At 38.5% G+C, this 72089-nt stretch overlaps 1 long non-coding RNA gene across 1 annotated transcript; it reads right to left on the bottom strand.

The window, feature by feature from the left end:
- Positions 1 to 12942: 12942 nt before the first annotated feature.
- On the bottom strand, positions 12943 to 71527 carry LOC133259267 (uncharacterized). Its single transcript, XR_009740335.1, has 2 exons — positions 70464 to 71527; positions 12943 to 14145 (listed from the first exon to the last, which is right to left on the bottom strand). It is a non-coding gene; the product is annotated as an uncharacterized LOC133259267 (long non-coding RNA).
- Positions 71528 to 72089: the final 562 nt, after the last annotated feature.

The raw sequence follows: 72089 nt of genomic DNA, 5'->3' as shown, positions 1-72089 counted from the left end.
CAAAACCACAATAAGGTACCATCTCATGCCAGTCAGAATGGCTGTTATCAAAAAGTCTACAAACAATAAATGCTGGGGAGGGTGCAGAGAAAAAGAAACTCTCTTACATTGTTGGTGGGAATACAAACTAGTACAGCCACTATGGAGAACACTGTGGATATTCCCTTAAAAACTGGAAATTAGAACTGCTATACTACCCAGCAACCCCAGTGCTGGGCATACACGCCAAGGAAGCCAGAATTGAAAGAGACATGTGTACCCAAACATTCATTGCAGCACTGTTTACAATAGCCAGGACATGGAAGCAACCTAGATGTCCATTGGCAGACAAATGGAGAAGAAAGCTGTGGTATATATACACAATGGAATATTACTTAGCTATTAAAAAGAATGTGTTTGAATCAGTTCTAATGAGGTGGATGAAACTGGAATCTATTATACAGAGCAAAGTAAGTCAGAAAAACACAAATATAGTATATTAGCCCATATATATGGAATTTAGGAAGATGGTAATGATGATCCTATATGAGAGACAGCAAAAGACATATGGATGTAAAGAATAGACTTTTGGACTCTGTGGGAGAAAGCAAAGGTGGAATGATTTGAGAGAATAGCATTGAAACATGTATATTATCATATGTGAAATAGATTGCCAGTCCAGGCTCAATGCATGAGACAGGGTGCTCAGGACTGGTGCACTGGGATGACCCTGAGGGATGAGATGGGGAGGGAGGTAGGACGGAGGGTCAGGCTGAGGAACACATGTATACCCATGGTTGATTCACGTGAATGGATGGCAAAAACCACCACAAGATTATAAAGTAATTAGCCTCCAATTAAAATAAATTTTAAAAAATAAAGAAGCATAAGGATAAGTTGTTGTTCAGTCACTAAATCATGTCCAACTCTCTGCGACCCCTGCCTCACTCCTCTGTTCATGAGATTCTCCAGGTAAGAATACTGGAGTGGGTTACCATGCCCTCTTCCAGGCGATCTGCCCAACCCAGGGATCGAACCTGCATCTCCTGCATTGCAGGCAGATTCTTACCACTGATCCACCAGGAACACCCAATAATAAGTTACCACATTATGTTTGGAAAAAGATAAGGTCAGTGTCAGATGCAGGCCCTCTGTCCTCCAGACTCGAGGCCTGACTGTCCACTGGACTTTGTGAAGTGTCTGGTGTGTTCTGGGTGACTAGCTTCATCTCTCTGGGCACTCAGATGTGCTCACTTCCAAAGTCATAGGACTGGACCACCTCAAACAACCCTGTACTACCTTTGTTCCCCAAAGAGCAAAAACAAGTGAAAAAGAAGATGAGTGAGTCAAGTTCTCCCTTCAACTAGTTTTAAAATGATCACCTAAGGCTTACAGATCTGGAATTGTTTTCTATGAATCAGTGAATTAAAAAAAAAAATTCATTGGAGAAAGGGGAAAAATGATTTAAGGAAAGCAACAAAATCATTATCTCATGTTGAAGCTCCAGGCTTTGTGGGTTTTGAGTAGAATTTAAAATTGGATGAGTATTTTGCTTTTTACCCATGCATTAACCCATTCTTTAAAAGTGATTTCCTATCTTTCAAAGAACCAAAAAATCTCACATATCTTTCTGATATTGTACTGTGTTATTAACTGCAAGCAAATTTCATTTTTAAAAGTAGGAAATGAAATGATTCCTAAGTTCTTACCTGAAGAGTTGAGAACATCCTACATAAACTAGTGAATCCAGTTAGAATGAATTTCACAATGAGTAAATGCATCCATAGTGATTATTGATAGAAATAAAATAAACCCACCCACTTTATGAGTGCCAAATGGTAATATGAGTGACTCGAGTTGTACCTGGGTGAAATTAGCTAGAAATATCATTACCAATTGTTTATAAATGCAGACTTTAGAAAGCAATTTGTATCTCAAATCATTCTCTCTGAATAAGCCATATCTCCTAAATTATCCCCAGTATCAGTATTTCTGCCCTTTTAATAATATGTGCAACTCAAAGATGATAATGATATTTGGTGTTTGATTTCCTTAAAAGGTAATAAAATCTACTTAGTGAGATAAAAGCAAAAAAAAATAGGAAAGGAGGTGATGATAAAGCAGTATTTGCTTTATCTACCTAGCTATCTACCTAGGAGATATTCTCGACATCACATTAGAATGTTCTTTATCTACTTAGTCAATTAGTCATTCATTATAATCAGATAAATTGCTTAAGCCTTTACTAGTAATAAGACTTTAAATGAATCCATAAGTCTACTCTTTCAGGATTTAGCAAAATGAGGATTCTTCCTCACCCATTAAAAGAGAGTGTCTTTGAGAAGGACATTTCAAGACACCAAAAAAATGGATATGCACTTCAAGGGTATGATCAATGGTGCTTTTCCAAGGCAGTTTTAGGGACTTTTAGGTGTTATTCCCACTTTGTTCTCTCCCCAGCTCACGAGTGAGCCCCTTGGCCCCACCACAAAACTAGCCTGTGCATCTGTCAAACGGGCGGGCCAAGGCATTATCCACAACCCACAATTTAGTTGTATGAAGAAGACCAGAGAATTGCTCATAAAAGGTGGGTGCTGGGAAAGGGCCAGGGGACCCTGCTAATCACACTGATTATTAACAATTCTTCGTTCACAACCCTTTTAGTTAATTTGAGGAAAGAGCAAAGGAGACACCCAACTAAAACTCTTAACTAAACGAGGCACCAAGAGATTGCATTTTTCAATGTTTTCTGATAAAAACTTACAACAGAAACTTATACAATCTCCTAACAAACAGATGTTACAGATTTTTAATTTCTCTCTTTCTTTTTACAGAAAACCTGTGTGAGAGAGGTAGATAGATCTTGGAATAATTTACTCAAGACAAGGCTCAACACCAATTTATCCTGATTTGATTTTTTTTAAAAAGTGACATTATAACATGCTGACATTCCAATGACAACAAAAGGTGTGTGACTAGTCAGTCTTCATAGCAGTATGACGCATATTACAATGAGATCTTCTACTTTATATATGTGATACAAGAAAAAGATTTGCCTAAGTAAATGTTAGAAATTTCTTATCAATTCTGTTACTGGAGGAACAGAATCTATGGCTGCTGATTAAAACTTTTTTTTTCCTGTGCCATAGCTAACACACAGAGAAGGCAATGGCACCCCACTCCAGTACTTTTGCCTAGAAAATCCCATGGACGGAGGAGCCTGGTAGGCTGCAGTCCATGGGGTCGCTAGAGTCAGACACGACTGAGCGACTTCATTTTCACTTTTCATTTTCATACATTGGAGAAGGAAATGGCAACCCACTCCAGTGTTCTTGCCTAGAGAATCCCAGGGACGGGGAAGCCTGATGGGCTGCTGTTTTTGGGGTCACACAGAGTCGGGCAGGACTGAAGTGACTTAGCAGCAGCACCAGCAGATAATACATGACCAATGGTGCCTTTACAAGGCAGTTTTTGACCTGAGACTTACAGTTCATGTGTCATACTGGTTTGGAGGATTATTTGTGAGAATAAGTAACTCATGGATTGGAACCAGTGACTTACTAGAAAATTGTATCTTCCATCCTCGACTTGTTCATTTTTTTTACAATGAAATTTGAGAAATAGCCTCACTTGGCCAAAAGAACAGATTTGCAGTTCAAGGCAAATTGCTGGCCATTGTTTTTCCAGTGGGGAAAGAAAAAAAAAATGAACATCATATATTAACTTTATTGTACAGAGCAGCTGGGATATTAAGATCCAACCTCCCAATTTAATCTATTGATAAGGACATTCTTTTGAGTATAAAGAAATTAAAGATGTAGAAAGGATTTAAAAATCAAGGTTTCAGAGGATTCTTGCAATTTGATAAAATCAAACACACTTCTTTTGCTGAATTGGCAAAATCATAAATCAGTTGGTTGAGGGTATCCATATTATGACTTTTTTTTCAGTAGGAGGATTCTGGTGGTTGGGATAACAGTTTTTAAATCTGATCTGGAGATGAGACCTAGAAGTCTCAAAGTCAGGTTGAATTCTCAGCAGATTCCACAATGATGGAAAATGCTACCATCTTCCTGACCACCTCCCCTGCAGGGTTTAAAGCCTCCCAGTGGGTGTAGTTGGGGCAGGAATTGTTGTGCCTACCTGATTGTTTCTGGAGTTTCTGGTTCTTCCCACTTAGCTTCCTGCTGTCACTTTCTGAAAGAGCTTTCTTCACAGGTGTGTTAGCCCATGGACAGAGGTTTACTGCTGAGCCATTCTCTGCTGAAATGGGCCAGTAGCCTCTGTCTAACTGAGAACCAAACACGTGACAGTGGAGTATTTTCACTCTAACCAAAGTCAGAGGCCATGGATTTATTTAGCCATCGATCTGAACGTTCCCATGGGTATTCCCTTGAAAAATACACACAGAGCCTTAGAGCCCTTAGGGCAGATATTCCCTAAACTCCTGGTTACTTATGTTAGTTTAGCATATTGAGTTCTTTAAAGGACACTGTCCCTTGAGCCTTCCTAGACCACATGCTTAAAATCCAAATTGCTTCTACATTATTTAGAACTAATACATCACAATAATATTAAAAACAACTTCTTAAAATTACATACCTATCTTCTAAAGGCAAATGCTTCCAACCCACTGGTTCCCTTATTTACCAAAGTGGAAGTTTGATTACCAATTACCAAATGGTAATTGTTGGTTATTGTGTGATGGGAAAAAACCACAAAATCACAATTTGTGTGATCACTACAAGGCATTCATGATACCGGTGTGAGCCTTAAAATTCGTATCAACAGCATATTCATTCTCAAAAGTCATGAAGGCATAGAGGAAAGATTGTTCAGTTGCTAAGTCATATGCAACTCTTTGCTGCCACATGGACTGCAGTTTGCCAGGCCTCCCTGTCCTTCACTATCTCCTAGAGTTTGCTCAAATTTATGTCCATTGAGTCAGTGATGCTATCCAACCATCTCATCCTCTATCCCCTCCCTCCTCCAGCCCTCAATCTTTCTCAACATCAGGGACTTTTCCAATGAGTCAGTTCTTCGCATCAGGTGGCCAAAGTACTGGAGCTTCAGCTTCAGCATTAGTCTTTCCAATGAATATTCAGGGTTGATTTCCTTTAGGATTGATTGGTTGGATCTCCTTACAGTCCAAGGGACTCTCAAGAGTCTTCTCTAGCATCACAGTTCGAAAGCTCATTTTTTTTGGTCTCAGCCTTGTTTATGGTCCAACTCTCACATCCATACATGACTACTGGAGGAAAAATTAAGGCTATATTATTGATGAATGATTATATAGCAAGCGTTAGTGAAATTGCATGGCATCTATTTTTGACCTGAGACTTACAGTTCATGGGTGGAATCACATTCTCAAAATATTTTATTTATTGTGCTCTGAAAAACTGTCCCTCAATGAAGATATGAATGTGGGGTTGTGGCCCTTCCACCTGTCTTTGCCCCTCTGAGAATCAATTGTAAATGAAGAGAAAAGCACGTTTTTAATAATTTTCTCTATCTAATAAGCTTATTGTATGCCCTGGAAATTAAAGAAATTTCTTATATTTCTACATGTGAAATGACTCTCAAATTCAGATAACATTTATTTAATTTTAATTCATATAACATTTTATGTAATTTTACATTTTATGTAATTTTATGGCAGAAAACGAAGAAGAACTAAAGAGCCTCCTGATGAAAGTGAAAGAGGAGAGTGAAAAAGTTGGCTTAAAACTCAACGTTCAGAAAACTAAGATCATGGTATCCGGTCCCATCACTGCCTGACAAACAGATGGGGAAACAATGGAAACAGTAAGAGACTTTATATTTCTTGGGCTCCAAAACCACTGCAGATGGTGACTGCAGCCATGAAAATTAAAAGATGCTTGCTCCTTAGAAGAAAAGCTATGACCAATCTAGACAGCATATTAAAAAGCAGAGACATTACTTTGCCAACAAAGTTCCATCTAGTCAAAGCTATGGCTTTTCCAGTAATCATGTATGGATGTGAGAGTTGGACTATAAAGTAAGCTGAGCACTGAAGAATTGATGCTTTTTTTTTTTTTTAATTTTCTTCTTTTTTTTTTTTTAATTTTATTTTATTTTTAAACTTTACATAATTGTATTAGTTTTGCCAAATATCAAAATGAATCCGCCACAGGCATACATGTGTTCCCCATCCTGAACCCTCCTCCCTCCTCCCTCCCCACACCATCCCTCTGGGTCGTCCCAGTGCACCAGCCCCAAGCATCCAGTATCACGCATCGAACCTGGACTGGCAACTCGTTTCTTACATGATATTCTACATGTTTCAATGTCACTCTCCCAAATCTTCCCACCCTCTCCCTCTCCCACAGAGTCCATAAGACTGTTCTATACATCAGTGTCTCTTTTGCTGTCTCGTACACCAGGTTATTGTTACCATCTTTCTAAATTCCATATATATGTGTTAGTATACTGTATTTCTGTTTTTCCTTCTGGCTTACTTCACTCTGTATAATAGGCTCCAGTTTCATCCACCTCATTAGAACTGATTCAAATGTATTCTTTTTAATGGCTGAGTAATACTCCATTGTGTATATGTACCACAGCTTTCTTATCCATTCATCTGCTGATGGACATCTAGGTTGCTTCCATGTCCTGGCTATTATAAACAGTGCTGCGATGAACATTGGGGTACACGTGTCTCTTTCCCTTCTGGTTTCCTCAGTGTGTATGCCCAGCAGTGGGATTGCTGGATCTGTGGTGTTGGAGAAAACTCTTGAGAGTCCCTTGGTCTGCAAGGCTATCAAGCCAGTCCATCCTAAAGGAAATCAGTCCTGAATATTCATTGGAAGGACTGATGCTGAAGCTGAAACCCCAATACTTTGGCCACCTGATGCGAAGAACTGACTCATTGGAAAAGACCCTGATGCTGGGAAAGATTGAAGGCAAGAGGAGAAGGGAACTCAGAGGATGAGATGGTTGGATGGCATCACTGACTTGATGGACATGAGTTTGAGCAAGCCCCGGAAGTTGGTGATGGACAGGGAAGCCTGGCATGCTGCAGTCCGCAGGGTCGCAAAGAGTCAGACACGACTGAGCAACTGAATTGAATTGAATTTTACCCAAAAGAATGCACTATGATTTGTTGTCAAACAGCCTAGCTATAGGGATGTATTAAGGCATAAAAATGGACAGAATAAAATGCATGGAATATGCTATAATTTTTCATGTGAATATCTCAATTTCACTGGCTGGAAAAGATAGAGTTGTTATCCATCCAGAAAATAGAAAAAACAAAGCATAATATACTCGAACTTGGATGCCTGCCAGCATCTTTTGTCAAATTATTAATACATAGTGACTGAGCAACTAACACTTTCACTTTTCTCAGGCAACTTATACAAACTGATTTTTCTATACTTGATATTTTAGTAAAGCTACTTACTTTCTCACAATGTTAAAATTTTTCTTTGCAGTTCCCTGCACTAGATATTACCAAAGCTGTGACTAAAGTAAAATAGAATTTAGAATTATATAAAAACTCAAAAGCTTGGATTGGGTTTCCCAGCCTCCTTGAAATCAAGTACCCTAACATTTTAATTAGACAGAAAAATGTCAAAGTACTGAACTGAATCCTATCTGCCTGGTCAGAGAAGGTTTTAGAATGCTAGACTTGCTCAATTATACTGGTTTGGTTGTACATTTGACATATACATTGGATAATCTTCCAGGGGAAAATTCTAACAATGGGAAGAATATTTTAGTCTCATAAGCATGGAATTTGATATTCAACTATGTTGGTAACAATTCAAGTCTCTTGTCTGATCCTTCGAAAAGAACAAAGATGAGGATGCTTCCGGTGGTGAAGGTAGTGTTATGTCCTCTGTTAGAGCCTTCTGTTACCTCTGATGGATATCCAACAGCCTTGGCACACCCTCAATTACATTACCCAAGGTCAGAAAAACCATATGGCTTTATAAAGATCAAAGAGTGAAGTCAGAAACCCCACACTTTGGAAAGTAAAAAACTCCCAGTGCATATTTTAGCATCAAGCGCATATGGTACACACTAAGTGAAAAAAATGTATGTGGCAAAGTTAGCCCATTTAGAAGTGGAGTAATGTGTCCTTTAGGGCAGAAAGGACAGCCCATCTTCCAGTGGGAAAGTGGAACAGTTCAGAGACATCAGGAAAGATATGAAAGAAACTCCAAAAGAGAGGGACAAGCAGGAGAAAATGGAGAAATTAAGTGAGAAATTAACCCCAGCCTCTGAGGTCATTCTTTGTATTGAAATTCAGTTGTTTCAAGGAGTCTTTATTACTCAAGACATGATTTTCTCATAGCCAAGGGGGAAAGTTCAATTACTATACCCATGTAATCGTCCATTTTAAATCATTTTTGTGTAAAGATCGGGTGTATTGAATGGATTTGTCATACTCAGAATGAACTGGTGCAAATGAAATTTCTGTTAAGGGGCATTAACTTTACTATTTTCTCATTTGCTGTAAAAGCCTTGTAAGTACCAAGATTTGGGATAGACAGCGGCTTATTATCAACCGAGTTGGGGAAGGAGGAGCTTTTTGATGGTTTTAAAAGCAAGTCATTTTTTAGTTTATAGTCTAGGGGAAAAGTCAGTCTTTCTCCTGTTTTTAGGGTTAATTAGATACTATTCTTCGGCTGTTATAACTTGTTGTCTAGATCCCACTGCCAAACATATTTTAATGTTTGTTAATGTCGACTCCATTTTCCCATCATTACCATCCATGTGCTAACCAAACAATTATCTTGCCATTTATTTTATAAGACATTCTGTAAAAATCCCATAGAATCCTTTCAGAATTAAGGGGATGCCATTATATAGATCATAAACATTATTTTAATGAACACAGATAATTTGAGTAAAGAAACAAAAGTTAACGTAAATGAAAGGAGTATCTAAAAATTATTGAAACATTCCTGATAAAGTGATCTGTGAGCAATTTCAAGGTTTTTTTTGGAGGATAATTCCTTTACAACATTGTGTTGGTTTCTTCTGCACAACAACATGAATTAGCCATATGCATACATATATCCCCTCCCTCTCCAGCCTCCCTCCCATCCCCATCCTACCTCTCTAGGTCATCACAGAGCACTGAGCTGATCTCCCTGTGCTATACGCCCACTAGCTATGTAGTTTACACATGGTAGGGCATATATATCAATGCTACTCTCTCAATTCTTCCCAACCCCTCAAACTTCCCCTCTTGTGTCCACAATGTGGGCAATTTTAAGCTATGTATTTCAACAGTTGCTCAATATTCGTTCCTTAGATTGTGATCAGTAAATTATCATTTGTTATTAAATGTGATAATTCAACATTATTATTGCTTGATGGAAAAAATTTTCACATATTGAGGTATGGGAAAGTTATCCTGGCTTATACACTATTGGACTTGAACTTTATGTTAACCAGACTTCCATGGTGGCTCAGACAGTAAGAGTCTGCCTACAATGCAGGAGACCTGGGCTCAATCCCTGGGTTGGGAAGATCCCCTACAGAAGAGAATGGCTACCCACTCCAGTATTCTTGCATTGAGAATTCTATGGACAGAGGAGCCTGACGGGCTACAGTCTATAGTGTTGCAGAGTTGGACATGATTGAGTGACAATGCTTACTTTATGCTAACCGGAACAGGCTGTCTTATGGCTTATCAAACATGCATTGTGCATCTGCTTTCACCATTAAAGAAAAGAATGCGTTTTAAAATCAAAGTGGAGTAACTGTGGTTTGGACACACAGGATGGAGCTGGGTGGCCATTGTGGACATGGCATTGGACATGTCCCCACATGCCTGAGCACTTAAATTTTCTGAACTGTGTCAAACTAAAGGACACCACCAGCTGTCTTGTGAGCAGCTGCCAGCTGCACCCTCACAGTCTCTCCCTGTAAGCGTGAACCATTTTAGACCCCAACAAATCCTGGCTTGAGAAGCACACTTACTTCTTGCCAACTCCAATATGACTCTCGAAAAACAATTTAGGCAACTCTGTGGTTTTTGCCTTTATAAGACTCACCTATTCTGTCATCTGGGGAACACAGTTCATGTGCTTGTTGAATCTGTGTCTCCTGGGTTATCTTCCTCAGCTTGCCAAGAGTAAAACCCTTTTCTATTCCTAACATAGATTATTTTAATTGATTATTTCCATCAACACAACTAAACTTATTCTCTTTGACAGAAATTTTGTGGGGTTTTTTTCTGATTTATTTATTTGTTGATGAATACAGGCATCATGCATTTATTTCATCTTATTTGAGATATCAAAGAACTTACCCTTGTTTCAAGGCACTATGATGGCTTTGGCAAAACTTTAAAGAATTAAAGCATGATGATTAAGAGACAAGGACTTCATCTCCAAGCAGCCAGATTTTAATGGTCCTGTTCCTCTCTGAGGAAAGCCCTTTAGCTTTTCTCTCCAGCTATGCTGACTAAGGGCAATGTACCACTTAGGGAGGAAGTCTGCTCCACTGGAAGCTGGCAGTTTTGCCTCCCCAGAATGAATTTCTGCTTGGGTCAAAGACCAGAGAGCTGTCTACACTCCCTTGGCTTTGTTTGGTTTTATACACAACTTCTACCATCACCAGTCCATCGAAACTGAAAGGACCAAAGTGCTCCACCTATAGTGCGTCCCGTAACTGTGGTCTGTGTTGGCTTCCTGCGTGGGCCACCTGCTGTATTTGTCTGAAAGTCACATCATGATCTGTTTCGCAGTTTCTTCCTCCCTTGAACTTCTAATTTTCAGGGCTCTTCTGTGTCCTTCTCTTCTTACCACTCAACTCTGGTGTGTTCTGGCTTCCAAATCAAGTATCCCCAGTCCTCATTCCCTGCCAGTTTCAGTGCTGAGCCATAGATCAGCCATGGATCCAAACACCTGCACGTCTATCCCATGCAACTCAAACTCTTCTTGTTCAAACAAAACCGCGATTTTATTGCATTTTTAATTTTTAACGTATTTTATTGAATCAAAGGCTTCCCTGGTGGTTCAGATGGTAAAGAGTCCCCCACCTGCAATGTGGACTCTTTGAATCGAAGTTGATTTTTAATGTTGTGTTAAATTCCTGAGTGGTTGAAAAGATTTGCCTGAGGGTAGAAAATCTCTAGGCGTCTCATATCCTGCGAGTGAGAATGATACAGGTGTGTGCATGCTCAGTCGTATCCATCTCCTTGAGACCCCCATGGACTGTAGCCCACCAGGCTCCTCTGTCTAAGGGATTTCCCAGACTATCAAACCCACGTCTCTTGCATTGGCAGGTGGGTTTGCCTTGCAAAGAGATTGACATGTTTTTAAACAAATTAAACACACAGTAACCACAGGAAGCAGCCCTTCTACTAATATTTACCCAAAAGAGAAGGAAATATTAATACATGTCCAGAAAAAAGACTTATACATGAGTGCTCTCAGCAGCCTTATTTGTAAGAGCCAAGCACTAAAGACATCCCAAATCAGATGATAGGTAAATAAAGCATAGTATATCTGTTCCATTGAAAACTGCTCAACAATAAAAAGCAACAACCTCCTGATACATGTAATAGCTTGGGTGGACCTCAGAATAATTACTCTGGGCACAAGAAAACAGACAAAATCTCGTGGATGCTTTACAATTCCATTTATATGAGATGCTTGGAAATGAAATCTAATCCAAGAAAAGATCAACTGGGATGGAAGTGGGGGTGGGATGTAGAATAGGCCAGGGGCATGAAAAAAGTTTTGAGATGAAAATGTTTGATGTCTTGATTATGATGATGGTTTCACAGTACATACGTAGGTCAAAATTCTTCAAATTGTGGAATTTAAATATGTGTGGCTTACTGCAAAATAATAATATCTCAATATAGTAGAAAAAAGGGCTTCCTAGGTGGCTCATATGGTAAAGAATCTGCCTGCAAGGCAGGAGATGCGAGTTTGATCCCTGGGTCGCGAAGATCCCCTGGAGGAGGAAATGACAACCCATTCCAGTATTCTTGCCTGGAGAATCCCATGGACAGAGAAGCCTGGCGGGCTACAGTCCATAGGGTCACAAAATGTTTGCCACGACTGAACACACACACACACACACCAGCTCAGTCAGTTCAGTTGTTAGAAGGAGAGCTAGCCGGCTGCACACTGGCCCCTCCCACCTGGAGGCAGACAGGCAGGCTTGCAACAGCCAGAACCAGAAGGCAAGGGGCTGCTGCAATCTCAGCCCCAGAGAAGGCATCTTCCACCAAACTGTGAGCAGGCTCCAGCTGCTAACCATGTCTTCCTGAGATGTTGGATGCTTGACATCTGCCAGGAGGGTTGTAGCCTGAGATCAGCTCTCCAGAGGGGACAGACAGCACACCCACATAGTACAAAAAAAAAAAAAAAAAATTAAATTCATGTACAATTTAATCCACTGAAGCAAATTATAGTTTTAGCCCACGGCTTTCTTTTCAATATTTGAACAAAGCTCAGATCATGAAATTAGCTCAAGTATAAGATTATCACTGAGTGCCACACATTCCTTGGGGTTACTTGTGGAATTCTTTCCCATTATGTAGTACCATTCATGTTATCTAGCAAGGTCAATGGCTGCTCAGAGAGGTCATGTATTTTCTCAAAATTCCTATCACACTTTCTGTAATAAAAGTTTCTGGTTAGAAAAATATCATTTGGAGTGTCACTAGCAGGCTTTAAAAACCAATGCTGAAGGAAACATTTTTAAATAGGCACATTTTCAGCTAAAAAAATTCAGAAAGAAGAGTCTTCCCAGGTGGTGCAATGGTAAAGAAACAGTCTGCCAGTGCAGGAGATACAAGAGATATGGGTTCCATCCCTGGGTTGGGATGATCCCCTGCAGCAGAATATGGCAACCCACTTCAGTATTCTTGCCTGGGAAATCCCATGGACAGAGGAGCCTGGCAGGCTACAGTCCACGGGGTTGCAAAGCAGACATGACTGAGTGACTGAACACACACAGGACTAGAAATTAATTGATCGCAATTTAATATTTGGCATTGTTCTTTACTTGTACATTAAGAGCCTTGTCTAAGGGCCAAAGATGATTTACACCTGGAAGATATTAGCTGAATCCATTGATATGAAAGTGAAAGAAGAAACTTATTTTTTTTTTTTAAAGTATGGTAACATTTGTTGAACAAGATCAGAAAAAGTGGAAATTAACTCTTAGAGTCTTTTTTTTTTTCCCCCGAAAACTTGAGAGGCAACAGGTAGATCAATTTCATATTTCAAAACAAATGTCTTGACCATGATGAAGGCAAGTGTCAAGTGCCATCTCATTAAAACTCTTCTGTAGGGCAAATACCATTTATTTGCACAAGTTCAGTTCAGTTCATTTCAGTCACTCAGTCGTGACCAATCATTACGACCCCATGAATCACAGCACACCAGGCCTCCCTGTCCATCACCAACTCCCGGAGTTCACTCAAACTTATGTCCATCGAGTCAGTGATGCCATCCAGCCATCTCATCCTTTGTCATCCCCTTTTCCTTCTGCCCCCAATCCCTCCCAGCATCAGGGTCTTTTCCAATGAGCCAACTCTTTGCATGAGATGGCCAAAGTATTGGAGTTTCAGCTTCCAGTGAACACCCAGGACTGATTTCCTTTAGAATGCACTGGTTCCATCTCCTTGCAGTCCAAGGGACTCTCAAGAGTCTTCTCCAACACCACAGTTCAAAAGCATAAATTCTTCAGCACTCAGCTTTCTTCACAGTCCAACTCTCACATCCATACATGACCACTGGAAAAACCATAGCCTTGACTAGACGGACCTTTGTTGGCAAAATAATATCTCTGCTTTTCAATATACTATCTAGGTTGGTCATAACTTTCCTTCCAAGGAGTAAGCGTCTTTTAATTTCATGGCTACAGTCACCATCTGCAGTGATTTTGGAGCCCCCCAAAATAAAGTCAGCCACTGTTTCCACTGTTTCCCCATCTATTTCCCATGAAGAGATGGGACCAGATGCCATGATCTTCATTTTCTGAATGTTGAGCTTTAAGCCAACTTTTTAACTCTCCACTTTCACTTTCATCAAGAGGTTTTTGAGTTCCTCTTCACTTTCTGTCATAAGGGTGGTGTCATCTGCATATCTGAGGTTATTGATAGTTCTCTAGCAATCTTGATTCCAGCTTGTGCTTCTTCCAGCCCAGCGTTTCTCATGATGTACTCTGCATATAAGTTAAATAAGAAGTACAAGTTAGAGACAACTTAATTTTTAAAATCTGAAATTTGGTGGGAAAAAAATCATACTAACATCTAGGAAATTTTTCTGGGATCCAACCATTTATATATAATATCCTCTGGAAGTCACATCTGACATTTGGGGTCTTAAAGCAGCATTGACTTTATTACTAGAAAAATTAATTGCTGAGCTACCAAAAGCAAAAAATTAAAACTGATAAGATGAATTACTAAACTTTGCAACCCAGTAAACACACACATACACACAGCCTTTGATAACACTAATAACTTCTCAAAATAAATGAGAATTCCTCTGAGGTAAAATTTTGAGATAGATTAATAGTAAGTGCATCAGTTAACTGCTACAGAATGATGTTGCATTATCACCTCAAAACCAGTGGCTGAATATATAAGCTTTTATTTAGCTCAGGGCTTTGTGGCTTTGTGGTTTATACTGGCTTTGGGGACCTGTTTTCTTAGCTGGGCTCACTATATATGTGTTGGGCAGTTGGCGGGCTCTGGGGTAGGGGGGTGTCTGTGCCCGTGGTCTTCACTTTGGGTATGTTCTCTCAGTCATGGCAGAGGTGCAAGAGTAAGGGAAGGCCTCACCCTGACACCTTCAAGGAACTGAATGTGATAACAAAGACCAAGTATGGAAGCAGATCTTCCCCCAGCAGCCTCAGATGATACCACAGCTACAGCTGATGCTTGATCATATCCTATATGACATAATTCTCCATCAGATGAGCCAGAATCCACACCAAGGAAGGACCAGGGCCATGAGAGCTGATAGCCAGGGAGGTCTTTTGAAATCTGAGACCTAAACATCAACACTGTAGCATCAAGTATCTCAAGACCCCCTTATCTTTCCTGAAAAAGGGAAAGAACACATTTTAATTGATTTTTAAAATTTTCATGCCATTTTCCCTGGGCTTCATTTTTGCTACAGTAATTAAGGTCCTAGGTCATATTTTTTTGCCATCACATAGGTCCCTCTTGCTTTCTGTATCTGTCTTTACTCATGACTTATATGTTTCCTGGTGCTGCTCCTTGCCCTGCACTGGTTTTTGTTTTATTGTTATACATATAGTTCATCATCAGGTTGCCAATAAATAGTCTGGATCTTTCAATTCTTCTGACCTCTCATGCAAAACTGGGCTCAAGCTTATTAGCTTGAGCTAATAAAACCATTCTATATTACACATAAAACCATTCTATATTACTTAATGTAAAAGTGAAGTAAACATGATAGCCCAAAAGAAATTGGATTTTTTTGTTCATTTGTTTCTACTTTTCAATTTTCAGGAAGTGTCCCTCACAACTTATGTCTTCACCATAGAGAGTAGAGCAGGCTTGTCTCTTCCTCCTGAAAATTTCAGTACTGATACTGTCAGTCCTTAGCAGCAGGATCAAGAGTTCCGCTCACCATTTCTCTCAAGAGACTAAAGATGCTGACTACGTAAATATGCAGTGGCCATCTCTGATTGTCCAAAAGTTTTAGGATGGACCAACAGGATTTTACAGCAGACTTTTGCTATACATGAAATAAAAATAATGTTTAGCCTAGAATTTGAGGCACCTTAATAAACATGAAGATATTTATTGAACTGTTTCCCAGTATCTTTTACAGTAAACATTACATCAAAAAAAAAAAAAAAAATCCATGAGGGTTTGGTGACCTTTCAAGCCTGCGTTTCTAACCCTGTTCTCCTGAAATATTGGGAACTGGGGAGCAGAGGGTAGCTACTGTTCATGATTAGGGTTGAGTTGCAGGTTCAATAGCATTCACTAACTGCAGCAACAGCCATCATAGCCATGGCAATAGAAATGATCAATGACCTGCCTTCAGGCTTAATGCCACTGATAATTGATCCCCTGGTCATCGTTGAAAAAGGATGTTGATTTCTGTTTTGTATAATAAGCTCTTTTGAAGGTCACAATATTAAACTTTTACAATCTGTATTTTGTGCATGTATGTGTGTGATTTTAACATTAAGAATTTCATGCTTCCAAAGAATGCCTGCCTTTTTATCAATTTTGTTGAGAATCCTTTCTCTGACATATCAAAAGATGCAGAAAAAACTAGAAAGTTCCTCTTTAGATTCACAAACCCTAATTCTAAGACTATAGCTAAAACATAGATCAGGGTTTGGTGTTTCACTGTTTTCCATTTCTACTGGTATTAGCCTTTTACTAAGATTAATGATACTTACAAAACATTATGCTCACTATTGCAAAATGTCCAAGTCTTACTAAAATAAACCCTTCTCTTACCATTTATTGGGATTAATTTTACCATTCTTTCCTACCTAATTACTTATATAGGTTGCTTCCCTTGTTAATTTAATGCAGGAAGTCCTTTTGTTTAATACAGATGAGTCAATGCAGTGAGAATTAGTCTCTATCTAACCAATGTCTACTAGAAATAAGCTAGAAGTAATATTGCTGTAAATTCTAGTGCAATACATTGCCACAGGCCTGCATTTTTTCTAATTTTCTTTTGCTTCTATTTTATACAGAATATTGTACAAAGTATATATAAATTAACTGAGAAAATATATTGAATAATAACAATGACACAAATGTGGTGTCACCAGTAAGAACTGTAGTGAGTTTACTGTATTGTACCATCAGAACTAATACAGTGATGTAGACCAATTACATCTTTTTTTTTTTTTTTAAAGTAGATACTGGGAGGAAATGCATTCAAATGCTAATACTGATTTTTTAGGGGTAGGGTGAGCATTCTGGGTGATTATTATTAAATTTTACTTTGTGCTTTCATGTATTTTTACCTATCTACAACGAACATGCATTGCTTGTAAAATTAGGAAGAAAATAATAAATGACATTAAAAGCAAAAGAAAACCTCAATTCAGCAGGGTTTAAAAAACCAGTGTCAAATCTGCAATTTTATCATCAATTTTCACATGCTATCTTGCCGTAGTTTATACATTCTTACCATGTGAAAGTCGCTCAATCATGTCGGACTCTTTGCGACCCCAGGAACTATACAGTCCATGGAATTCTCCAGGCCAGAATGCTGGAGTGGGTAGACGTTCCCTTCTCCAGGGGATCTTTTCAACCCAGGGATTGAACCCGAGTATCTTGCATTGCAGGTGGATTCTTTACCAGCTAAGCCACCAGGGAAGCCCATACATTCTTATAAGCTCTTACATAATTTTCATAATCAAATAAACAACACTGCATGATCAATTTGAACAGAGAAGATTATGCTTAAGAAGAAACTCAGCTTTGGATCTTGAACTTGGAATACACAACACAAAAATCTCTATGCTACCTTATCTGTCAGTAAATTAATGTAGAAAATAAATAATTGCATATTTATTTCAGTTTTATGTTGTCATTTTTTGTGCTGCATAGTATTTATTAAAATCTAAAATAAGAATACAAAATGCCATCAGGTACTTCTTAATAAAGATTGCACTTATATAATGTACTAAAATGGAGTTGATCAGGATAAAATATCTTACACTTAGTAATTGAAGCAAGAACAAATGTGCAAGAACTCAGGAAAAATAGTCTCAATTATTTCTTCTTCCTATACAATAATATTTTTGATACTGCATAAAACCACAAATGCACTCTCTTTACCCTAAATCGTAAGTCAAGAATGCTGCAACTAACAGAACATAAAATTCATGAGGGAAGAACTTTGGTCTAAATTTTCACTGAAAGATCCCCAAAATCTAGAGGAGTGATTTGATAGAGTAGATGCTCAATAAACCTTTATTATATCTGGGATGCATAAAAGCCCTAGATGAGGAAATATAAACACAGTAGGTGATTCTTATTTTTTAATCCAGATATTCACAGATATAGGCATATAAATATTTATGCTTAGATGTAACATAAAAATAAGCATATAAATATTTATGCTCATATATAAATAAATATTAAAATCTAAAATATGTAGCATAAAAAGTAAAATATGTAAAACCTAAAGATGTAAATATTTATGCTTAGATGTAAAATAAATATAAGTACCTATATGTGTATCCACACATAGGCACATAGATTGAAAAATAATACTTATCCAAATTGGAAAGAAATATAATAAATTCAAAACTAATTAATTCTATAACATGGAGAAAATGAGATTAATGTATTTCCATCTTTTCACAGGTCTTTATTACTATTCTGCTTTCAAATAATAGAAAAAATTCTATATGACAGTATGAATTGTATTGCATAACTTACAATTTTACCATAACATGTATACTAGTCAAGTAAAATAGTTAAAGAATTATATTCATCCACTGATGTTATTTTTAAAACGATATTTGCATGAAAAGAGGTGGAGAAATAGTAAGATTCCATTTCAGGCTAAAGCCTGTTTTATAGTCAACTGCCACTTCATAGAGAGACCTGGTGTTGAAAGAGCAGAAAACATTTGGAGCTGGTCACAGTTCACCCCTTAATGGACCTGAAATGCCAAGCATGCTTTACTCTGTTCTTGGGAGGCTTCCAGAATGCCAATTTAGGCAAGCTTCACTTCTAATGCAATTCTGCCGTTGTTTAACTCAACTGCTGAGAGAGTTTTGGAGTACTGTTTCCAAAATAGAAAAAGAAGCAAGGAAAAAAAAAGAAGTGAAACAGTCTGTTATTTTTCATTTTGTAATTCTTAATTAACGGTTCCTTTATGGAAAACTTGCACAGTCAACAGTGTACTACCCTTGTGTGTTTGATGGAGTTGCCCAAAACATAAAATGTGAACCCAAGAAAACCTTACTTGGGTGGGTTATCACCCCCAAACACCTCAAGCAACCTCACCACAAATGTCTGTCACCTGAGAATTTCAGGCATGTCCTTAGAGAGTCTAAAACTCCCATGAAAATCTGCAGTACTTAGTAATACCTAGTTGGGATGGAGGACTAACTCCAACTTTTGTCCTAAATAGAGAGCTGGGCACAATGCTTTTCTTTCCAGTCAAACTGAATGAATCAACATGCAGACCTGACCTCTACTTCAGAACTCATCCACAGGCCACATGAGAGAAATGGGTTCCAGACATGGAGGTAAAACTGTGCTTATTCCCAGTAATCATTACTCTTTACATTAATAAACACAATCCTTAGAAACCTACAAAATGGCTATGAGAACTAATAAATCATAATAGTATGATGCCTGATCAAAAGACAAAGCAATGCCTGATCAAAAGACAAAGCAATAGCATCAAAAATGTGGAAAAATGAATGCAGATACAGAGGGATTTTTAAAAAGTGTGACTTAGGGTAGCATAAAAATCGTAAAGTACATGCTGCTGCTGCTGCTGCTAAGTCGCTTCAGTCGTGCCCAACTCTGTGCAATCCCATAGACGGCAGCCCACCAGGCTTCCCCGTCCCTGGGATTCTCCAGGCAAGAACACTGGAGTGGGTTGCCATTTCCTTCTCCAATGCATGAAAGTGAAAAGTAAAAGTGAAGTCACTCAGTCATGTCTGACTCTTAGCAATCCCATGGACTGTAGCCTACCAGGCTCCTCCGTCCATGGGATTTTCCAGGCAGGAGTACTGGAGTGGGGTGCCATTGCCTTCTCCAAAGTACATGAGTTAAATTTAATACAAGATTCATGTAACCTTACAAGGGTCAGCTTTTTTGTTTATAAAATTTAAATAGAAAGACTGCCTGCTTATTGGATGGTTCTGAGAATGTGAAGAACTTGGTAAGTACCTCATACATACACTCAGAGTAAATGTTAGCTATTATTTACATTATCATTATTATTATGAAGCTATTTTATCCTTTAAAATACCCTGGACAAGATGGTTTAAAACAGGCTGTGCCTTCACTTCTCAAGTGTATTTCAAGGATTGGGATTTTTTTCCTAAATAAAAGAATCTAAATTTTTATCTCAGTTACTTGTGCACAGACTCTACCAATCGGCTACTTCCTGATCTTTAGTATGTGTAGCTTGCCCCTGAGTGAATGCTCACAATACAAAGTCTAAAATGCACACAATACCATTGTCCTTATTCTTCCTTTATTTAACTTCCATGTAAGTCAATGAGAAAAGTATCAACACTACAATAGAAAAAGGGGCCAAGTATGAACAGATGATACATACAGGGAAAAGCAAACACATGAAAATATTGTATCATTTTAACAATAAAAGATTCTAATTTTAAAAGCAGCAAAACATGAGTTTTGCTTCCAAACCAACGTGATTGAAAAGGGCAATATTCCTTGTTAGTAAGAATGTTGGAAAATGGGCATCTTTATACTGATGACAAAGCTGCAAAGTTCTGCAAACATTATGGAAGGCAATTGTCAATATAGATCGAAACAGTAAATATTTATATCTTTGGACCCAGCAATACCATTAGGAATATGCCCTAAAGAAATAAGAAATAAATGTAATGATTTACATCAAAATATGTTTATCACATTTTATAATATGAGTGGAAAATAAACAATAAGCTAAATGTCTAACAGCTGAAAACTGCCATATAAATGATGATAAAGTCAGAAAAATGAGAATTTAGAGGACATACAACATGTATTAGCAAGGACAAATGTTCAAGTAATAACAGAATGGAATGTAGAATCCTAGTTTTAAAGTCTGTACATAGGTGTTCATTCTATTAATGTTATCTCTGGGTGGGGAAATTACAGGTTGCTTTCCTTTCTCCTCACATGTTTAGCATTTCATAATAAACATACATTATCTTAATAACTGAGTAGAATATGCACACAAATTTCTTTCAAGAAGTGGGTTAGTATAGTAAGAATTTTGCAGGCTTAGGGAGTCTGTCTCAAGCATAACAATTATTTTAATTTCTATAGTATTCATCTTGCAATAAATCCTTATTAGGGAAGATGTTTAAGAAGACCAATACCTGTAGCTAATGTCTAATTGGGGTGAGTAAGTAGTTTCCCTATAGTGACGAGCATTATATAAAATAAACACGGAAGGTGCTTTGCTAGCCTGCAGGAGTGATTCATTAATTGTGTGTTAGCAGCTTCAGTTCAGTTCAGTTCAGTTGTTCAGTCATGTCCGACTCTTTGCAACCCCATGAATTGCAGCACGCCAGACCTCCCTGTCCATCACCAACTCCTGGAGTTCACTCAGACTCACGTCCATTGAGTCAGTGATGCCATCCAGCCATCTCATCCTCTGTTGTCCCCTTCTCCTTCTGCCCCCAGTCCCTCCCAGCATCAGAGTCTTTTCCAATGAGTCAACTCTTCACATGAGGTGGCCAAAGTACTGGAGTTTTAGCTTTAGCATCATTAGCCGTGTCCAACTCTTTGCAACCTCCTGGACTGTAGCCCACAAGGCTCCTCTATCCATGGGATTCTCCAGGCAAGAATGCCCGGGTGGGTAGCCATTCCCTTCTCCAGGGGATCTTCCCAACCCAGGGATCAAACCCAGGTGTCCCGCATAGCAGGCAGATTCTTTACCATCTGAGTCACCAGAGAAGCCTGGTTCATTAATTTGACCAACAGCTTCTACTGGTCAGGCAGAGACTCAGAGACAAACAGCATCTGTTCAAAAGACAAACCAGTGTGCATTCACTTCATAAGGTAATGGTTCAGTCTAGTTCTTTTAAAAGTTTCAGTGCCCTCCAAATTAACCTCCTGGCATCGAGAATCTGATAAAGAACTGTATTCCTGTGTGTCACAGTTTGTATTATTCTGCTTTGGTACTGAATTTCATGATATATCATTAAGAACATAAAAGAGGAGACCAATAATAACAAACATGCATTTACGGGTGATTTGAGTACTTCATATATATTTATAAGTCACATATACAGATATAATATGTAAGTTGCCTATTCAAAGTATTATTGATGTTTTTAAGAAAATTGTGTACCTTTACAAAATCAGACAGTGTTTTCTTTGGCAAGTAATAGGTATTAGAATTCATTACCTCTTAATTTCCTTATGTAAGGATGATTGTGCATATATTACAAAGCAGTGGTAGGAATTAAATACAATCACATTCATGTAAAGCTGTTATAGCACAATATCCTTCAACCAAATTTACAAGAATAACAACTCTTTTGAAGTCATTTAATTGGAATTTTATAACGTTAAATGATACTTTCCAATCTTTAAAATTGCCCATTAAATATAATGAGAATTATCCTCATGCAAAATTTGAGTCTCAGTTCTACCATGCTAGTAGAAGAATGGATTTCCATAAACTAAATAACATTGACTGTATATATTTATTAAGGGTGGAGGTCTCTCTCTTCCTCTCCGTCTCTCTGTCTCTAGTTCTCTCTGTGTCTCTCACACACACAAGCACACACACTATTTCAGTGGGCAGTAATACCCACCACACCCTTCAAGATTTTCCAAAGCCTTTGTGATATTACTGTTGTTATCCATATGAAGTAGCATATTGGCAGACACCATGATTCACACAGTATGAATCTTTATTTGTATAAAGCTTTGTCTAGAATTCTTCAAACGTATCTACTCTAGACTGAAATATGACCTCCGCTGGTTATTTTGTTTTCAGAATTTGGTCTTAGACTTGAATGCTTAAGAGAAAAGGGACCATATATATAGTGTTATCTCATATAGTTTCTAATTTGTCATGTGTGAATAATCATGCAAAAATTTTTAAAATTTAGTCAACCCAAAAGCATTTATTAACATCTGTTGCAGCGCTTTTCAGACTTTGGCAAGCATTATATATACAAGGGGAAATTATTCAAAATACAAGAACCAATCTACTACTGTAGATGCCCATCTTGCTGCTGCTTCATGATGTTATTAAGAGCACTGTCTATTGTATCTCACAATGTCCCCACTCTAATTTCCCATAAGAAAGATGTGTTTCAAAATCAACTGTCAAAAGTTTTATTTTGCTTCATGAAAGGGTAATTTTCCCTCTCTACAAGTTGTGATTCTTAAGGATTACCTTAGGGTTGCTATAAAAAAGGAAATGAGCAGTATATTTTCATATTGTTTTCAGTCTTGATGCAGAATAGTAAAATAGTCCTGAATCCGTTTCTCCAAGACAATGGTTTAGACGAGCTGATGGGGAAGTCAAGGACTTGCCTCCTTTGGGATAATACTGCTTGCCCGGGCATGATGGAATGTAGGTGGAATGTATACTGAAGGACCAGTACACACACCTGCCTTCAGCCTTCTTTATCACAAATGAGGTGAGTCCCCTTATGAATTCCTGTGCCCTCCCCCCAAATATCATATTGCAATACATTTGCATGAAAGACATTTTACGCAACATAAAATCATCATTCTACCTAAGTTGAAAAATTCAAAGTTCCATTTAATAATAAGGCATGAAATATGATAATTGCTTAGAGAGATTTATGGTGCATTTTTATTATTATTACTTTTGCAGCCTACCAGAGCTCTTTGATTCATGAGGCAATTGCAGAGGTGGAAAAGAAAGTCGTCATTGTTTCCAGGGGCAGTGAATGGTATTATATCTAACATTTAACCAGTAGACTCAAGTGCCATAATAAAAAGAAATAGCTATCTCTAGCTCCCAAATTTCTTTTGTGTGCATTTTCCATCATGAGTGAATAACTGAGTAGGGTGTCATTTTTACCACAAAGCTAATTGCAGGTGGATAAGGGCTACACTTTTAACATGACTGTGTCTCTATGCGTTGGCTTATATAGGCTAAATGATCATTTGGTTGCTTGAATAGAATATTTTTGTTTTAGTTGAGTTGTTTCTATAGTTTGATCAAGATAGGCATTTATTCTAAATATATTAGCTATATAATAATATTTTTTCAATGATATATTTTAGAGCAAGGTAGATTTTACTTAAGAGAAATGTCATACTTCTCAAAACACATAGAGTAATAAAGTGAATTTTAATTCTTTGTGAGCAAGACACTCTATCCAACCCAGTATAATACACTAGTTTTTATTCTACTGTATAAATGACCTCGGAATATCTCTTTGGTAATTCAGGTCAGGTTATTTATACACCATCCTTCAATCCTTATCAGTCTTTGCCATTTCTTCCTAATATCATCACTGATGTGAAATTAGATGGCCTGCAATGCATTTCTTTAAGACATTCAGTACATGACATAAATTCTGGAAACTAAATCTTTTTGTCTATCTACAAATGTCACCTTACAGGAGGGAGAGAGAGAGAGAATGTGTGTAGAGTGGGGAGAGTCAGGGAGAAATCTTTTGCTTTAGAAGTGACCTTTAACTTGAAAAACTGTGGAACTCAATACATATTCAATTCACACTTCCACTAACACAGTCTTCAAAAGCAAACGTAAGTGTTTACTAAGTTCATGACTTGATCCTGAGGCTTCTTCCGGGTTTCTCTAACAGTGGGCACCTACGTTCCTTTCATTCTTGACCTTGTTGAGAATCCACTGGTGAATTGTCTGAAATACAGAAGCAAAATATTCCCTACAGAAAAGAAAAGACACAAAAGAGCCATGCATCCTCGTTCTCTCTTCTCCTTCTTCATCTTTTCTCTTTCATATAAAAACACTTGTCCCCTTAAATAAAACAAGACTTTTGCAATAAGCAAATAAGTTTTAGAGTTTTAAAATAACACAGTGATCCAAAATCTTGTTGAATGTGCCTCAGGTACTCAACATTGGTGGTTGTTTATTTCATAAATTCTCTCCCCCCACACACAGGAAAACAGGTTCAATATTATTTAACCTAAGGGCTTCCCTCATAGCTCAGTTGGTAAAGAATATATAGTCCATGGGGTTGCAGAGAGTCCAACACAACTGACCAACTTTCACTTTCACTTTTTTATTTCTTCATATCACAGGACATGCCAGTGCCCCTTGTAACTTGCTGTATAATGTCTTGTTATTTAGCTACTTTTTTTTTATGTTGAAGGACGCTTCTCTAAGTCAATGTCCAAAGACAGATAGGAAACCAAAACCCAATACAATTAAAATATTTAATAGAAATTTCAAATATTTCTTCCTTGATTTCTATTTCACAAACATTCTTCTCACAATTATTGGATTAGAAAACTATGTATTCATATATTTTTCCAGGCCTCCATAATTTTTAATTTTCCAAGTAAAAAGTAAAACCAAACAACCTATACACAAATTCCTGTAGCTATAAATTCCTCATCTTATTTGCTCTACAGTATTAAACTGCTCTTCTTATACTTCGCCTTGTGTGTTTTTCCACCCTTTACTCACTTTAAAAGGTCGATTACATGGTTAAAGTCTTTGCCAAATTTATCTTTATTGTCTATGTTACTGTATCATACTTGATGAATGCAATGCTAAAATTTAATTGAGTGTTATTTATTGCTGGGTATTGTTGAGTATGGGCCTCCCTGGTGGCTCAGTTGGTAAAGAATCCACCTGCAAAGCGGGAAACCTGGGTTTGATCCCCGGGTTGGGAAGATCCCCTGGAGGAGGGCATGAAATCCCACTCCAATATTCTTGCCTGGAGAATCCCCTGGAGGAGGTGCCTGGCGGGCTACAGTCCATGGGGTAGCAAAGAGTCAGACACGACCAAGCAAGCAAGCACAGCATAGCACATTGTTGAGTATGATTTTAAAAAGCTTATTTGCTAAGTGTAAATATTTTATGTAAATTCTTATGGCGATAATAAGAAAATATTTAAATATTAATACTATTCTAAAGCACAGGGAAGGAAATGGCAACTCACTCCAGTACTCTTGCCTGGAAAACTCCATGGATGGAGGAGCCTGGTGGGCTGCAGTCCATGGGGTCACAAAGAGTCAGACATGACTGAGTGACTTCACATTCTTTCTTTCTATAGTTTCTTTTGGAGGAGGAAATGGCAACCCACTCGAGTGTTCTTGCCTGGAGAATCCCATGGACTGCAGTCTATGGGGTTGCAAATAGACACGACTAAGCAACTAACACACATTCTAAAGCATTTCCAAATGTAATAATCTTAGGGAGATAAAAATGAGAAATTAAATAAACATTTTCTCCATGCTTTGTCCTAAGGGAGAGAGTCAGTTAAAAGATCGATTTTTACTTTAACTCAGAGGATATCCTATGAGAGATGACTTGACATTATAAATGATTGATAAGTTTATCTCAAAAAGCTGAAGTAAGGATAGGTTCAAAAGCCATGGAATTGGAGTGGATAATGGATTGTGCCTACTTCTCTAACATACTCAATTCCCTACTTGGATATTGAAAGAACTGCAGCTCCGATGTGACCTAAAATGAGGTTGCCCAAGTATTTGCTTTTCAAAATAGGACTCCTTGGGGATAAAAAGGATTATATTATACTTATACTAAGATACTGAGCATCAGTGCAGATTGTCTCAGACAATGTGAGATCAGTCAGTCAGTCCGTTCAGTTGCTCAGTCGTGTCCAACTCTTTGTGATCCCATGGACCGTGGTATGCCAGGCCTCCCTGTTCATCAGCAACTCCCAGAGATTACTCAAACTCATGTCCATTGAGTCGGTGATGCCATCCAACCATCTCATCCTCTGTCATCCCCTTTTCCTCCTGCTTTCAATCTTTCTCAGCATCAGGGTCTTTTCAGATGAGTCAGTTATTCACATCAGGTGGTCAAAGGATTGGAGTTTCAGCTTCAGAATCAGTCCTTCCAATGAACACCCAGGCCTGATCTCCTTTAGGATGGACTGGTTGGATCTCCTTGCAGTCCAAGGGACTCTCAAGAGTCTTCTTCAACACCACAGTTCAAAAGCATCAATTCTTTGGAGCTCAGCTTTCTTTATAGTCCAACTCTCACATCCATACATGACTACTGGAAAAACCATAGCTTTTTTTTTTTTCTAATTTTATTTTATTTTTAAACTTTACATAATTGTATTAGTTTTGCCAAACATCAAAATGAATCTGCCACAGGTATACATGTGTTCCCCATCCTGAACCCTCCTCCCTCCTCCTTCCCCATACCATCCCTCTGGGTCGTCCCAGTGCACCAGCCCCAAGCATCCAGCATCATGCATCGAACCTGGACTGGCAACTCGTCTCTTACATGACATTTTACATGTTTCAATGCCATTCTCCCAAATCTTCCCACCCTCTCCCTCTACCACAGAGTCCATAAGACTGTTCTATACGTCAGTGTATATGGTGACTGTAGCCATGAAATTAAAATTAAAATTAAATTAAAATCCTTTGCAGTCAAAGGATTTGGCATAATCAGTAAAGCAGAAGTAGATATTTTTCTGGAACACTTTTGCTTTTTTGATGTTCCAACAGATGTTAGCAATTTGACCTCTGCTTCCTCTACCTTTTCTAAATCCAGCTTGAACATCTGTAAGTTCATGCTTCACGTATTGCTTAAGCCTGGCTTTGAGAATTTTGAGCATTACTTTACTAGCTTGTGAGATGAGTGTAATTGTGCGGTAGTTTGAGCATTCTTTGGCATTGCCTTTCTTTGGGATTAGAATGAAAACTGACCTTTTCGAGTCCTATGGCCACTGCTGAGTCTTCAATTTGCTGGCATATTGAGTGCAGCACTTTCACAGCATCATCTCTTAGAATTTGAAACAGCTCAACTGAAATTCCATCACCTCCACTAGCTTTGTTTGTAGTGATTCTTCCTAAGGTCCACTTGACTTCACATTCCATTCTCAAGCAATGTGAGATACTTACATACATCCCTCCAGCTGGAGAACATGTATTTGTTTGGTGGTAAATTAAGATAATCCAAATAAAACATTTATTAATATGAAGTGAAGAAAACACAAGGAACTCCAAATAACTAAAACCATGGTGGAAAAGGAGAACTAAGTTGAAGAACTCATTTCTTGATTTCAAACAAACTATAGCAATTAAGAAGGTTGGAGCTGGCAAAAGGATATCCATACACATAAATGGAATGGACTCACAAGTCTATGAATAAATCTTTACATTCATGGTTAATTTCAATAAGGGAGCCAAGACAATTCAATTGGGAAACAAGAGCCTCTCCGGCAAACAGTGCTGGAATAAACGGATATCTGCATATAAAATAATGAAATTGGACCCTTGCCTCACACCATATTAAAAAAAAAATCCTTAAATGAATCAAGGACATAAAGGTAAGAGCTGAAACTATAAAATTCTTAAAAGAAAGTACAGATGTTAATTTTTGTGACTTTGAATTAATCAAGGGTTTCTTAGATACAACACCAACAGTGCAAGCAACAAAAGGAAAATAGATTAATTAGATTTCATAATAATTAACAATGCTTGTGCATCAAAAATACTGTCAAGAGAGCAAAAAGACAACTCACAGAATGGGATGAAATACTAATAAATCTTAGAATTTGCAACTATTATAATTTATCAGTAAAAAAGACAAATAACCCAATTTTTTAAATGGACAAAGGATTTGAAAATACATTTTTAAAAGTCAATATATAAATGACCAATAAACATCTGAAAAAAAAACATTTAGTATTATTATTTGTTGGAGAAATGAAAACCAAAACCACAGTGAGCTACTACTTTACACTCACTGTGCTTACTTGCTCAGTCATGTCTGACTCTTTGCAACCCTGTGGTCTGTAACCTGCCAGGCTCCTCTGACCATGGGATTCTCCAGCAAGAATACTGGAGTGGGCTGCCATGACCTTCTCCAGAGGATCTTCCCAACCCAGGTATTGAACCCGCATTTCCTGCATTGTCGGGCATATTCTTTATCACTGAGCCACCAGGGAAGCTTACAATCAGTCGATAATAAGTTAAAAAAGACAGTAACAAATGTTAGCAGGGACGTGAGAAAATTGAAACTTCATACATTGCTGATGGGAACATAAAATGGTCCTGTCATTTTGGAAATACAGTTTTTCAGTTCTTCAGATAGTTAAACATAGAGTCACCATTTGGCCCAGTAGTTCCACCCCTAGGTACATATCCAACAGAACTAAAAACATGTCTACGTGAAAATTTGTACATGAATATTCAAAACAGCATTATTCACTATAGCAAAATAGTACAGTTAAAGTGTCTATCAAGTGATAAATTAATAAAGTAAATGTGAATATTTTATTTAAAAAATAAAGCTAAAAGTGTACACTTTGAACAGTAACAACAGCGACCATGACACTGTCTATTACCTCTTGCGCACTTATCCAAGTCAGGCATTGCACTAAAAACTCAGCATATTTCCAATAGATAATAAACTTTCCTCTGATATACAATGTATCTTCTTATCTGTTGTTTTAACTTTTAAAAACCATTTGAATTTTCTATTTTCACTCTTTTGAAATAAATTATTTTCATTCTTTTCTACCCCAAAACTATCAGGATCCTGTATACATATGTGCTGAGTTGCTTCAGTCGTGTCTGACTCTTTGTGACCCTATGGACTCTAGGCCACTAGGCTCCTCTGTCCATGGGGTTGTCCATGCAAGAATACTGGAGTGGGTTGCCATTCCCTTTGCCAGAAGATCTTCCTGACCCAGGGATCGAACCCATGGCTCTACATGTCCTGCTTTGGCAGGTGGGTTCTTTACCACTAGTGTCACCTGGGAAGCCCTAGGATCCTGTATATTTTTATTCAATAGATTTAATGGATTTTTTACATACAGCTTTTAATCCCAAATTATTGTTAGAGGTTTAAGGCTGACTTCTCACCTCCTTTTTTGACCTCTTCATCCTCCTCCTATTTATCAGCTCCCCATTTAAAAATTAACATTCAATATTAATTAATAATATATAATAGTAATGATAATATTCTCTGAGTGCAAAACTTTAAGTTCCCATAATTATATCATTTTTCCTCCTTCCGCATTGCATGGTCTTGCTTGACAATATGTTTTTGTTTTGTTTAGTGCAAGCAATTGGATTTATTTAGGTGCATATTTATCTTATATTGAATCCCATATTCAATAAATGTGGTTGAGAAACAGTCTCACCTTTTCTTTAAAAAAACACATAATTGGATTTATAGTTCATTTTTTATATGAAAATAGATTTCAGGAGAATTAAGTAGCACAGTTTTAAAAATAAAACCACAAAGGTTTTAGAAGAAAATGTGGTATCATTTTATCTCTAAATAAAAAGATGGAGTGAAGCACTTTCTCAGCTTGACATTAATACACATGCCATAGACAAAATATATAACTTAAATTATAGAAACATTTTAACTTTAAAATATCTCAAAGTCATAAGAGAAACAAAAATTGTAATAAATGCAATATAATTCTTAGGCAAAGAGCTAATGCTCTTATTTAAAATTAATAAAGAAAAGATTAAACCAGTATAAAAATGGGCCATGGAGTTGATCAAGATGTCACAAAAAATCTGCAAAATTTACTTTTACAGAAAATCATGAAATTTACACTGTACATTATGCTTGAAACAATAGGGCAAGACAGTGAAGACTTTCAAGCAATAGAAGAAAGTTTTGTCTACCTTTTTTTTTTTTTTAATCATTCCCTACCACAGCCAGAGACACAGTGGGGTTTGTGGATTCTCCTTGCAGAGTTCATTTCCTCCTACTTCATTTTTACTGCAAAGTCTGAACCAGACCAGGCTATAGAATCCAGTATAGGTTTTATGATTGATGAAAATAATGATCCAGGTTCTGTATCATTTTGTTTGCACTTTAGTTGTCAAAACCAGTAGGGGCCCAAAGCACACACACCAATCAGAGTCTGAGGTAAATGGATTCAGCTCTCCAGGGCTTTTCTACCTCCTCAGGATGCACATCCCAAATTATGAGCCTCACAGGAGGAACCTGCAGGCTCAGGGAAGGTGGATCCTGGCTTTGCTCCCCTTTAAATGGAGAGGTCTGGGCAGCGGTCACCTCCAGACCAAAAGGTCTGCTCACTGTAATTGGAAGTGTTCTGTTTTGAGCATGATGTGTTTCCCTCTGTGATATGAGGTCTGGGCAGCATCCCCTTGCTCCAGGTGTCATCAGTGGTCCTCGGAGATCACAGAGGCCTCAGTGCCTGCCTTCAGGAAGCAGGAACCAGTGTGGCCCATGATGGAGCCTGCCCAGCACCTGCCTTCCCTGAGTGAAAACTTCCAAAGCAGCTCCCTCCACGCCTGTGCACAGAAATGGTCACCTCCCCTTCTAGCCTGGAAGATGGGTTTCTTATCTTCCCCTGAGTAGTGGGGGAAATGAAATCTATCCCTTGTGAGCACATAGCAGTATTTTGCTTTAAGTCTTTGCTGGTTGAATAGTGGCTGGTCGGAGCATTAAACCACAGGAAGAAATCCACATCTCCACCAACAGCCACTGAGTCTCAGCTTCTGGCCTGTATTATAATTCTCTTGTGGACATAACTGCCACTCAAGCTTTCTTTATTACATTAGCACATTCTGAGCAAAAAATGTTAACACAGGAGCCCACTAGAAATATGGCTTCCGTTTAGGATATTTTCTTGTTTGCTTACGATTTGGCAGGCTTGATAATGAACGATTAAAAGAAATCATGACTCTTCTCTGGAAGAAGGGTGGCAATGCTCTCCTAGCCATTTTCTAGATCCTTCCGATTAATGGATGTCTACAGCTTATAGCCACTGGATTTATAAGTGAGAGGCCTGAGTATTAACTATGGATTCTTATTGTTTATTCCTAAATCAATACCCATAAAGCATTGAAATAGTTTGTACATTTTCTGTCCTTGAATTGACAACAGTGTTCACAGCTCTGTGAAAACATGGTGCTTTTTGACATTTGTAGAAATAGCAATTACCCATAGTAAGGAACATGGAAAGGCCCCTGTCAGCCTGTCTGACTTGAACCATGTCCAGTGACATGACCAAAATTGCTTCAGAAACACAGCTACTCAAGTGAATAACCATTTAAGTAATAAACCTGGAGAGGAGAATCCATCTTTGCTGAAACAAGTAGGAGTTAAACCCAAGACCAGCATCATGGCAACAAAATAGAGCACATATTTACCTTTTTTTTAAAAAAGTGACAAAACAAACAAAAACAAAGGTTTATAGCATTTTACCTTATTTCCCCATTTTGTCCCTTACTGAAATATAAAAGTTAAACTTTTTGGAATAGCGGGGAAACAAATATGATGTGTTTGACTCCCAAAGCCTGGTCTGATCCCTGCGCTAGAGTCTCTATCAATTAATATAGATGCTCACAGCTCAGAGGTTGGTACCCAAGTGATAAAAAATACCTGCTCAGGCTCTAAAGTTTAAGTCCTGCCACTGACTTACAAGGCAATTTGAGCCATTTCACTTACCTGCTCTCTAATCTATTCTACTAATCTGTTGAAAGGATTGAACTATTTCCCTCTCATTCATTCTTCTCATCTTATAAGGGGATTAAAATTCTCAACCTTACAGGCATGCTGCTAAAGACCATTGTTCAACTTTAATAACAGCAAAAGAAATGACAATAAAAGCCATTGCTATACCAGCACCTTGACTGTTCATCACTTTTTAGTCTCTTACAGACCTGGCAGTTTTGAAAACACACTGTAATTAGATATTTTCAGGGCTTCAGAACATGCTATCAGTACTATGTACCCTAGTTTGTTTGCCTTCTGTCCTGTGTGTGTGTGTGTGTTTCTGTCTGCCTGTCTGTCACTCTCATTCAGCAAATTACACCTGTGGGACTCACACCTGTTTTATCAGTGCCTGAGAGAGGTTCACCAAGAGTGACCTTCCCAATAAATCCTGCAGAGACAGGGCTCCCCTTCTCAGCCTCTTCACTGGGGACCCCAACCTCACAGGGGATCACAGGATTTACCCCTAAGAAGGGGATTAAGTCACTTCCACAGCAGACAGATTCTTAAGCAGTGTTCTGTCAGTAAAGAACAATGCAGAAATGAATTGGAGGTAAACAACAAATATCTGACATTTTTCTAAAAGCTAATCTATAGGACTTGCTGGCGGTCCAGTGGTTAAGACTCCAGGGGTCACTAGTTTGATCCTTGGTCAAGGAACTAAGATCCCACATGCCACATGGCATAGTCACAAAGAAAACAAACAGTAAAAGCTAATTGGGTTTATTCCTGACAAAGTTATACCCCACAGCCCTAAAAAACAAATTTTAATCACAATATTAAAGACATTTAGTAATGAGTAATGATCATCAAGTCTTGGGAGAACTATTATAATCATAGGTCAGGTCTGAAAACCTTGCAAAGGTTTATTGTTACTATTGCTCTAGGTCATAATCTACTTTATATAGTTGGAAACGTAATCCCGCTTTTGACAGGTGGAATAAAGAAGGGATAATGTTTGGGTGATTTGTTCAGGGATGAGTGTAGGTTGAGATGGTGTCAAAGCCACAAATAAACCTAGAGTTGCCCACCTGTGTCCCTGTGCCGTCTAATCAGGCATCACTACCTGTTGAAATTTAGAAACATGGGCTGGACCAAACTGGATAATAAGTGTAAAACACACACTGGATTTTCTCATAAGTTTTTTTGGTTGTTTCTTGAAATGCTCTATTTTGGATATATTGGGATAAGTAAACGTTATCATTACAATTCATATCACCCATTTATATTTTTCCCTTTCATTCATGTGGCTAATAGAAAATCTAAGATTAAATATGTGGCTTTCCTTTGCAGTTCGCTTTTTTTTTTAGTGGAAGGTGCTGTGCTATGTGTTTATCTCATGCTCTAAAGATGTTTATCTCATGCTCTCAAGGCATTTACCTCCTGTCTAACAGACATGCACACACACACACACACACACACACACACAGAGGCCTCTTCAGAATTAGTCTGCCAAGAGAAAATTATACATTGTTTCTTCCTCAGGCTGAAATGTCAGGTGCCAAATCCCTGGTGTATTTAATTTGTCTACAATTAGAATTGAAATGTTCCTTTCGGTCACAGCCAAAAAGACATCTTTGTAATCAGTTACCTCTATTACCATTGTTGCTGCTGCTGCTAAGTTGCTTCAGTCGTGTCCCACTCTGTGCGACTCCATAGACGGCAGCCCACCAGGCCCCGCTGTCCCTGGGATTCTCCAGGCAAGAACACTGGAGTGGGTTGCCACTTCCTTCTCCAATGCATGAAAGTGAAAAGTGAAAGTGAAGTCGCTCAGTCGTGTCTGACTCTTAGCAACCCCATGGATTGCAGCCTACCAGGCTCCTCCGTCCATGGGATTTTCCAGGCAAGAGTACTGGAGTGGGGTGCTGGCACTCCAGTGTTCTTGCCTGGAGAATCCCAGGGACAGGGGAGCCTGGTGAGCTGCTATCTCTGGGGTCACAGAGTGGGACACGACTGAAGCGACTTAGCAGCAGCATGAAATTAAGATTTACCATCTTCAACTCTTTCCCCTTTGAATGAAACAAATACAATGAATAAATCAAATAATCCCCCAAATTTACATTTAACCAAAGTCCAAGCCTACTGTTTTTCCCCATTATTGAATTGATGCCTTTAATGACAGTACCAGGAAGGATAAGACAATAGTTTAGGTTCAAGATTTCACCTTTTTTATTGATGGAAGCAGGTACTAGCTTTATGTGAATTGATAAAACATACCAAAAGGCATTTGAACTGCCTTCACCTCTGATAATCAAGTAACTGGAATATTTGAGTTGCTACCCGATTATACATAAGAATTTAAATTTGAATTTCTGATGCTCACAGAATACATTTTCTCTCTATCTTCATGGCACCAGCATTCTGAGAGTTGAGCTGGTAACTGGCTGAGTACACTGCCTGGTTTAATAATAGCTGGATTTGTCAAAGAATGCTGTTGGTTCACTCTCACAGACTGATGAAGTTGATTTAATTTAGCTCCCTAAATTGCCTCATATTGTCAATTTCAATACGCATGTGTAAAGGCTTCCTTTCTAGTAAATTTTTTTTGTAGAAGTCATTGTTGCCATTGGATTTGGGGGTATTTTCTCTTCATTTTTCATTCTCAAAGTTTCTGAGTTTATGCTCACTTAAAATTACATGATTAATGACACTGTTAGCTCCATGATAAAATTCGAAAAGAATAAGCAGAAACCACTTAACTAAAACTTATAAGACTTTTTTTTGGTTAATTAACAGTGACATATTAAGGTCATAAGCTCCCCAGTTGCAAAATCACCCTTTATTTCTATCTGGCTTAAAATTCGTTGCACCACTTTCATTTATTATTAAGGAAACTAAACACACACACATATATATTTTTTTTTTTTCTTTTCTTGAGAACTGATAATTTGGGATTTATGTACACTAAGTTAAAAATGTACTTAGATAGTCATTACAACAATAAAATTTTAAAATCACAATGTTTCCTTTCTTCATAAAAATGCAATTCCTGGCACTTCCCCAGTGGTCCAGTGGTTAAGACTCTGCCTTAAATGCAGGGGACACAGGTTTGATCTCTGGTCTGGGAGCTAAAATCCCACATGGTGTGGGGCAACTAAGACACAGCCAAAAACAAATAAAAAATATAATTCCACATCATATCAAAAGACATATTTTATATGTTATTGACAATTGCAATTAGTTTCCTATTGTTCTAAATCCCCAGAAGCTTGACAAAAATGTTAGAGGAGGTGGATGCAAGGGGCATATATTTTTTTTTTAATTTTTATTCAAGTTTAGTTGATTTACAAAGTTGTGCTAGTTTCAAGTGTACAGCAAAGTGATTCAGACATATATATTTTTTTCAGATTACTTTCCAAGATAGGTTATTACAAAATATTGAGTAGAGTAGTTCCCTGTGCTATACAGTAGGTACTTGTTGGTTATTTTATATATAGTGATGTGTATATGTTAAGGGACATATTCTAATCAACCACATGTTCTTTCCCTATGAATTTGGTGAGAATGAAAAATTGAGCAAAAATAATTCTAAGGAAGTACTGTACTGTCCTGTAAAGTCAACAGAAATAGCCTGGACACGTGCATTCCTTTACATGTATTGTGTAATTTTGTTACCCTCATTGATTCGGTGCAGGAGATGACTTGGGAATATTGAGGAGGAGCGAAGTCTGACACATGTGCTTTCTGGTTGAGGCAAGAATGCATTGTATACATTAAATGTTCTGCAGGACACTCAGCAAATACACAAGGCTAATCACAGACCCTCAGATTACAGAGAGAGTGCACTCCAGCGATTTTGCATCTAATCTCTGTTTTTTACCAATATTCAACAAAGATACATTTTTGCTATTGGTTTTGATCCTGCTTGTATCCATGAATTATCCAAATGGTAGACAACTTAGATTCCTGCTACCTGCAACCCTTATCATTTTCAGTGATTTTTCCACATAAACATTTTCTCACTTAGGACATTTGACTCAAAACAAATGCAATTACAATCTGATGCAAGCACACTTTTAATGACTAATTATGTATCTGTTATTTGCTTGATGCATTCAGCAGATGCAGACTGTGCCAGATAGCTGCTGGTTCAGAAGCAGAAGGACCTCTGAGGCCGACATGTAGAATTCGCATAATGTGCCAATTCATTAAACTAACTGATGCACTTGTTTTTATTTTATTTTCATTTTTAATTGGAGGATAATTGCTTTTACAAGGTTGTGTTAGTTTCTGCTGTATGACAACATGAATCAGCCATAAGTATACATATATCCCCTTCCCCTTGAACCTCCCTCCCACCCCCGCTCCATCCCACCCTTCTAGGTGGTCACAGGGCACCGAGCTGAGCTCCCTGTGCTATAAGGAACTTTGCGTTGGCTATCTGTGTTACGCATGGCAGTGTATATATATGAGTGCTACTCTCTCAGCTTGTCCCACCCTCTCCTTTCTCTGCTGTGTTTACAAGTCTGTTCTCTGCTTCTGTGTCTCTATTCCAGCTCTGCAAATAGGCTCATTGGTCCCCTTTTCCAAGATTCCATATATATTCATTAATATATGGTATTTGTTTTTCTTTTTCTAAATGGACTAATATATTCTTTTCCCTCCTTTCACACTTAATAAAAAAAAAACGTCATATTGAGTAGCATGTATTTGAATCAAACATATGGTTTATCTAATAAGTGTGTTCTTTCGGTATAGCGTAATATTACAAACTGAGCTTCCCTGGTGGCTCAATGGTAAAGAATCCACCTACCAATGCAAGAGACCAGGGTTCGATCCCTGGGTCAGGAAGATCCCCTGGCAAAGGAAATGGCAACCCACTCCAGTATTCTTTCCTAGGAAATCCCATGGACAGAGGAGCCTGGAGAACTACATTCCATGGAGTCACAAAAGAGTTGGGCACGACTTAGTGACTACACAACAGCAATAATGCAAACTAAAGTTCACTATATTGTTTACAAAATTCTAATTCCGTATAGAGCTTTCCAAATGTATTCAGAAAAAAATCACATTTTCCTACCTAAACTATTAGGAAAATTTAGGACGAGGAAAGTGATGTGTCATATTTTTACTTCATGCATGAAAACTTTGACCACTGCATGGATTCAAGTTTAATTATGTCTGTTCCAAACAAAAGCAAGAAAACAAGTATTCAAACTCAAATTCAACAAGTTGAAATTTATTCAGCTGTCAAATTGAAAATTATCTTTCCAGTGGTCCTTATCTTTAAAGAAATTGTAGCCATATTGATCATTGCAATGCTTATCTTTTAAAGAAAATTGTTTTTCTTCATTATCCCATCAAAGGTTTGCAAAATATTCTAAATAAATCTTCATGTAGTAGTTTTCCACTTTACCCTCTCCACCAGCCTTGCTTTTGAAATGTTAAATTCATGAATAATTAGAAGAAAACTAAAATCTTTTTTATTTGTTTATATTTAAATCATCCAAAGATATTTTTATGAGAGCTGTTTGATGTTCAGACAACCTCATAAACCCCTTATAGATGTTTTTTTTTTCTTTGAACAAAGAAGCTGGCTTCTGCCAAGCACAAACAAAATTCAAAACCCAATAGCTTTTAAGTTCAGTTGGCAACTCATAACAATATAATGGCTATTCTTTGACAATCTATGTACTTACCCTTAATATAGAAATGACTCTGGGATTTGGGGGTATTTTCTTTCAAATGGAGAAATGTGTCTTTTCTAATTAATTACCAGAAAGGTATGAAGTCTAGAAAAGGAAAATAGAAATAGGAATCTGGGGTGTTTTTCAAACATTAAAGAACAAAATCTATTTCATTCTGCTAAATATCTAGTTCTGCTTCATTTTCACTCCCTCTGTTTCTGCACATTCTGTGTCTCCCAGACTTCTACAAACCCAGAAGGACAGAGGCATGCCCAAGTATGGACCTAAAAAAAATCTTCCTCCTATCCCAATCTTAGTTTTGTTTTAACACAATCTAATGGGAAACATGCCAGACCAAGATATCAGTGGAATCCTAACTCTAGCTATTTTACATTAATCAATCTTCAGTCATTTTCACTTGTTCCTATACTTTTAAGGCCAAATTTATATACTGTAAAATTCACCCTTTTAGGCATTAAATTCTGTGGATTTTGCAGTCAACACCACTGTCAAATGTAAGATTATTTTTATTGCCCAAAACAGAAACTACATGCCCACTGGCAGTTAGTCAAGCCCTGTTCACCTCCCTTCCCAGTAGCTGGAAGTCACCAGTATACTTCTACCTTCATAGATTTGCCTGCTCTGGATATTTCATAAAAATGGAATAAAACAATGTATAGCTATCAGCGCTTGACTGTGTTCACTTAGCATAACATTTTCAAGGTCTGTCCATGTTGTCCCATGTATGAGTACTTCATTCTTTTTTATAGCTGCATAATATTTCATCATATTGACACACCATTTTCTGATTTTCCATTCACTCACTGATAACTGCTAGTGTTGTTTTTACTCTTTGGTGATTAAGCATAATGCAATTCACATGCATTATTAGCTTTTGTATGGGCTTATAGTTTCAATTCTATGGATTAAGTCATATAACAACTCTTTAATATTTTATTAAACAGCCAAAATGTTTTCCAGTATAGTTACTATTCCAAGGTTTTAATGCACTGTAACAATTTTATATCCTTCTAAATACTGATGCCAAATTTTGTTCATATATTTTATAAGCAAAGTTATACTAAATTCTTCAAAGCCTTTCTTCCACCTTCTAAAATGTCACTGATGTTAGCAATTTTTAAAAGTAAGAGTCTTTTGAATTAGATCAGATTGTAAAAATTGCTTTTATTTTCTAAGACAGTAGTCAGGGAAGTGAATTTCAGTGAAGATGGTGACTATGTCATTAGTATTTATTGTCTGTCAAATACTGTAAATTTTTATACTCAACAAACAATTTCTACAGCAATATACACACTTTTGCAAAAGTATCTTCTTGGCAACAATTCCAAAGTGAATTATTTCACTATAATCATTCATTCAGGATAAACCGATAAAAAATTCAGCCATTTTCCATAATGAGCACAATTCATGAAGACCATAAAAAAGTACATGTCAAGAAATTAGCATTGTGTCATTGACACCAATGTGAAATAGCATATAACTAATGAAACAAGTGACATGAAACTAATGAAATATCAAGGAGAATTAATATGATGCCCTTCCTATTTCTAAAAGCATTTAGGGAAAAAAGGCCCCAACTCTAATGGATCGTACAGGGTGATTATCTTCAGCCTGTAATTCTTAAACAATCATTGATCATATGCAAGAGATTTGCTAAAAGCCTTACCTTCACTGAAGTTAGGAACCTCTCTGCCTGCAATGACTTTGAAATAGATGACGTGTCAGCTGCCAGTTCTGCTAATTTCAGAGCAGAAATCAACCAACATGCATTATTGTCAATTTTTCAGTCTTTGTTCTGATTTTGGATTTAATGAGAACCATTAAGACTCTGCCTCTGTCTCTCTCTCTCTTTTTTTTTCTCTCTCTCCACCACGCATCTTTCTGTCTCTCTTTGTCTATCTATCCTTCAACCTATCTAACTCTATCTTTCCCTCTTTCTTTCTCCATAACATGCCATTATGAAATCAATGTATTAATCCCTCAAAAGAAATTGCCATTCCTGATAATTTTATACCTGTTCTTTTATAAAAACTATTTTCACATCATTATTCTGTAAGAATGATTACATTGGATCAGTGAGTTTATAGGTTGGAAAAAAAGCAAATATGCTTTGAAGTAGAATATGCTTTAGGATATTTTGGTGGCTCAGATAGTAAAGAATCTGTCTGCAATGCGAGAGACCCAAGTTTGATCCCTGGTGGGTAAGATCCCCCGGAGAAGGAAATGGAAACCTACCTTACTATTCTTGTCTGGAGGAGTCCATGGACAGTGGAGCCTGGTGGGCTACAGTCGATGAGGTCGCAAAGATCAGACACAACTGAGCAACTAACACACACACACATACACACACACACACACACACACGTGCTTTAGGAATCAAACTAGTCTTTTAAAAACGCAAGAAGTCTTTGGATCCTTATTTATATGAAAACCAACTGATTTTCTTGCTTGTATATTTTTTAATAAAAGTTGACTTCTCTGGTGACTCAGACTGTAAAGAATTTGCCTGCAACCTGGGAGACACAGATTCAATCCCTGGGTCAGGAAGATCCCATGGAGAAGGAAATGGCTACCAATTTACATCACTTTTATTACAATCATGAACTTTTCTAACTAAAACAGTTTTATTTATCCTCATGTAGGAAAGTGTGTATCTCTTATCTACCCATTGATTTTAACCTTTCTTCTTTTTTTCATGTTTTATATATATTGCTTTTATGTCTGAACATGACGTTTGTGACCAATCTGCCAAATATATATTGAGTTAATTTCCTCTTTGCAGCTCCTGTATCACTCCTGGCTTCTCTACTTTTACATCAGGTAGGTTCCAACAGGAACCAATAACCAAGATTATGAAGCAGTAATTGATTGATTAGGAACCGTGCATTCTAGAAATATCTAACAGCACATTTCTGAACAGGGTGACAATATACAGCCTTGACGTACTCCTTTCCCAATTTTGAACCAATCTGTTTAGCCTTGGCATAAAAGCTTTGAAGCATTTATTTAACATTTCACTTATTATATAATAATTAATAAGTGATCTTCAATACAAATTAAATTCACTAATATTGCTATATACTAAGGGTATGAAAATGATGCCATAGCAGTGTTCCATGAAAGCAGTTACTGGAAGAACTTGCATACTGCACGTCATTGCTGACCAGCTAATGTTGGTTATAATAGAACTTGGACTCAAATGTCATACTTATTCAACGCTAAACCATCAGCAGTTCTCCATTCACTGCTCATAATAATACTAATAAACTAGCAATCTCAGGAGAATACAAGGAAGCTATTGACACTGTTCTGTTGCTGGGAAATTAGTGTCACCATTAACAAAATAAGGGCACGTGAAATGATTGGTTGACCTGGGGCAAGGATTTGATGAGTTTATGTTTAGGTGACTGTGGTCCTTACCGTACCTGGAAATGTTTCTTTACAGACACTTTCCCAATAAACATATATGTAACCCAGACAAAATCAGCCTCAGCCCAACATCACATTCAAAAGAAATCATATTCTAAGACCAATATCCTTGAAAAATCATCTATTTACTGTAGATCTTCCTGAAGTGGTGAATCAGGGGGTGACATAGTCATTCACACATCCAAAATTTCCAAAATTATTCTTCAGACATCTCTCACTCTCCCCCACGTTTCACACTTAAGTGTGAAATTTAACAGCAGCTGTTAAATTTTCTTCCCCTACTTCTGGTTTCTTTGCTTTAAAAATGCTTATGTTTTCTTGTTCTTTCTTGACACCCCTGCCCCCACACCACTCACAAAGGGCTCCTGCTCTGACAAGTGACACCTTATCTCACTAGTGTCTGGGAACTGTCTAATTTTCTTACTTAGATGAATTTTCTCATGGGCACATCTGTGCTGGAAATTTTTGCACCAAAAAAAGACAATGTTACTTGTGATCACTGGGACTATTCTGTCAATTCTGTGCCCTTTTCTTTTCCGTTTCCTATAACCTGGGCACTAAGCTACTGAAATCCTAGGGAATGACTGACCTGAGTCAACATTTCTTTGAGTGCTCCTGGAGGTTGCTATTCTGTAACTGTTCTGGGAGCAAACACCTTCTCCAACTCCCAATCTCCTAGGCTTTTCTTCCTGTGCCTTTTACTGGCTTACTCTAACACTGAGACGTAACTTGTTTTGTCCTCTTTTCTGATTGCTGCACAGCTCTTCCTGTAAATCAAACTTTTCCAAGGCCTTTGAACAAGCAGAGAATACCTAAGACAAGAGAAAAGCCCAGTCACCAGGGGTCCCAATAGGTAATGTAGAAGCAAGGGAAAGCCGTCACCCACTTCCCTTCTCTGTCCAGAAAAAAAAAAAAAAAACATGATTTTTTTAAAGCAATTGGATGGCTATGACTTTTGTATTAAAAACTTATTTCCTGATTGTGACTTCACAAAATAATTTGGTAGATGTGATCAATGTAGGGGGGTAATATAAAGCATGTTTCATTTTTTGATATGGATCTGGTTCTTGACTATGCATTCTCCTCCAAAAAGGCAATTATCATCTCATGGCAGTCTACACAATTTCTTTCTTCCTTGGATGACATTTTAAGAATTATAAAACATATGGTGAAATAGCTGTGCCAAACACTCCCATCTTGTATGATTGTCAGCAAATAACCTAATTCAACTCATGATCTTTCTAAAGGGTGTTCCTATTCTAAACGAATAGAATGAGGTCTTTTCATTCAGAACTTAATCACCAAGTTATTAAAGTTTGTTAAAATGTATTATTATTGAACCAAAATTAGCACATTTCTGGAATTTTAAAGGATTTCAATGAACTGGTCTACTGGAAAATCTGGCTACTTCACCAATTGGGAGAGAATTCAGTGTTTCTTTGTCAAGAGCATGGAGGAATACCTACAGATGCATCTGCAGGATATCAACAGAAAATACACTGTGGTTGTGTTTGTATCAATAATGTCTTGAGTGAGAGTTTGAAATGATGGCTCTCTTTTTGCGCTAAATAATGTACATTCATCATTTTCAAGTTAATTGTTGTGACTTGGTTAATCCGTATTGTGGGGTGTCATCTTGCATTTTTTCATCATGTTTTATCAGTTTTAATTAACTGCCCAATTAAAGTGCACATGTAAGGCAAAAATTATTTATCCTCCTTATCTTGTTATAAAATAAACATTTTAGCATTATCTACCCAAAATGTCTTTGACTTGATATTTTCTTGTGCTTCACTGACGTCTTTTTCTAGGGAAAATTAGAGAATCTGGATTTTGCAATATGGAAAGTTTTGCTCCTTGTTAGTGGGCTGCCATTCAGAAAGTGTGAAATCACTGTTTTGGAAAGTGGTCGATTAATAGCATTAAGAGATAAGGCATATTACAATTTTTTTCAAGAGTTTGAGCTTGCATCAGTTCAAATTGTGCAGCACCAAACCAAAGGTGTTTAGGAGAACTCCATAGGAAAGACTTGGGGAGAGGTTTTTATACAGAAGATACTGAAGCAAAGCAAAACAATTATTGTAGCTTAAGCTGTTGCCTCATTTGGAAAAGCTTAGTTGGAGCTTGTGACTGGTTGTGTAATAGAGAGGAACAAGTCTGACTCCATATTGGATCTGTTTCTTTTACTTAAAGCTTTGTACTTTATTGTTTTTGCTACAAGTTAAGAATGTTGCCTATAGCTTGAAATATACAGGGTAGCCCATTCTCAAGGCTCTGACCTTTAAAGGTATAAGAGCTTTCCATGCATACATATATAAAAAGTTACAGAAGGGAGACTCACTTGTTTTGGAGGTTTATAGGAATATTGTGATCATATCTCCCTGGATGGTTGTAAAAACAAAGGATTCCTGCACCAGCAACCAACCACACCCCTTCTCCTTTTAGTATAAAAGAAGCTTGTATCGTAGCACAGGTGAGCTGGTTCTCTGGGACACCAGGCCATCATCTTCTCAGGAGGCTTTCTGAATATAGTCACTATTCTCTTGACTTACTGACCTGCTGCGTGGCAAGCAGTACAAGCTTGCACTCGGTAACAGCTGTCCGTAGGTTTCACTAGGGATGGTGGTGGCGATAGAGTAATAAAAATAACAATGTTGTTGTTGTTTAGTCACTAAGTCATGTCCAACTCTTTTGCAACCCCAAGGACTGTAGCATGCCAGGTTCCTCTGACCATGGGATTCCCCAGGCAAGAATATTGGAGTGAGTTGCCATTTCCTTTTCCAGGGGATCTTTCCTACCCAGGGATCAAACCCTCATATCCTGCACTGCAAGTGAATTCTTTACCACTGAGCCACTAGGGAAACCCAAAAATAACAATAGCATATTCTAAATAAGCTTTCTCACATGCTAATAAAGTAATGCTCAAAATTCTCCAAGCCAGGTTTCAGCAATATGTGAACCGTGAACTTCCTGATGTTCAAGCTGGTTTTAGAAAAGGCAAAGGAACCAGAGATCAAATTACCAACATCCGCTGTATCATGGAAAAAGCAAGAGAGTTCCAGAAAAACATCTATCTCTGCTTTATGGACTATGCCAAAGACTTTGACTGTGTGGATCACAATAAACTGTGGAAAATTCTGAAAGAGATGGGAATACCAGACCACCTGACCTGCCTCTTGAGAAACCTGTATGCAGATCAAGAAGCAACAGTTAGAACTGGACATGGAACAACAGACTGGTTCCAAATAGGAAAAGGAGTATGTCAAAGCTGTATATTGTCACCCTGCTTATCTAACTTATATGCAGAGCACATCATGAGAAATGTTGGACTAGAAGAAACACAAGCTGGAATCAAGATTTCCCAGAGAAATATCAATAACCTCAGATATGCAGATGACACCACCCTTATGGCAGAAAGTGAAGAGGAACTAAAAAGCCTCTTGATGAAAGTGAAAGAGGAGAGTGAAAAAGTTGGCTTAAAGCTCAACATTCAGAAAACGAAGATCATAGCGTCTGGTCCCATCACTTCATGGGAAATAGATGTGGAAACAGTGGAAACAGTGTCAGACTTTATTTTTCTGGGCTCCAAAATCACTGCAGATGGTGATTGCAACCATGAAATTAAAAGATGCTTACTCCTTGGAAGGAAAGTTATGACCAACCTAGATAGCATGTTAGAAAGCAGAGACATTACTTTGTTAACAAGGATCTGTCTAGTCAAAGCTATATTTTTTCCAGTGGTCATGTATGGATATGAGAGTTGGACTATGAAGAAGGCTGAGTGCCAAAGAATTGATGCTTTTGAACTGTGGTGTTGGAGAAGACTCTTGAGAGTCCCTTGGACTGCAAGGAGATCCAACCAGTCCATTATAAAGGAGATCAGTCCTGGGTGTTCTTTGGAAGGACTGATGCTAAAGCTGAAACTCCAATATTTTGGCTACCTCATGCAAAGAGTTGACTCATTGGAAAAGACTCTGATGCTGGGAGGGATTGGGGGCAGGAGGAGAAGGGGACGACAGAGGATGAGATGGCTGGATGGCATCACTGACTTGATGGACGTGAGTTTGAGTGAACTCTGGGAGTTGGTGATGGACAGGGAGGCCTGGAGTGCTGTGATTCAAGGGGTCACAAAGAGTTGGACACGACTGAGCGACTGAAATGAACTGAACTGAACTGAAATAAGCTTTAGAGGTACCTCCAATGACTTTCTTAGCTCCTCTTATTTGCACAGTATAGTTTTCTAGGCAATGAGCTTTACTGTTGGAAATAGTCAAGACTGTGCCCTTCTAATTGGTAAATTGAAGGATGGGTCTTTATTTGTTCTCTCTCTCCTCCTCACTGAATAGGGAACATTGCTACAAAAAATTCCTCTTGTAAAAGTAGCAGAACATTCATTTTGAATTGCATAATTGATTTTTATTTCATCATTTCAGTCTAGCATACAATGTTAGTAATTATGTTTGGTAGAAGATTTCCCAAAGGGGGAAAAAAGTGAGTCTTAAGCACTTATAAACAAGAAAATACCTTCTAGAAACTTTAATATAAAGCAGGATCACAGGTCACTTGCTTGGAAAATTACACAGAGTATTCCCTTTTCTTAATCCAACTGGACATTACTACAGCTTCATATTGTACTAGATGAAGCGATGGCTGAAATTGCACTTTCCTTGAAGTGTTATACACTTTCTTTTAAAAGGAAGCTGTTGAGTTTGAGAGTTTTGATTGAGTCAGCACATCTGTAATCCAAGCTGAGCTCCTGCTGAATGTGATTCTGGTCTGCCTGCTGATAATATATGGAACAGGAGTACCACAGAGTGCTTTGAAAAAGATGGATAGACAGAGATAGAGGAAACGCACGTGGTTTTGAGAACTAATGTTGGCTCCAGGTCACTTAGAGGATGTGGCTAGCTCAGAGGACAGTGCTATGTGTCTTTGGGTACATGGTAGCAAAGAGACAGTTAAAGATTTTACAGATTCCTTATCCAATGGAGCAAATTCTTGAAATTCTCATGTAGGTATTACACAGTTTTCATGAAACCAGCAGATGTACTGAAAAGACTCTGCTGGCCAGTTCCTTCACTTCCTAGTTGAGATCTCCACATTTCTGTCTGTAACCTCTCTGAGCCTCAGCTTTCCTGTCTGTAAAATGTAGATAATGTCAGTGAAATATAAAGTTCCTGTGATCGCTATTCCTCAATGGATAAATGCACGACTGTGCACCTAGCATCAAGCCTGGCATTTGGCAATTGTACCTTTAGCTTTAAGTCAATGAGGTTACTCTACGAACCAGGCAGCAGGCCATCTTAGCACTAAGACAACTGGACATTTTTAAACTCTGGTTAGGGATCTGTCCAAAGCATCACGCTGTTTCTAACAGCCCATGTCTGAGGTCACTGTAAAGGAGGAGCTTCCTGCACATTTGCTAAAGATGCTCACCTGCTGGGAGTGAGGCGTGGGCTGCGGGAGGCTCAGCGCTGGCCCTGAGCCTGGCAGTGGTGTCTCACTGTCAGAGGACAGTCTTACAGAGTGACACTCCTCATTCTGCAATCATGTTTCCCGGATACTGTGACTTCGGCAACCCACTCCAGTATTCATGCCTGGAAAATCCCATGGACCGAGGGCCCTGGTGGGCTACAATCCATGGGGTCGCAAAGAGTCGGACACGACTGAGCAACTTCTGTGTGTGTTCTGTGTGACTTTAGGGCAGTTTATATTCAACAGACAGCTTCCTCTTCTTCAATGGTTTTGAGTTTATGAACAGTTCCACTCTAATGCTGAATGCATGGTTAAGGCCTTTTGAATGCTGTGGTATCAAGTTGTTTTAACACCATCTCATGTGAAAAGCAATACAAGAATTGACCCTCATGATTCAAGGGCTTTATCAGATGAATAAACAAATTCTTAGTATATCTGATAAATTAAATTTTTAATTCTTATTCATGTCTCTTTTGCAATTTCTTAAGTCTGTTATTTAAAAAAAAAAAAAAGCCTTAAGCCATAGAGAACATGTTTTCTGGAAACTTCAAATACATGCTAATTATAAACCTAAAGTAACTGTCTAGGCAAACGTTTGCCTATAATTTGTGCTCTGTCTAATCTTCCTTGTGAAAATGCAAATTAGTAGAAAAGTGGAAGTCCACTCTGTCTTCATTATTTAAACCACCCCCTTCCCATGCACAGTTTACTTCCCAGTGACTACAGACAGAGGCTCAGTAAACAAGTTTCTATTGTTTTGTAAATTGCATTTAAAAATGTAGAAAAAAATGTGGTTTGTAAGTAAATAGAATTTAAGATTTCACTTGCCCCATAGTGGCGCTGTACGTATCCAGGAATGTCCAATAAACCTAGACATTGAAAATGTGTTTTGTATAATTGTGACAACTTAACAAAAATGTACTCACAGATAATATACTTCATGCTATGTCACCATCATGGTTTATTGTTAAACCTATTATTTTTCTTCCTCTTTCACCTCCCAACCCATCCCAAATATGCCTTGACTTAAATGATAAATGAAGTTGAGGTAAAGAACATAAATTGTTTTAAATTTTAATGTTTTGAGGTGTGTGTGTCTGCTCTGTTCAGTTGTAACCCTACTCTGAGACCCCATGGACTATAGTTTGCCAGGCTCGTCTGGTGGGCTACAGAGATTTTTGAAGGATCCCTATAGAAGAAAGATCCCCAAAATGGTATTTTTCAGGCAAGTATACTAGAGTGGATTGTCATGCTCTCCTCCAGGGGATCTTCTTGACCCAGAGATTGAACCTGTGTCTCCTGCATCTCCTGCTATAGCAGGTGAATTCTTTACCACTGTGCCACCTGTTTGCTTTTTTTTTGGGGGGTGGGGTGCGGGGTAGCAAATATTTTTGTTAATAATGGAAGCAATTTCATGAGAATTAATTATTCATATGGGTAAACAGTCTGGTAATGTGATCACCAACTGAAAGAGCAAATCTCAAGTCCCATCACTGGAGGCAGTTCCTACAAAAGGATTTGTCATCCTCACATTGCCTGCTGTCATCTCCAAAGACTTCAGGGCCACCCCCACCTGCCTCCTCCAGGAGGGACAGTCTGCTGTAAGTACTAATAAGTCTTAAGTCTTATCTTTTACCTGCAGCCATGTTCCTCTGTACGTGGGATCTGTAAGTGGGCCACAGCAACTTTACGGGTTATGGCTTCTAAACTGGAAGATGATGGAAAAGGGAGTTGACATTGACCTGCCCAGTGGTTTGAGTCCCAGACCCCTGAAAGTCACATTGCATTTTTGGACGTAGTTAATGTCCCCAACGCGGACCTATGCCAGATCATGGAAAAGGAAAGAAAATGCCCAAATTGTTTTATAAATCAAGTTAAACACTGATCCAAAAACTTCACAAAAATTGCATTGAAGAAAATCTCATGATAATTACACTTGTGAATATTGATGGGAAATAATCTTAAATAAAATGTAAGCAAACAGAATCCAACAGTTCAACAAACGTGATTGTAAGCGGTGCTTGTTTTATAAAGCAAAAGTGAAAAACACTTGCCCCTTCTATTCCAGAAAACTCACTCTAATAATAAACTTAATTTAAATAAATTGTTAGATGTTTAATGATTCATTTTTAAACATAGCTAATTATCAGCAATTCAAGAAATAATACTTAGCATCCTTTACTTAGAATGGGGGTATATCAACACACCACTTCCATAGACCCAGCTCAAGCCCTAAAATGCCTCTTTGCACAAAATTTTCCATATTTGTAAATGGGAACTCCATCCTTCCTGTTGCTCAGGTCCAAACCTTTGGATTCTCCTTCAACTCACCCATTATCCAGTACCCAAGCCAAGTTCAAAGCCTACCAGGTGCAACACCAAGATGTGGCCCCTGCAGGTTCATCTCACTCCACCCCATGCTCTCACCTTACTCAAGACACGATAGTCCATGCCTGCACTTCACAAATAATCTTCCTAAGCAATCACACTGCATCTGTTCTTGTCCCCTAGAGTCCATTCTCAGAACAACCCCAGTGGAGTCTGCTGGCATACAAGTGTCTGTCCAAAGCCTTACAAAGGCTTCCCTTCTCCAGTAGCATAAACACCAAGCCCTTCAGTGACTGAAGTCTGAGTCCCACCTGCCCGTCTGTTACCCTCCTGACCTCCTTCCACCTCATCCGGCACGCTTCCTCTCTGGGCCTTCTGCCCCAGCCTCTGGCTTCCTTGCGGTTCCCCAGAATACCAGCCACATCCTTGTCCCCACTTCACCTTTGTCCTTTGGTCACTACTGTATTTCCAGCATCGAGAACAGTGCCCTGGGCATAAGCTTGATCAATATCTGCTGAAGGGAAGAACTAAAATATGAATAAATGTTCTTACTTTCCTAAGCATTGATCTCTAATTCTTTTCAAACTCTTCAATATAAATGCAAAACACCCCTTAATAAGGTCAAACACATTAGACAATCTATCTATATTTTTCCTCCTGGGAGGGAATGAAGATAAAAACAAATGCAAAAACTCCTGAGTTTACCAAGAAGTCCCTTTTTCTTTATCACTATTTTGACTTCAAAAGATTTTATTATTTTATAGAGAAGAAAAATAAATGATGGCAAATGTAAACAGCATTCAGAAAGATTTTCTTCCCATTTGTATAGTTCTGTAAGAGTGGATTCACAGTTTGGTCATCTTACCTCAAACAGAGACAATCTTCCATTTTGCTTTCAGTCTTCAATTGCTCTGTACATTATATTGGGAACAAACAGTTCCAGGAAATAAAAATATTATCCTCCTTTTTACATCACGTAACAGTTTCTAGGGGTTTTTTTTTTGCTTGCTCATTTTGCACATTACATTTAGAAAATATGTTATGTTCTTTGCAAAGTTTTTAGTTAGGTTTTCCATTAGGGCTACTGTGGCTCAGATAGTGAAGAATCTGCCTGTAATGCAGGAGACCCAGTTTTGATTCCTGGGTCAGGAAGATCCCCTAGAGGAGGGCATTGCACCCTACTCCAGTATTCTTGCCTGAAGAATTCCATGGACAGAGGACCTTGGCAAGCTACAGTCCATAGGGTCACAAAGAGTCAGACACGACTGAAGCAACCTAACATGCACACAGTCCTGGAAATTTACTCACACTCTCTGGACCTCCATTTTACATCACTTTACATAGTGAAAAGATTTGAACTATGCTAGTCTAAATTTGCTTCTATGCACAGAAGTCATAGGTTCTGTATCATTCAATTTCTAAAACAACTCATAAAGTTAACACAACAAATTTTCTTTGGTATCTATTTAAAAAATAACTATCTGAGTTTGAATATTAAGGGCCACAAGGTCATGGGAAAGGCTATATTTAAAATTCAGTTCTTCTAGGAAACCAACTCTATTAGAAAACAAAAATAATCAAATTAACAATAATAACAAACATGAGAAGAGCATTTTCTTTTTCACATCTTTCACATTTAAACACTTGGATTACTTGTTCCAAGACAATTATGTTCAAATGTAGGAAATACTGCATAACAGAAAATTATGAGAAGATTACTTAGAATTACACTGGGCGACAGAGGATGAGATGTTTGGATGACATCATCAACTCAATGGACATGAGTTTGAGCAAAGTCTGGGAGATAGGGAAGGACAGGGAGGCCTGGTGTGCTGCAGTCCATGGGGTCGCAAAGAGTCAGACACAACTTAGTGACTGAACAGCAACATAAACATCAAGTTTATGAATTCTCAACTACTGGATTGATAAGTTACCAGTTGGCCTAGACTGACTACAACCCAGCTACGGAAATCATACAGAAGTCAGCAGCTGGCAGCAACAGCAGGTGGAATAACCAGTACTTACCTAAGAACAGAGGTTCAAGCTTCCAGACCCCCAAATCACCACCAGAAATTACAGTTATGCATGTACCATAATGACCATGTCTGAGTAAACAAATAACACATGGCATCTTATGGAAAATCAACTTTCTCCCTTCAGATCTATACATGATGATATATATATACACACATACAGTCTGAGGCCATTGGTTCTTCATGTAAGTGTGTAGCATGGGCACATGCCAGGGAGCACAATACCAAGGCCAGTTGAGAGTCATCGATATACACTCACACAACATGAGAATGGCTCCAGCAGAAAGGTAGCACACAGAATTGATAATGTACGAGCAGGTAAGAACTGACTTTTCTCATGTATCATGCTCACCTCCCAGGCTGATACTGCATGCAGTCCAAGCAAAGCTCTGAGCTTGGAATTGCACAACTGAAATCAGTTTGTTTACAAAACTCTCTATAAATCATGCTGACTGGCTCTGGCCCAACTATAGGGCCTGTCCTATTAGAGTTCTCTGATGGCAGGAAACAAGAAGAAACTTGGCTAGCAAGAAAACATGGAATGCTTTGGAAGCACTTAGTGTACCTTAAATAAATGAGAAAGTCAAAACTGACTTCAGAAAGGAAGGGGGACAACTCTTCAACTGTTAGACTCAAGGGCCTTGAGCACTAATGTCCGCACAAAAATCTGCACACTAATATTTATAGCAGTTTTATTCAAAATATCCAAAACTTAAAAGCAACCAAGATGTCCTTTAGTAGGTAATGCATAAATAAACCGTGGTCCATCTAGACAATGGATAATTACTTTGTGCTAAAAAGAAATGAGCCATCAAGCCATGAAAAAACATGGAGGAAACTTAAATGCATGTTACTAAGTGAAAGAAACCAGTTTGAAAAGTCTACGTACTGCATGATTCCAATTCTATGCCATTCTGGAAAAGGCAAAATTATGGAGACAGCAAAAAGATTAGTGGTTGCCAAAGGTTAAAGCAGTAAAGGATGTCCAGGCAGAGCACAGAGGATTTTTAGGACAATGAAAATACTCTGTAAATACCATAGGAACTTCCCTGGCTATGCAGAGGTTAAGACTTTATTTTCCAATGCAGGGGATATGGATTTGATCCCTGGTCGGGAGCTAAGATCCCACATGTCTTATGGCCAAAAAATCAAAACATACAACAGAAGCTATAGCACAACAAATTTAATAGAGACTTTAAAAATGGTCCACATTAAAAAAATCATTTAAAAAAATGAAAGAAAATATCATTGTGGTGACTATATGTCATTATTCATTTGTCCAACCCATAGAATGTATGGGCTTCCCTTGTGGCTCAACTGGTAAAGAATCTGCCTGCAATGCGGGAGACCTAGGTTTGATTCCCAGGTTGGGAAGATCCCCTGGAGAAGGGAAAAGCTACCCACTCCAATATTCTGGCCTGAAGAATTCCATGACAGTCCATGGCGTCGCAAAGAGAGGGACACGAATAAACGACTTTCACTTCACTTCATTTCACTTCATAGACTCTACAACACCAAGAGTGACCTCTGATATAAGCTGTGAACTTTAGGTGATGATGACGTGTCTGTATAAGGTCATCAGTTGTAACAAATGAACCACCTGGTGGGGATGTTGATGATGGGGGAGGGTGTGCATGTTGTGATAGGGGTAGGGTAAGTGGGAAATCTCCATACCTTCCTCTTAATTTTTACTGTGAGTCTAAAACTGCTGTAGAAAAAGCTGAAGTATTTTTTTAAATAAACATAAATGTAAATGCTAAGGAGAGAATAATTGAAAGAACAAACACAGATTCTTCTTGGGTAAACCAATTTATAAAGGAATGAAATCATTCGATTGGGACACAGAGGAACAATGTGAGCATAAATATAGATTGGGACGTGTGTGTACCTATTTGTTAAGTCCCTGCTGTGTGCACCACTGCGGCAGTTTCCAAGTTTCTACTGCACTTGAACCTGTGCTGGTAATACTGAAAGTCTACAGGCTTCACATATATGACCCCATGAAAAGCAGGGCCACAGAGCAAGGGAGAAAAAAATCCAACTGACATACATATTTACAATAAACTTCAGAGTAGGTATCACCTTTCAGTTATTCAATGGTATTTCTTTGTCTCAGTGAGAAATTCTATTTTTTAACATTGCTATCGTTTCACTGACAATAATCCTGTTGAGATCAATGTGCAAACAGCACAGGAAATTATAGGTAGGAACTTTGGATTATGAGTTCACCACACGACAAAAATGAATTTGCTTTCATTTTTTGTACAGTCTATTTCTAGATATTTTTACCAATTGTTGCTGAAATGGTTATGAGAGTAGAATTGGTAATGCAGTGAAACTCAAATTTACCTAAAGTTTATGGGCATTGCTGTTAGTATCATTTACATTTCTGAGATCAAATTTGGCTCAATAATATTTTTTTAAAACCACAAAAATAGACACTTCGCATGCTTTGTAAAACTAATACTCAAAATGTTACCCCATTTTTTTTTTGTCCCACCACATGTAATCTGATTCTCTTACAGTGAATGAGACAGTCTGACCAGACCCATATTGGAGGAATGTAATTATTTATACGATATTAAGGAAGCCCTACTTAAAACGACAAACAGAATATGGCTACAGAAGGAGCATCCCAGTTTGTGATAGAGCCTCCTTGACAAAATTGACAAATTGAATCTTCATTAAAGCAAGACAAATTATTTAGCTAACACAAATAAGTTCAATTTAAGTAGAACTCCACAGAAACTCACACACATCACATTATACTTTTAGAATTTATCAGTGTGTTCTAATTTTAGTAAACATTGGCTCTGAATTAGAAAGGAGAACCTACCATTTGGGGAAACCTAGGAGAAGGCAATGGCACCCCACTCCAGTACTCTTGCCTGGAAAATCCCATGGACGGAGGAACCTGGTAGGCTGCAGTCCATGGGGTCGCAAAGAGTCGGACACGACTGAGTGACTTCACTTTGACTTTTCACTTTCATGCATTGGAGGAGGAAATGGCAACCCACTCCAGTGTTCTTGCCTGGAGAATCCCAGGGACAGAGGAGCCTGGTGGGCTGCCGTCTATGGGGTCGCACAGAGTCGGACACGACTGAAGCGACTTAGCAGCAGCAGCAGCAGTTAACCTTTGGATGTTCAGGAGCAAATAACATACAATCCTGCTTTCAAAGTGTGGATAGAACAAATAAGTACACAAGCTGTCATAATTATTAAGTTAATTTCCGGAGGGACAAATAAACAAAGTTTTGCCCAGGTCTGTAACATCTAATATGGACCAAAAAGTCACTCTCTCATTACCACTCAAGCATAAGCCCCTATGAACAGGAAGCATCTCTGTGCTTCTCACCAACCTCATCCAAGTATCTTAACTTTGTATGCAGCACATAATAAATACCAGCTTAATAGACAACAATGTAGAATCAATGGTAAATAGTCATGGATTGGATGTGGGCATCAAGTGGCAGGAAGGAGGGGCTGGGAGGATTTGAGAATGACACAAGCTTCCCACCCTAGGCAAGAATTCTCCCCACACCTTCAGGGACCTCAAACCTCAAACTTGAGAATCACAAGTGCTCACTACTCACCGAGGCTTCCTAATTCATCGTTGGGCTAGAACAGATATGTTCCTTAAAGTTTTTGATCCATCATCTCTCATTGTTATGATTCTTCTTAAACAATTCTCCTGTAGAAACAGACACAAAAATATCTGCTTTCACCCTCTCCTCCTTCCTGTGTATGTGTGCCCAGTCATGTTTGATTTTTGCAACTTTATGGACTATATGTAGCCTTGCAGTCTCCTCTATCCTTGGTATTTTCCAGGCAAAAATACCAGAGTGGGTTGCCATTCCCTCTCCCGGAGATCTTTCCAACCCAGGGATCCAACCCATGTCTCCTGCATTGACAGGTAGATTCTTTACCACTGAGCCACCAGGGAAGCCTTCTCTTCCATTAGTGTTAAATATTTTGAAAGCTAATTATCCTTTATCACCAGTTTTTTCTTCTTAAGAAAAAGAACTGACTCACTGGAAAAGACCCCAATGCTGGGAAAGATTGAAGGTGGGAGGAGAAGGGGACGACAGAGGATGAGATGGTTGGATGGCATAACCAACTTGATGGACGTGAGTTTGAGTAGGCTGCAGGATGTTGGTGATGGACAGGGAGGCTTGGCTTGCTACAAATCCATGGGGTCGCAAAGAGTTGGATACGACTGAGAGACTGAACTGAACTGAATCTAACACATCCCAGTTTTCTTTACGTATACTGTATCTTTCTAAATCTCTTTCCATTAGTTTTTTTTTTTTTTAATTTGAAGGCACCACATTCTATTAGTCATCTAAGTTTAAAGCCTTGCAGTTATTTTAATTTCTGTTCTCAGCATGGACATAAATTATTCTCCAAATTATCTTAATTATGTCCCCACATGCCTCTCATACTCTCATCCTGTAGTACAGGGATTGAGATTTCATGTAAATCCACTCTGTTCTCACTGGCTGTTCTCATCAAGTTTATTTTTTCTTGGCAGGTTACTATGCCCAAGCATCCTCTTTCTTGAATAGTCTTCATTAATAGCTGACATGAGTGGTGCCCACGACTATTACCAGGTACACATGGCTGAATTATGGCCATGCAGGGAGAGATTATGACAACCGTACTACTCTGGAATCACAGGGGGATTTCCCCACTTGGTGACGTTAGCCGAACCTGAATTTGGCTATGCAAGGGTGCGTTATATTTGTGGGAGCAGAGGTTGAAAAGACTACAGGGATAACATTCCCAAATGACTTCCCATGATAAGATACAAAAATGACATCCAAAGAGAAAAACAAATGCTGTATAGTAACACATATATGGGGGATCTAGGAAAAAGGTGCTGATGAAACTATTTGTGAGGAAGGAATGGAAAGGCAGATGTAGAGAATAAACTTGTGGACACAGCAGGGGAAGGAGAGGGTGACATGAGCTGAGAAGGCAGCATCGACATATATACACCACCATGTATAAACCAGATAGCTAGTGGGAAGCTGCTATATAACACAGGAGCCCAGTCTGGTGCTCTGTGATGACCTAGTAGGGAGGGATGGCAGGAGCTTGGGTGGGAGTGAGGCTGAGGAGGGAGGGGATATATATATATATATATATATATATATATATATATATATATATAGCCATGACTGACTTGGGTGGTTATAGCCTGACTCTGATGCTGGGAGGGATTGGGGGCAGGAGGAAAAGGGGATGACAAAGGATTCGATGGCTGGATGGCATCACTGACTCGATGGACGTGAGCCTGAGTGAACTCCGGGAGTTGGTGATGGACAGGGAGGCCTGGCGTGCTGCGATTCATGGGGTTGCAAAGAGTTGGACACGACTGAGCGACTGAACTGAACTGAACTGAGCCATGCCTGATTCGGGTGGTTACATGACAGAAACCAACACAACATTGTAAAGCAATTATCCTCCAACTAAAAAATAAATTTAAACAGAGTTTAAGAAAAAGAAATTGAATTCATGTGGAAACATGGGATATATTAAAATGTAAATAAAATATTTGTGTCTGTGTGCTGTCACTCAGTCGTGTCCGACTCTGCAACCTCACAGACTAGCCCACCAGGCTCCTCTGTTCATGGAATTTTCCAGGCAAGAATACTGCCGTGGGTTGCCGTTTCCTTCTGCAGGGGATCTTCCCGACCCAGGGATCAAATCCACGTCTCCTGGGTCTCCTGCATTGGCAGGAGAATTCTTTTCCCCTGTACCACCTGGGAAGCCCTAAATAAAGTATTTTTAAAAGTTTAAATGTAGTTTTAAAACTACAGAAGGAAAAAGGAAAAAAGACATCCTTGTTCAACACTTGAAAACTTCTTTTTTCAATATCTGAAGGATGTATAATCTGGGATGTGAGAAAAGGAACAGTGTACCCTGGGTCCCTCTGTGGGGCCAGACGACCAGTGGGACTGGTTCACCCTTGATGTGATGCACTTCGGCCAAGTGGATAGAAGAGTGAACAAACCCGCAGAGAGAGTTAGTGCTATCTGATAAAGTGTGGCTTTGTGGGCACTTTTCTCTCCAAACAGCAGGATTATAGAAAATAACAGGCTGCAGCGTGTTTCTTTCCTAGAGGTGCCAAAAATAGTTCTTTTGTCATCAGTCTTCCTGGAGCTAAAAAGCGAGTCCCCATAGAAATGAGAAGCAACGCAGAGCCTGTCTGGATTCTCCTGGCAGGAACATAGTTTAGGGCAAACGAACCGTCTCTGCCGCTGATCTACGCTACAGGCAAGATGGGCAGAGGGTGAATTCAGAATAACCCCTTCCTTAGCAAAGACAAAAAGGCAAAAACAAAGAAAAAGAAGAACTTGAAATGAAAGGAATAAGGCAACACTGGCTCTCCCCGCTGCCCTTTCCTTCCATCCTAAACACAGAGAGTGTTTCATTCCCCTGCAGGTCTGGTTTGCTTCCCACTTGCCCACAAGTCTGAGATAGAATCAGAACAATTTAAACAATGTCCTCCAGCAGCGGATCAATGGAATTAGTGAATTTTAAATGTTAATGCATTCCATTCCTGGCAATGGAAAGTCATTCCAGTTGTTCAATTTTTTTTATCCTCCGCTTAGATGAACCAAAAGATGGAAAACCTGTCTAACATAGAATGGATCTTCTGTAGAGGCTTAAAAATGAAAATAAGATATAAAAAGAAAAATTTGCTCATGAAGAAAAATCAATTTCTTCGATGGCTTTTGGTGCCAGCATTTTTTTTTTTCCCACAGATTGTTGTCTGTGAGAAGGGAGTGGCCAGATGACTCGAGCAGGAAGAAAATCTCTAGACTTTTATTCTGACTGCATTTCTTATTTCATGCATTCCTCTGCCTTTTCTTGCGTTTCCTTTAGAAAGGATTAAAGGGTCAAGGTCTTGAACATGTGTTGGCTTCTTTCTTTTCAAGAACCCAGACAGGTGGGAACTCCACCATCTGGGAGCTCCCCAGCTGCACCTCCTGTTCGCTGGAGGAAAAGGGAGAGGAAGGGGTTTCATTGTTTTACTCAAAAAAGAAACATCCCCCTCCCCCATTTATATTTTATTGTTGGGACAAATCATGTAAAAATTAACATTATTGTTAACATTGCCCTCGTCCACTCCACATTGGCCGGGGCTCCCTCAATGAATAGTGGCCAGTCTCTAAGAGTAAGCATTCTGGGAGAGAGGGCGAGACAGAGAGACACAGAGAGAGACAGAGAAAGAGAGACAGAAAGAGAAAGGGAGAGAGAGATGACTGCCCTCTAGGAGCTGGTGTCAGAAATCACTCAGTACCATCCCAGCTTCATCATTTTCATCCAAAGCCCAGATCATATTCAAGAAAAAGGGAATCAGATCCCAACTCTTGATGGAAAGACGATCAAAGAACTGGCCGACATGTTTGAATGCAGCACAGCAGAGGTGAAAAGCTACTTGAAAGTGAGAACATTTGAAAATGGAACAGCATCCCAACATATCATCACACACCTTGTGGTATTTTGTTTCACCCAAAGTTGGTTTCCTGGAATTTCTTCAGGGGTAGGGTCATGACCACTTAAGATTTGGTAGAATAATTATTTTCTGCCCATTTCCAAACATTCCAATTCCAATATATCTTAGTCTAAAGAACTGACCACGGCTGCTGTTCTGGAAGCGAGAACATGAGTGGACAGATGGTGGTGGGGATTCTAAGTGACGCCGGCATCCCGCCTCCTCTCTGAGGCCTAAGAAGGACAGTCAGCCCCTCCCTGGGTCAGCTAGAAGCCAGCTCCACGGAGGATCTGGAAACTCTCGATGCGAACTTTCCAAATCTGGATGCTTTACAAGAAATGTGGTAGAGGTACTGCCTGTGTTTCAAATATAGAAATTCAAATTAGAGATACCTATCCCAACCATAAATGTTCTGCTGTGTTGTGCTCTGTCGTGTCCCACTCTTCATGACTCCATGGACGGGGGGCTCCTCTGCCCATGGAATTTTTCAGGCAAGAATACTTGAGTGGATTGCCATTAAACACTTTCAAACTATAGTTCAGACCCTAGTACACAGACTTTTTCCCAGATTTTGTAACCAAACATACACAACTTATTTCTACTCCTGGAAGTCTCTAGCTTTACATGGATATGTACATGTATCCTTGTGCTATTGTTTTAAGGAACGGGGTTTCCCCAGAGTCTGGTCTTTATTTAATTTGGAATTAGGAACACAAATGGATGTTTAAGAATGGTAATGCTGACTCATGAGTCGTGGTTTACAGGGAGCTGTCTGTAGTTCTCACTGTACCAACTATGCCCCCAGGATTAAAAACAACAAAATCAAATTCCTTTCAAGGTACCATGTAGACATATTCCCTCACTGAAAGGCTATTTATCAAACACCATTGAATCCCAAACCAGGAGTACAGTCTAAGAGTTGTTGTTATTGTTGTTGTTGTTTAGCCACTAAGTTGTATCTGACTCTTTTGTGACCCCATGGATTGTAGCCCGCCAGGGTCCTCTATCTGTGGGATTTTCCCAAGAGTACTGGAATGGGTTGCCATCTTCTCCTCCAGCAGATCTTCCTGACCCAGGGATTGAGACTTCGTGTCTCCTGCACTGCAGGCGGATTCTTTAGGAGCCACCTGGGAAGTCTAGCAGTGGAAACCAGTGAATTGATCCTTATAATACTGGATCCTGATGGTTGATGGAGGAGGCATGTCTGTGAATCAAGGAAGATTTCACAAAGGGCATAATGTCTAAGCTTAAAATGTAGATCACCAGATTGGAAAGGTACAGCTTACTCAAGGACTGTCAGAGGACTGCTGCTTTATCAACAAAGTTCATGTGGTAATCTAAGTCACTTGTGATCATTTCAGCAATTCAGCAAGTTAACCATCATTTAAGGATGTAGTTCATGGCCCCTTGGACTTCCCTGATAGCTCAGTTGGTAAAGAATCTGCCTGCAATGCAGGAGACCCCAGTTCGATTCTTGAGTTGGGAAGATCCCCTGGAGAAAGGATAGGCTACCCACTCCAATATTCTGGCCTGGAGAATTCCATGGACTGTATAGTCCATGGGGTCACAAAGAGTCAGACATGACTGACTTTCACTTCACTTCATGGCCCCTCAAACAATCATAAAAGAGCAAAGATCACTGATAATAGGTCATCATAGCAAATATGATAATGATGAAAAAGTTTGAAGTATATCTGGAATTACAAAATACCAGGCTTCGCTAGTAGCTCAGCTGGTAAAGAATCTGCCTGCAATGCAAGAGACCCTGGTTTGATTCCTGGGTGGGGAAGATCCACTGGAGAAGGAAACAGCTACCACTCCAGTATTCTGGCCTGGAGAATTCCATGGACTGTATAGTCCATGTGGTAGCAAAGAGTCAGACACGAATGAATGACTCTCACAAATGCAACAGAGACACGAAGGGAACAGATGCTCTTGGGAGAATGGTGCTGATTACTTGCTGGATGCAGAGTTGTCACCAACCCTCAATTTGTGAAAAAAAAAAAAAAAGGCAATATCTGCAAAGTACAGTCAAAGAAACACTGCCTGTGTTTTTCTTTATGCAGAAAATGCATGGATTCTTTTTTTAAATATTATTGATGCAGAGTTGATTTACAATGTTGTGCTATTTCTGCTGTACAGCAAAGTGATTCAGTTATAAATACATATATATATATTTTCATATCCTTTTCCATTATGGTTTTTCACAAAATATTGAATATAGTTCCCCATGCTATACGGTAGGACCTTGTTGTTTACTTATTCTATATATAATAGTTAGAAAATGCATGGATTCAGAAAGGAAAGAGCCATGTAGGACTCCTAAGTTTCTTTGCCAACTAATTTTAACCTTTAAAAAGTATTTGCTTTACTTCAATGCACGACTCAAAGTTTTCACCTTCTATCTCATCAGGCCATTTTTTGCACCTGCCCCTGGGATTTTTTTATTATTATTCTTTTACTTCCCAAGTAAGACTGACAGATAGAATTCTCAGGTATCTGCTCAAGATGCCTTTTGATTGCAACTACCATCTTTGAGTCACTTGAGTGGAACACAGATGAATAGATGAATAAGCAGCCCTAGGATTGAGTGACATTTAATAAAAAATACTATTTGTTTAACCTTATTGTGATGTTTTCTGAATCATAAAAATACTGAGCATTCTGGTGGCTGCCAGGCGCTATTATCTGCTACTTGATTTTAAGTGACAGCTGTGGGATTTTGATGGATATTGATGTTTTCTTTTTCTTTTTTTATACAACACAAAGTAAAAGGGCTCAGATTGTTGACATCACTGAGTATTCTAGGAATGAAATATTAAATGATTTTAGGAGAAATGTGACTTTTATGTTGGGAAGCATGACACATTCTAAACCTGTCTGTCACTGTAATCAGTCCCCTGACGTGAATGTAGCAGGGCTGTGCACACTGTCGCTTTCCATCTCAAGCATAATGCTTCAGGTGAAAACAGAAGGCAGCAGGCTTGTCAGGGGAAAGACAGTGCCTTCTGGAAAGATGTTTGCTGTAATATTTGAATTTGCTTTGCAAGGCTGTGCACCCCCTTGGCTAATCTAGAGGGTATTTTGGCAAGACTGTCACCTGAAGTGTATGACTAATCTGGATTCTGCCTCAATAGACAGGGGACGATTAACCTGCTCAATAAATATTCATTTATTCGTGGGTAAGCAGCTCCCTGGATCACCACTCTCTTCTGCTTTCTAATGTTCTCAATATACTACACCATCCAAAAGCTCCATTTCAGCTTATGTTTTCATTTTACTTTCCCGACACTGATTTCCCAGGACCTCCTCCTTCCTCAGGAAGGCAGGGCTTGTTTATGAGCAGGAAGGTATTTCCACCTGAGCAATACTTGGGCATGACTAGTGTTCCCTAAACGCAGCATCTTGACTGTCTGACTTCACCTTTTATCAATGCCCAATCGCCCAGGCCACTGAGATGTGTACCTCTGCTGAATATTCCCTTGCTTACCTGCTTCCTCTAGACAGAGAGGTTTTTTTTTTCTTCCTTTAATTGCAGTATAATTTTTGTGTTAATTTCAAGCGAAAAGCAAAGTGATTCAGTTATACAAATATTTCTTTTTCAGATTCTTTTCCATTATAGTTTATTACAATATAGTGAATATAGTTCCCTGTGCTCTACAGTAGGTCCTTGCTGGTTATCTATTTTATACATAGTAGTATGTATCAGAGAAGGCAATGGCACCCCACTCCAGTACTCTTGCCTGGAAAATCCCATGGACGGAGGAGCCTGGTAGGCTGCAGTCCATGAGGTTGCTAAGAGTCGGGCATGACTGAGTGACTTCACTTTCACTTTTCATTTTCATGCATTGGGGAAGGAAATGACAACCCACTCCAGTGTTCTTGCCTGGAGAATCCCAGGGACGGGGAGCCTGGTGGGCTGCCGTCTATGGGGTCGCACAGAGTCAGACACGACTGAAGCGACTTAGCAGTAGCAGCAACAGTATGTATCTGTCCATTCCAAACTTCTAATTTATCCCTCCTCCCTCTTCCCTTTTGGTTACCCTAAGTTTGCTTTCCATGTCTGTGAGTTTATTTCTGATTTGTATATAAGCTCATTTAAACAATTTTTTTTAGATTCCACAGGTGAGTGATATCATATGATATTTGTCTTTATCTGACTTACTTCACTTAGTCTGCAATCTCTAGGTCCATCCAGGTTGATGCAAATGGTATTACTTCATTCTTTTTATGGCTGAGTAGTATGCCATTGTGTATATGTACCACAATTTCTTTATCCGTTCCTCTGTTGATAGACACTTTGGTTGATTCCATGTCTTTGCTGTTGTAAATGGTTCTGCAATGAACATTAGGGTGCATGTATCTTTCCAAGTTAGCAGTTTTGGTTGTTTTGTTTTGATATATACTCAGGGGTGGAATCACCAGGTCATATGGAAGTTCTGTTTTTAGTTTTCAAAGAAACTCCATATTGCTCTCCATAGTCAGCCAGCTTTCACTACCTTATACAGCTAGAATCTATCCTCCAAACTTTCATCCAATAGTCTTCTGTTTCCATAATGATGCAAATTAGGAAACAAAGCAGTCTCTGGGGATTGACAGACCAAGGGTCTCTCAAGCCAGTAAAGCGTGAAGCTCTCAGCTCAGTTTTTGTGACATAAGGGAGGCTGGCTATCCCCCATGTAGCGGAGGTTGCTGGGGAGAAAAGCACCTATTGCTCTCATCAGTTTTTATTGACTAATTTTCTCTTAGGAACTATGTAAAAATGTGGAGTTAAAATTTAAAGTGAAGGGTTCTTCATTAATAAAAATTAAATACAGAAAATGAAAAAGAAATTTGCAGCTACATAGTGGAGAAATAAACTCACATCTTGCTTAATACATGCATATATGTTTTCAAACAGATTCGATAGATTTTGCTTCTGAATTCTGTAAAGTGTTAAGGTTGTACCTCACACAATAGAGGTTCATAGATTGATAAGATGTCCAATTTTTACATTGTTTTGCCTGTAATATAAAAACATTTCAATGCAACACAGCCTATTGCTGCTGCTGCTGCTGCTAAGTCGCTTCTGTCATGTCCGACTCTGTGCGACCCCATAGACGGCAGCCCATCAGGCTCCCCCGTCCCTGGGATTCTCCAGGCAAGAGTACTGGAGTGGGGTGTCATTGCCTTCTCCGAGCCTACTGCTAAATGGCACCAAATAATCCTTTTGTGAAGTTAATGTTATTTAATCTGAAGACTAGATAAATTTAATAAAATAATCCTGAAAAGCAATCTCAGCACTATCACTACCACCACGTGAAATTCTGTGCAGCATGGTAGCTTGAGGACACAATGGTGTTGTGAAATCACACGCGATTCCCTTCGGCCACTGATCTGCTTCACAAGCAATAATTAAAAGATGAGGAAATTCCATCTGTCGTCACTGGTCTGGCATGTCCCGGGTCCCACCCTGAGGTTTTAGGCTCTGCACAACACTGAGTCATACACAGGATCCAGGACTGGAACCTCCTATATGAATTTTAAGGTATTAAAAAGATTTACCTATGAGTTAATTGTAAGGAGCTATTTTAAATTTAGATGGAATCTCAGAGCCATTAGCAACATCATCTTTTTGCCCACTATATTCAGTGAATGCTAGAATAGCACATGAAGTGTCCAGAGAGGAGGCAAAGGGCAGAGTCATACAAATGATCTATGCCAAAGCTTTGGAGTCACAGTAATAATTTTTCAGTCTTACCAAACTTGCTCTGGAAAGAGTATGAAACCAAAAATATAAGCAATTGGGCAAAGCTATTGAAGGTGAGTAAGATTAGATCTGTATTTTTGGAAGATGGTAACTGGATTTTTTTTTTTCTTCTGCACTCAGTGGTCTGGACTTTTTTCCCTAATCACCTTCCTCACAGCCCTTAAACTAAAGGGCTTGCCACCTTGCCTATCTTCCAAACAAGTACATTAATATCATCTTGTCCCTTCCTTCTGGTTCATATTTTTTTTCCTGGGAATTACCTTTCTTCAGATTTTAATATTCCATGAACTCTCCACTCTTCGCTGAGATTAGAGTTCACTCAAACACAAAAGCATGATTAGAAAGCAACTTTCCATTTAGATCTCTCCTCCTTGGGCAGAAGATACCTAAGATTTCAGGGCCATCAGGCTGTTGATCAAAAGCACACATTTTCTTTTGTATAAATTTAGTTCAATTCTTTTGTTCTTAAAATCATATTCCCTGAGAAATTGTAAACAAAGTTATACTAAATCCACTTCTCCCCATTGGCACATACATTTTAACCTAAGTGGCTAGCACCAGAACCTTTTAGCGGCTCTGTTTATAAATTGTTGGAAGAAGGACCAAGACTAATTTTTTATATTTTCTTTTTTTTATTTTTTGAACTATGAAAGTATGATAACACATTTACAGGAGACTTGGAAAATATAGAACAAGGTTACAAATAGTTCCACTTAATTCTACTACAATTATTTTTTAAATAGATAAATTAAGATTTTTAGTTGAAGTTTCTATATCAAACTCTCAAAAATTATTAGAATGAATATACAGAAAAGGAGAAGGATATAGTAGACCTGAAAAGCACTATGAACCTATTCAACATAATCAAGATTTATACAATTTTTAAACACAGTAGAATACAAATTATATTCAAGTTTCCATAGACTATAAACTCAGAAACACTAGAACATATCCAGGGACATAAAACAAGATGAAAAAATTTTATGGCGACCAAGACTATTTTAATAAACAATTTCAGGAACACAAAAATTCAGGGAATAACATAGTTTACAAATACAAAACTATACTCATATATTCTGCTAGTCAACACTCAGTTTATTTCCTTTTTTTTTTTTCACTATTTTAACACTTCTGAATCACTTTATTGACTGATAAAAATTCTTCTTCTGTGAATTGCTCTTCTTATTCTTCACTTTTTCCCCTCTTTCCTGTTCTTTTTCTAAGAACTGTGTTAGAGAACTTCAAATAGTTTGACTGCTAGTTTTATTTAGAGATTACATGCACTGTCAATCTATTGATTCTTCCCATTTGTGGCTTGTTATTTGGGGACATTTAATCAAATATTTAATATATTGCTGTTGTTGTTCAGTCACTCGGTCGTGTCTGACTCTTTGTGACCCTGTGGACTATAGTCTGCCAGGCTCCTCTATCCATATGGGACTTCCCAGGCAAGAATACTGGAGTGGGTTGACATTTCCTTCTCCAGGGTATCTTCCTGACCCAGGGATTAAACCCGCATCTCTTCCATCTCCTGCATTGGCAGGTGGGTTCTTTACCATCTGAGCCACCAGGGAAGCCCATTTAATATATTAACTTTTGTTTATTGATAAATTGACTGCATTCATTTTTTTTTTCCTTTACAGTTGGTTTAAGTAATTGTTTTTTCCCTTCTGGACATAAAGAGACTTTTATATTTTTCTTCTACATTTTTAAAGTTTTGCTTTTTTACATCCAGTTCCACATAAAGTATGATTTATTTCCTAATATCATTTACTTTTTGCACATGGGTATCTGATTTCCAGTAACATTTCTTGAATGAGAAGAAGATCTTTTTTTAATCCACAAGAGTATCTAACAAATTCTCTCACAGAATCTGATGTTAACTGAATTAAGTTAATTTTGATTAAATTAATTGGCTTGGTGTTTATGGGAAAGCCTTACAACTCTTCACTGGGCCCCAAGAGTACAAGGCAGGTGCTCTGAGGTGTAACCCTGGGACTAACTACATATCCAGCCTCCCTGTAGGCCTACAAATTCTCAAAGGCTTGTGTCCCTGAGTCAGTAACACTCAGAATAAAGTTTTTCTAAGCGTACATAAAAGTTATGGGGAAAACACCACTTTGTTGCCATGACTGACATTTCAGGTACAGGCTAGAACATTGGCAGAGTCCACCTTGTTTAATATTCGTCCACAAATCAGATGGTAGTAGGATTTCACAAAATATTTATTAAGAGAAAGAGTAAGTTTAGCTGATCTAATTTCTGACTGTTGACTCTTGGCAGTCTAAACAATTATATTAGTCAAGCTTTCCTAGTTACTCAATAGGGAACAAAAAAGATTAAAAAATATTTTAAGTAAAAGCTGAAGGAAACATCTCTTCAGGAGGGTAAAATATCCAAGACAGACATTTCTAAGGCACAAAATTCATACAAGAGTAGTGAACATCACACCAGAGCTCGTAGACAATAGGACGTGTTAAGATTTTGACATTCTCAAGCAACTTGAGGCTTTCTGGAACAAATATAATAGAATGTGACTCTATAATGAACTGGTGCCTGGGTCTCGGTGACCCAGACATTCTGAAAAAAAAAAAAAAGGGAAATACATCTTCTTTTCCCTTCATGTGACCTGAGGTCACTACAGTATTGAACTCCTTTTGTTGAGTGCTTAGCCTGGTATATTTTGTAAGGAACCTTCTCTGTTGGTCACCCAGACACTGAAAAAGTATAATTTAGGTGAGAAAGGAAACAAAATGTAATTGAATATTTCAAAGCAACCTGCATTTTTGAAAACTGTATGTGTGTGAATGAATATGATATATATAATATGATATAAATAGGATATATAAAATGTAATTTGATATGTTATTATATGTATTATGTACATAAGCTTCCCTGGTGACTTAGATGGTAAACAATCTGCCCGCAATGAAGGAGACCCAGGTTCAATCACTGGGTCAGGAAGATTCCCTGGAGAAGGAAATGGCAACCCACTCCAGCATTCTTGCCTGGAGAATTCCATGGACAGAGGAGCCTGGTGGTATACAGTCCACGGGGTTGCAAAGAGTTGGACACAACTGAGCAACTAACACTTTCATTTCACTTTCTTTCACTTCATTATGTACATACTATAATTTTGCATATGTGTACATATACACACACAAGTATATGGCCAACTAAAACAATATTATCAAAATATTTATTCTTTGACGATGGAAATTTCAGTGGTCATTTTTGGTTTTGTTTCTATTTTTGTACCTTAGATATTTTTCAAATTTTGTTCGGTGAACTTGTTTTACCTTCACCAAGATAAAAAGTTATTTGTTTCAAGGCTGGAAAGAGAACAGACAAGAAATCTTCACCTGAAAACTCTTGTGTGGTAAGTAGTCTGAAGTCAGAGTTCCTGGCCTCAGAGAAGCAGAGCGGGCAAAACAGAATTGTGGACACCTCTGCCCCCTACTGTTCACCTTCAGTAAGTACCTGGCGATCTTTCATCCGTTCTTAGTAGGAATCTCCAAGGAGATTGTTGTTTACAAAATCACAAAATCCTGTGGTTCCTCCTCTCCTCAGTGATCCCCAGCCTGGGGACCTTCGGACTGCACTGAGAAATGTGTTCTCAGATAAAGAATATCGTGACCACAGATAGATAAACCAGGCAAAATATGGATGTCACACATAGGGACACGCAGAGAACCTAAGTTTCTTTCCATTTTTTAAAAACATACTAGTATATAGTACGATGTGCATTGGAAGATTATACATTAATATAGAATATATTTTAAAATATATTAGTCTATATACTGAGTATACACTATTAATATTAACAATGTTACATTGTATGTGTTAAAACACTATATGTATTAATAATATTAATGTTACATGTGTACTTTTATATTGCATATATACTTTACTGTACTTGTACATATCTTATATACTTCATAAGCTTTGTACATATGTACTTTTCCTAGTACTATGCTTTTTAAATGCATGTCTATGTTTGTGTATATATTTATATAGATGTAGTTTTCTATATGAAGAGTACACAGTATGTATATATACTATATATGATATATATATATGTATGTATGTATGTATGTGGTGGCTCAGACTGTAAAGAATCCACCTGCCAATACAGGAGCTGCAGGAGATGGAGGGGGTTCAAGCCCTGGGTTGGGAAAATCCCCTGGAGAAGGGAATGGCTACCCACTTCACTGTTCTTGCCTGGAGAGCCCCATGGACAGAGGAGCCTGGCGGGCTACAGTCCATTCAGTCACAAAGAGTTGGACACGGCTGAGTGACTAACACTTATGTAGAATATACACAGCATTCACACACACACATACTTTTACAAACGATTTTGCATTTGTCAGTGTTTTATTTTAATGAAGAGCCCAAAGTGTGACTAACATCTGCATTTTAATTCTACAGCTGGTAAAAGCATTTCTTCCTTGGGAAGTTATTCGAAGTCCCAATTTGCTTTAGAAGTTGACACATCTGAGTTTCTTTTGGCTGTTATTATTTATGAAATTCAGCATTTCCTCAGAGCCAGCTTTGATATAATAAGGCCTTCAGATCTCCAGTCTCACAACCAATTTATTTACAGTCAGTAAAAGACATTGAAGCCCAATGCCTTTCTTAGACGTGCTTTCAATAGCACCCATAGAATGCAGTTACATGTGCTGGTCTGAAGGAAAAATGTGGGCAATGTGATAAACACAGCCTTGCCTTGGCCATAACCAAATTAAAATATCTGCCTCAACAGTGGTAGTTAGGGAACCAAATAGACTGAAAAGAAAACAAGGGGAAAAATTTAAATTTGAAAGCAAACAGGCTTACACAGTATTTCCTGATGGCAGATTCTGAACCGTGAGGCATGAAAACCAAGCATTAATAACCTCAACAGTTGTTGTGTTATTTTACGAGATTTCATCATCAAATATTAAAACTTAGTCTAGACTTTTTTATACCATATCATATTCTTAAATCTGCTTTTAAAACCTGGGATAATTGCTTTAAAATGAATCCATATATATGTAGAACATATGATTCAGAAATACATAGGATGAAGTTTTGTGACACTTATAAATAAGAACTTGTCATTTCCAAGCATAAGCATTTTTGTTTTTCATTTAACACTTGCCTGGTATTTAACCTGTCCATCCCTCTAAGAGTGTGTAGAGTGAAACTATACAAACATTTGATTCCAACCCTATGATATTCTGGAAAAGGCAGAACTATGTAGAGAATATAAAGTATCAGGGATTGCTTAGAGAGTGGGGAGGGGGGGGACAAGGAAGAAGACATAGTATACTTAGGGAAGTGAAACTACTTTTTAACACTGTAATGGTGGATACATGTCATTATATGTTTATCCAAACCCATGGAACGCACAACATCGAGAGTGACCCATGTCAGCTATAGGCTCCGGGTGATGATGACGTGTCCATGTAGGTTCATTAGCTGTAACACAGGGACCATCTGGTAGGGATATTGATGGGGAGGCTTTGGGGAGTACAGAGGGAATATGGGAAATCTCTACACCTTCCTCTCAATTTTTCTGCAAATCTAAAACTACTCTGAAAAAAAAAATCTTAAAAAAACAGTTAACCTAAAAGCAGTATTAAAAAAAAAAAAAAAAGATAAAATCATGTGACTTCATTTATAATGCCTTCTATTTAAGAATGGCACCAATAAACATGATTTATACTACAAATATATCAACCACCCCACACACCATCCCAACCAGCTCTTCCCTCACATTGATGACTTCTATCTTTGTTTCCTGGATTGTCATATTCCCTCTAAAAGCAAATCCCCATACCAGCCCAGGGAAGTCACATGCGACTCTCCAAAGAGCCTCATAATCGGGAGAAAGTACACATTCTTGGTCACATTTTGTTCTCACTTTAGTTGTTGTTTCTTCAGTTCAAACCAAAACAAGGCAAGAGTGGCAGGGTGAAGTAACCGTGGAGAGTAAACACTTACTTGGCATTTCCCCCAGAGGCTGTTTGCAGATAGCAGCTGGTGAGTCATGAGAACAGGTCTCCAGGGATGCTCCACCTCTGACTCAGGGTGGAGTGGGTTTCGGGCCCTTCGCACAGCTCGGCTCCCTGAGTAACTGATCCAATCACAGCTGATCCAATCACAGCAAACGCTGCTTTCATTCAGTCTCCACTCAGAGATTCCAACAACACAGCCAAGGAAGCTAGGTGGCACAAAAACGACCGATAATAGAAATTATTGAGAGTCCTCGGCAGATAGAGCTGCAGGCTGAAACAGATTTGCCTGTCACTATCCTGTGTGTCCCCGAAGGGCAGGGTGTCACTGCGCCCGGCCAGGTTTCACCGGGTGTTTTCAGTTTCCTTGTTGATTTCTGAATGCCTCTGTGAAGGAATTTGTGTGAGAAATAGACCTATTTTTATTCACAATGACTTCACCATCTGCCCTGGTATTTTGTGTACACAGATTCATGTCCTGCATGTTAACGTATTCCAATCTGTGAACCCTCCCAGACTCGAAATGTCTTTTTAAAGAGTAACAGGATGCTATGAACACTCTGTTTCATGGTGTAGAACTGATAACTACTAAAGGTTCTTCAAGCCATTCAAAAAAGAATGGCTTTAAAAATAAAGCTGCAGGAATATCTCATTCACAATGAGGAAACTATATAGTGGCTTGTTTAGTTTTGTTTTGTTTTTTAAGTCTGTAGGAAAAATGCTCTCACCAAATGTTTAAATTAGTGGAGACTTTTCTGTGGGTGAGTTCTCCTTTCCACGTGTTTTGGAAATAATTTAAGAATGGGAATCAGAAGACTGGTGCTGTCTCCATGATTTATTTATTCTTGAATATGCCCCTTAACTGCTCTGTTCTTCTGAGTTCCTTATATGTAAGAGGAGAACAAAAGAGCCTGAATCCATGTGAAAAGGTTGCCGAAAGTTTGAAATGAAGTGATATGAAACATACATCAACAACTGCCCAAATATGTCAAATCCTGTTATGATTAAGGCTTAGAGTTTTGTGGTGAGATTTCATGACTAACACATAAATAAACGGGTGTTAAAGATACAGTGACTTCATTTAAATCAGTATCTTTTAAATGGTTATTTAATAAATGTCGCTGTGAGTTTTGTAACAAAATTAAGGTTTCTTGGAATATAGGAAATGAGTATTCGTAGTGTTTCTGCATATTAAAAAAAAAAGTCTATGTCCAGATATGTTCATTTCCAGCCATAAACACTGTTTGTATTGTTGCTCTTGTTCAGTCACTAAGTTGTGTCCGACTCTATGTAACCCCATGGACAGCAGCATGCCAGGTTTCCCTGTCCTTCACTACCTCCTGGAGTTTGCTCAAACTTGTGTCCGTTGAGTCAGTGATGCTCTCTAACCATCTGTCCTCTGCTGCCCTCTTCTCCTCTTGCCTTCAATCTTTCCCAGCACCAGGGTCTTTTCCAGTGAGTGGGCTCTTTGCATCAGGTGGCCAAAATATTGGAGCTTCAGCATCAGTCCTTATAATGAATATTCAGGGTTGATTTCCTTTAGGATTGATTAGTTTGATCTCTTTGCAGTCCAAAGGACTAAGAGTCTTCTCTACCACCACAGTTTGAAAGTGTT

This window comes from Bos javanicus, chromosome 13 (assembly GCF_032452875.1).
Source record: "Bos javanicus breed banteng chromosome 13, ARS-OSU_banteng_1.0, whole genome shotgun sequence".
In the NCBI taxonomy this organism is placed as follows: Eukaryota; Metazoa; Chordata; class Mammalia; order Artiodactyla; family Bovidae; genus Bos; species Bos javanicus.
Note: the sequence above shows the minus strand (reverse complement) of the source record. Positions and strands in the feature narration are given on the sequence as shown.